Source organism: Bacillus rossius, chromosome 18 (genome assembly GCF_032445375.1).
Source record: "Bacillus rossius redtenbacheri isolate Brsri chromosome 18, Brsri_v3, whole genome shotgun sequence".
NCBI lineage: Eukaryota > Metazoa > Arthropoda > Insecta > Phasmatodea > Bacillidae > Bacillus > Bacillus rossius.
Window position 1 is genome coordinate 6,015,561 of NC_086345.1, and position 72,089 is coordinate 6,087,649.

At 36.6% G+C, this 72,089-nt stretch overlaps 1 protein-coding gene across 1 annotated transcript; it reads right to left on the bottom strand.

Moving 5' to 3' along the window:
• Nucleotides 1-16,956: 16,956 nt before the first annotated feature.
• Nucleotides 16,957-49,594, bottom strand: LOC134541075 (exosome complex component RRP45). Its single transcript, XM_063384219.1, has 9 exons — nt 49,445-49,594; nt 48,239-48,333; nt 44,044-44,266; nt 36,494-36,714; nt 34,166-34,387; nt 29,708-29,850; nt 28,684-28,995; nt 22,065-22,134; nt 16,957-17,144 (listed from the first exon to the last, which is right to left on the bottom strand). The coding sequence occupies exons 1-9, from the start codon at nt 49,508-49,510 to the stop codon at nt 17,060-17,062; spliced, it is 1,437 nt and encodes a 478-aa protein (XP_063240289.1). The 5' UTR covers nt 49,511-49,594; the 3' UTR covers nt 16,957-17,059.
• Between the last annotated feature and the right edge of the window lie 22,495 nt (nt 49,595-72,089).

The following is a 72,089-nucleotide window of genomic DNA, read 5'->3' on the forward strand; positions in this document are numbered from 1 at the left end:
TGTGGTAGTATGACCATTATTTAAGTAAGCTGAATGATCAGTTAAAAAATATTTGCAATTAAATATCTAATAAGCTATGAGTTTCAGTGGATTTAAATAAATAGGAAGAGCCAGTGAAATAAATGTTATATTTAAATGTCAAAAAAAATAAAACTTGCATTAAAACCAACTGAAGCAGTGAATAATTACGGAGCTTGCAAAAGTCTTTTCTCGTGCAAAGGACTGTGTTTATTTGACTGTTACGAGCAGACGACTGAGGTGGCTGTACATGCGACTGAGTGTGTGTGTGTGTGTGTGTGTGAGTGAGTGTGTACTTATACTAGCACAAGATATTGTAAAGGAAATAAATAAACATTGTAATGCTATTACCTCAACTGACGACTGAGAGTGGTTCCTACGCATGTGGTGTCTCTGTGTCCGAGTTGCCGGGAACTGCCGACTTCTCGCTGCCCGCCCTCCCGACGGTGACATATTCGTTGTTCGTAGTTGCCGTTAGTTTGTTTTCGACAAGGAACCGAGTTGTAAGAGTCATGTTTACAAGGTGTAAATAGCATCTGTATCTTGTTCGTGGAACAGTAACATAGATTATGTTTGCTAACATACTTTTTATGGATGTTGATTTTTTAAACTAATACTATAAATATATTCAGTTTTATAATGTTATATTGCCTTGGAAGAAAGTATAGCTATGATATTTTGTAGGGGTTTGCGAAAAAAAAAAGTGATAAAATTTTCAGTTGGTCTTGCATTTCAAAGCTAAACATTACGCAGGTAGAAGTTTCTTCACTTCTTTAAGTTATCACTTCGGTTTTTCGTGAAAATATTACAAAATCTCTGAAAAGAAAACAGTGCCAATCTCCGCACGTCATAGCGTGATCTACGTGAGTTTCGGGATTGGTTAGTTAAGTCATCTCTCTAGGAGGTTGCCACTCAAGAACGAGAAAGATATCATTTGTTTGTGATATTGTGACGGATATGGGCACACATGGTTTCTTATGGTTTACAACAGTATCCTCGGATTGTAATAACTTGGGAAATTCAATTTTTTTTTATAAAGTACGTTGATGAACTTAAAATTCTCGATGGTTCGCAAATCCCTATTTATTTTTTTCCCTGCAGAAGCAGCATCAGTCCAGTACCACGTTGTTCATAGCAGACGAATCTGACCCGTGCCGCACTTCGTCACGGGCTTGTGTACACTCCTCTTGTCTTCCCCTCCCTTCCCGGCGGGTAAAATTACAGCTACTTACATACATAAGATTACAGATGTATTATTGTGGAAGGATTATTGGTGTAATCCTGTATTTCCTGTTCATCATGGCCCGACATGCCTCATACACAGAAGCGGCAGAAATTTGCTTATCCAAGAGCCTGTATTTAATGACGGTTTGGTCACGCGATACGGTATAAAATACAAAAACAATGAAATAAAGTTAACAGTATGAAATTTTCAATTCTCTTTTCTCAAGTAAAATCATTCGTTAAATTTCTGTGAGTAAGTGTTGGAATTTAAAAGTCAGGGAAATTATAGTGCGACAATCGGTTTTCTTTTCAAATTCAACTAAAAAGAAAACTTACTCATAAAAACTGATGTACCTAATTGTTTTCTGGGCTCCCTCCTTCACAGAATCCTGGCTACGGCCCTAGGACAAATCCAGCCGATTGTTAACGCACAAAATGCCGATCAACCCAAGACCTCAGCGGACTGTTGAAGATTTAGGGGAATTTAAATTTTATCGTTCAATGTTGGCCCACCTCAGCTCACAGACATGACTTGGATGCAAAGTCATATTCATGTAAAACATATGCTGGTGAGCCTTTGACACAAAGGCAACCAAGTCAATTAAACAACATTGCTCATTAACGTATTAGTTAAGGCATTGCATCATTAGATCTTGTTTTTTATAATTTTGCACAAATATTATGGAGAAGTCATCTTATACGAAAATAAAACTTTACACTGACATTAAAGTTAATGAAACAAATATGAAGTTTCTGAAATCGTCGCTGGCTCTGCAGTGAGTGTAGCTGGCCATCAGCTTCTAGCACAACAGTGACAAATAAACATATCAAACATAATATTTTATGTAAAAAAAATTATTTATCTCTTTATGTACATAGAGCTATGTGTCCTCGCAACAGCAGAACTGCTTTTAGCTGTTTCAAAATACACTTTGTTTATTGATTATAACTCTGGGCAAGATTTTGTGGTGAACTGCAACAAAATTGAGTTTTAAACAAACTTACATGAAATCACAAAAATATATTTAAAATGTATTACAAAGATTGCCATTTATTTAGCATTAAATTAGTACTAAAAAATGTGAACCAAATGCACAGGCAAAAAATAATTTAATTTCATTATATCTTACATTTCTTACTCATATTCCTGTTACTGACTTTTTAAACACACAAATGCCTGCCGATTTACTATTATTGTTGGGAGTTATTCTTTCATAGACATACTTGATAAAAAAAATTTATTAAAAAAAATGCCCAGGTACAATTACATTATCTTTATGACTAAACAGAACTTATAAAAATAAACACATTTTCCTTGATTTCATCCTGTTTTGAAAACCGAGATTGGCCAAAAATAGAACCACAATGTCTAGTTTCTAGTTTCTTGTAAGTAGCAATCAACAGAACAGAAACAAGATGGCCAGTCATGAAGCTTCTATTATGTATTTGACTGTTGCACATTGTTTAGTGCATGCAGCTGCATGTGGCGTACGAGTGCGAATGTTTGCACAGCTGTGTTGAGAAGCAGCAGACGCGTGCAAGTGTTGGATGTGGAGACAGTTCATCTTCCCTCGTCGGGAATACCTTCTCAGAAACAAGAATTTGAAGTGCAGTTTTATGGTAATGGCTTCTATTAAAGTGGAGAATAAAATACTGTCACATAAAATTTATGCCTTAGTTAGGTAAAATCTATTTTCTAGTCATTACGTTATTCACAAAATTTTTTTTAAAATTTAAGCAGAGTATGATTTCACTTGCTCGGGGGGCTTTGTAGAGAATTCATTTCTAACTTGTAAACAAAACTTATAATTATAACTCTATATGCTGTTCAAGGCGAATGCTAAACATGCACGTACAATTTTTCCACAATAATTTCACATTTATGAAGTGTTAAATTTTATTTAAAAATAAAAAAAATGCAAATACATATACCAGAGATGGTCTCCTGCATCACATGGGTAGATGAAGGTACCTATAACACTTTAATCAGCTTAAGCCAAGCAAGTACATAGTCAGTTTGATTATTTTCGTGTTTACATATCTTACTGAAATACATATAGGTTACATTTATTTGAAAGAAGAAGAAAAGGTCTATCTGGAATAAGAGTAGCTTTATAACAGTAGAAGAATTTTTGAAATTGGTGCAGAAGTTTCTTTGAGTTTCAATTTCGCAAACAAGCAAACAAAAACAAACACACTCCTAAAATATTAGCATAGACACGTAGCTAAGGAAAATGGCTACAGACCACGAATGCTGGACTGATGCTGGTTTCTCTTGCTTAGCACAAGCAAAGAACTGCTGTTACTGTTGATGCAATACATTTCAAGTGCATTTGAATCGTTGCAGAGATGAGTTGAACTACTCAAATTCTTGTTATTCCATCCATATTTTACAGACTTGCTGTTCAAAATGGCAATGGCACAAAACTTAATTGTGAGTCAATTAAGCCATCTATAGGGACCTTAGGTGGATGCCTGTGTGAAGAATATGTCACCTCAATTTCTGATGCAGCATTTAATTGATTAGACATTAATTAATACCTTTGCTACGAAATAATGATTTTCCTTCAATGCTTTTTTCATTTTTAATTTTAGTAATTTGTTTGTGTGAATAATGTGCCATGTTCAGAATGGTACTGTTTATGTTGAATTTGTTGTTTGTAAACATGTTTGGTCACAAGATTTTACAAGATGTGTTGCAGTTGATTGTTGTTATGTACACTCTTTCTTCAAAGAGTTTTGTTTTTACATGCTAAAACTTATTATCCACATTCTATGAAATACAAACATTTTAACACAGCTGGTTTTGAGGACTAGAGTTTATATATGAAATATAAGGTATGTTTTCATTACATATTTTATAAAGTTAAATGGTTTATAAGTTTTTTCCAGTAATACTCCATAATTCGCATTAATATATTTGTATTAGGAGGTTTGAAAAATATAAAATTCTTAACATTTTTTTTTTTTACTGCATTGATAATGCTTCTTAGAGAACCGGAACTGACTTGCAAATGTTAATTGGATTTTGTTTTGACAGTTCTGCCAGCAATGTCATTGCATTAAATGCTGTACAGTTTGTTTTCTCAAGACTAATAGCCCGTGGAGCGCCCAATGGGTGCAGACATATACTTCTAAGCTAGCACACTAAACCATTGTAATACATATTTCTAGTTTTTAGATTTAGCTCTTTCAAGTTGGACAGAAACAAGTATTGAGATCTCTTTATGTAAATTACAAAGTATGATAATTATTATTAATGTTGTTGTTATTATTATTATTATTGACAATCTATTGTATGTAGAGAATATATTATCCACTGTTAATAATATTGTTCTCATGGTGTGAAGTTTGAAATAGCAAAATGTCTTTTTATAACCATAGCATGTAAGTTTGTTGAAGTGCCTTGGAGTATGCGTTAATGGCAATGTAGAGAATATTTTGATGATATGTATTGTATGTTTTCAAGAAACCTCTGAACGACAAACAAAACAAAATTAGTTCTAGCTTGACAAAAAAATGTGTATTCGTCGAGGCGACTGGTTGTCTGTATGTAATCACAGCAGATTGTTCCAAGCATGCAATTGGCTGTGGAAAATAAACGCAGATGTATATATTGAGATATAAATTTGTTTTATTTAGTTTACCCCCGCCCCAACTATTCAAAAAAAATGTTTTTTTACATTGACATTAAGTCAGAGTTTAACATGGATTGCTAAGTGGGAGTTAAGATACACAACAATATTATTTTTGTGTTGTAACAGCTTATATTGTTTATGTACCTACATGTATTAAACTACGCTGATATAGACCCCGTTTGTCTTGGGAGAGGCAGGGGGCTGTTTGCTTTCAAATCCCTTTATTTTGTTGATGGGAAATGATAGATATTCTAGGATTTCTTATGATTGCCCCCCCATGGGATTTAACCACAAAGATTGTTAGTTCTTTTTTAATCCTACATCTATTTGTAGATTAAAAAAACTTACGTCTATGCGTACAGTAATATTAAAAACAAAATTAAGCTATAGGAAAACATGTAATTAGGAAACATAACATATTTTAATGGTTTTTAACCCATTTAAAACTTGAACAAGTACAGGCATTTAAAGAATAATTCCATTTAATGTTTATTTTCGGTGATCCGAACAGTCCAGCCTACAGTAGCGAGACTCCCCTGTACTTCATGTTCTCTGGAACCTACAGCACACTGCTTCCCTGTTTAGGATGTCCCCATCATTGGAAAGTCAGGGAATTCACTCAAAACCAGGAAACGTCATGGTAATTCCCCAGTGATGGTAATTAGGAAAATGTCGTTCTCTTCCAGACTTTGAACACATTTTTTGAAGTGAAACTTCTTTGCTTGAGGGGGCTACAATTTTTGAGCGTTATGAAAATTCCGATCGCATGAGGGGAACAGTACGTGGTGGAGGAACCGGTAGAGGAGGAGAATGTGTCAGCGCATGCACTAGTGGTCGAATAGGGGATTGCTTGCTGTATGCTGGTTGTAACGGCCGGAAGAAGACACGGTAGGGGAGAGAGAGCAATGACGTAGCAGCGATACCACGGAACTCTCATAAGTAGGGGCAGGCATTTTTCGCGAATAAATCTGAGCGCCTATTAGACTGCAACAAGGTATACGCGCACCAGTGGTATCTTCCTTGTGATTGGCGGCCGTCTGCGAGAGAAGTCGTTACCTTATTTGACCGAGCCACTCAGGACGCGTTTGCTTCCGCACTGAATTACTGCGACTGGTGTTGCAACAATTGATAATGGACCTGAAATAAACTCACCCAATAACGAAACACAGACAATGATACAGAATCTTTTCGCGAAATATGCACACCCCTACTCATAAGGCTCCTTGGGTTTGTCTAAAGTTTTTTTTCTTTTTCATTTGAGATCATACCTGTATCATTACTATTATAAATTATCTCTTGTTAAATAAAATAATACTAATAATTAACCTCTATCCATACATAATAAGCAAGAAGTTTCACTTCTGTCGCACAAGGACTCCATGTGCACACAGAGGGTGTTTCAGCGTATAGTCATACTCGATACAAGATGGCATATGGAAGGTTCTGTTTCAACTAGTACAGCTATAGGGATGGTGGAGGCTAGGTTGTCATTTCTTCCAGGAAATTGCAAAATAGGTTAAGTGTTTAAAAAAAAAAATCAGGGAAATTTGTAATTTTAGTCACGGGAAAGTCTGAAAAATTGCTGCGCAGACTTGTGTGTGCACTCTGTTTGGGATGAAGTCTTGTTGAGGATGAGGTCAGCCGAGACAACTCCACAGTTCACGCCCACCGGGGCAGGCTGCGGACAACACAATCACGATGGCCGCACCACGGTTCGAAACACAGTCGTCTGGAAGGTGAGTCCATTGTCTGACCAGCACACCTTCTCGGTCCACATATCGAAGGTTAGAACAGAATGGATGAAAGAAATCAAGTATGCCTGTAGAATGAAATTTTTTTCCTGTAATCAAGGGTTAAATGTATTTAATTTCTACGTGATGGCTATTCTCAGCTAAAACTGTGCTTGTCATTCTCCAACCATCACTTTCGTTTTCCTGGAGCAGAAGTAATTTTATGAACTTAAATGAAAAAATAATAAAAAAACAGCGGCAGTCTATTTATATTCTATAAAAATGAAATTCCTTGAATAAACTTGACAAAATAATAACAATAATAAAACGCACAGTAAATGGTAAGTATCACTTGTTCAGTGGCATTGAGATTGCTACTCGTGGCAGAAAACCATACATACTAATAAGCCTAAGTATATTACATAAAATAATAAAATGAAGTGAATGGTTGAGTATCAATATCAGGCTGCAAACCTTGAATTTTAATTGTAAAAGAGTACCTCTGATCTACCCCTCAAAACCAAATCTAGTGTTGAGTCTCACTAACAGATAGGAATGGTCCTGCTTGTGATGCCACTTACTGTATGTACATAGTATGTTTATTTTTACTGTATGGCTGTAACCAGGGGCGCAACAACTAAATTTTCAAAGGGGGGCAATATTCCTTTTTATAAAGAATCATCGATCCCTCCTATCGAAGCGGGGGGTCGGGGGGTCCTCCCCCGGGAATATTTGTATTTCAAGGTGGAAAATGGTGCTATTTAAGCAGTTTTATTATCTAAAAATTGATTACACATCACTTTCTTTGCCCTTGTTTGCCCCCACTTCAAGGTTTCAGGGGGGGGGGGGGGGGCAAAATACCCTTGCCCTCCCCCCTGTTGTTGCGATCCTGGCTGTAACAAAATATACACATCTCTTCCTGTATAATGTTGGAAAATAAAATCAAGAAAAACTTTTCTTTAATATATAAATAATATAGTAGAAAATATTTAGAATTATTGATAACAGTGTTGCTCCTGTGAAAGCAGTGCTGCGTCAACTCAATCGCCAACTCCTGTATAAAAAAATACTGCAAGACATTTAGCAAAGACACTTAACCAAGATAATGCTTATGCCAATATCACAAAGATGGCATAGTGGCCAGTACGATGGGCACACTACACAAAAGATCTGCCACACGAAAATTAGGTGAATATAGAATCCAAATTACAATAAAATTAGGATATTTGCAAAATTTCTCAGGGTTGTATAAACAAAAATCTGCCGGATTAGTTGAAATTCGAGGCAGCAGTCCAAACAAACTCAAGACTTCGCCCTTATGTTTGTGTTTTGTTAATTAAGTCAAATAAGTTTTTATCTTCACATTAATTTTGCACTTAACCAGTTCATCAGTAATTATCAGTTAGTAAAAAACAGCAAGGTAGCCTTTGTAAATGCAATATTAGTGGCCTAACTGAACTGCAATCACGCCTACCTTAGCTGCTGCAGGATATGGACCAAATATAACTTATATATATATTTACATTGCAGACTCATGGAATTTCCTGCATTCAATTGCACAGCAAAAATTCACTTATTCCGCACTATTTAAATGTATTTCGGCATCACAAAAAAACACTTTTCACATGTAATTTGGTCAAAATGAATCCTCCCCTGACACGGGAGATGCTGATTGTGTCAAAGGATCAAAATGAAACTTTTTGACATTCCAAAATCCCAGCATGCAATGGACTGTGGCGCTCCAAATATTCAAACGAACACTTGAAACCCCGCCCGCCAAGACGGGGACCAATCACATACCGCGATCCTGAAATGTCAAACAATACCGTTGCCTGTTCATAGTTTTACTTAACGCGAGGTTATATAATCGTAAAAATTGCTCTTAAATATATATTAATACATATTTAGCAATGTTTTCAAAACAAAATCAGCATCCAAAAACTATGTTTTTACAATTGAAGCAAAGCAACTTTCAACTTCAAAATGGTCTCTCGGTGATAGGAACTGTACAAAAAATAAATTTTTAATTTTCTATAAAGGTGTACATGGATATTAGGTCCGAACGGTCAAAAATAAAATAATGTACAACAAATAAAAAATATTAACTATGATGATGAAACATTTAATCCTTTAAATCAGTGGTTCCCAAAGTTTTCCCTGTAAAAAGGTCCAAATTTGTAAATAGTGTGAGAAAATTCTTAACAGGGTTTGATTGTATTTTAGGAACTGCCATTTGGTCTAGTTCCACGAATATAAACAATATCATGTACGATAACGGGGTGAAGGGTTTCATATCAATATTTGCAACTGTCTTGAGAATTACTGACATTGTTCATCGGTAAATTCCAAAACGTCAAAATTTATTTAAATATACTCAAAATTACATTAAAGTTGTCATCAGCAGAATACAAGCTTCTGAATATTTATTCTGCAATAGTTTGTGAGTGGCCAATAATTTATTACAAGAATTCTTTCACATTTCTGTGTTAAAAAAAAAAGCATAATTAAGCAAGTTTAGTAGTTATTATTAGACTAAATCAACATATCTTTAAACTGTTACTTTGTAGCAAAAGTTCACTTTGCTGTAGATCCTCTGTGAACCTAAGTATTTGTATTTCAGATGATGTACAGTACATTTCTCAGATGACATCTGTTTAAGTCACATGGAAATAATTTATTTGGATACTTAATGCTAGCAAAAGAGTTATCATTCTGTCACATATTATGTGGAAATCCAAGAAAGGAAAGCCATACATTGCAAATATTTAATTTTTATTCAAATAAAATCCAAATCATTCTAAAAAAAAACTCAACACAATATAAAAATTACACATTTCACCTAATAACTACACACACCACAATATTTTGGCATGTACCTACGTTAATTAACAGCTGTGTATTTAATATAAGTGATTCATCAATTTTCACTAAAAATAATTGTAAAGTAAAAATTAAATAGCAATTAAAAGTAATAACAATTTTCAGTTCGCCAAACATTTCCATTTATAATAATGTTTGCAGGCTTTCATGGCCATTGTCTAGGTAGCTTGGCTTCTGTGAAGTAGCCGCGTCCTTGGCGAATAATTCACTGATGTTTTGGTCGATATTGCAGTCGCCATCATCAGAAAGCAGTTACCTACAGTAGTAGTAGGTAACTGCTCCCTGATGATGGCGACTGCAATGTCGACCGAAACGTCGGTGAATTATATGCCAAGGACGAGGCTACGTCACAGAAGCCAAGCTACTTCATTTTTCATTATATAATATTAAGTTTAAACACAGGACAGTGTAGTTGAATAAATACTCACAAAAATTAATATTTTTTACTGCAATAAGAAGAAAAACTCGTAGCAATTCAGGCTACTGCACTCCCCACTTTGTAAATGTCTTTATTGATGGTATTTTTACCTAATTTTTTCTTGGTTGGTTAAGTATTTATGTTTATTTATGTAATATTCTTTTGTATAATTTTTGTGGTTGTTTGAAAGCTGGCTGAAGCAATAGTTTTAGCAGTTTGACGAGTAGGAAAGTGGATCACATGAATACATATCTTGTAGGCGAAGTCGCAAAGGATGATGATCTGTTTTCATGCGACAAAAATATTCTGTCATTGGTGGTGATTTGAAACTGCTCTGTGATTGGTTGTCGATGACGTCACAAGTAGTATTTTTTCCGCGAGAGTGGATGGATGCACAAAACTAAAGCAGAAAAACAAGCTAAAATCAGCCAATGTCAAATGCTAAATGTATGGACAGCACAGAAAGTTTCGTGGAAGGAATCAGAACACTAACACAGCACAGACGAACCCAGTGTGACAAGAGCAGTAAATACAGACAACACGAAGACACTACAGCGAGACACATTCGAACCCTGGGATTAAAACGAAACATATATTCTGGCAACATGCTGGGTTCGCATTTGTGTCGCCGTTGTTTGTCTGTATTTACTGTTCTAATTCCTTCCACAGAATTCTCTGTGCTGTCTATACATTTAGCATTTGACATCGTTGATTCTTGCTTTTTTTTCCTCTCTCTCTCTCTCTCTCTCTTCCCCCCCCCCATCTTTGTCCGTTCTTCAGGTTTTCTCTATGACCTGCAATGCAAACTAGCAATGGTGTTAGTCCAAAATAGTGCCTTATATCAATCTTCCCCACTGCACGTATTACTGAAACCACGCTGCGCACACTACCTCTGTCCAGGACCCGTGCAAGGTCTGGTAGGCAGCGGACTGACTGTCCGTACACAACCTCGCAGACATGGTGCGAATGTGAGACCACCATTGTGCTACTGGAACCACCAATCCTGTCGTGGGCAGAACCAGCTATGAAATATTTTTTTTTTGAGAGGGGGAAGGAGGGAGGGGCATGCCCGGAGGGTTCGAAGTGTGTGTAACACTCCCTGTCAAATGGGAGTCCGAAATATTGAAAAATGGCAGCCCCTTGAAAACATTTCTAACGTACTGTAGAGTATAAAAACTAAACAGTAGTGACAGGTCAGATCCCAATTATCTCGAATACCAATCTCAAATTTGGAGCCCAAACAGTAGCTCAAATCTGAATCCATGTGACAAGGGTCAAAAATAAAATCATGTATAGTAAATGAAATATATAACTACTCGCCATGTGCCCGATGGGAAAGTACCCTCTTTTATCGCATAATCGCTGCACTCACGTAATCATCGCACCCATATTTTAGGGCGTCAAAATTTGGATAAAAAAAACCTATCGCGTAAACTTAGTTTTTTGGTCCCGATATTAGATTCTGAGCGCTTTGTGTGAGTATTTTTTCAGCATAAAACAATGTCTTTTAAAATATAAATCTAATATATTTATTCGGACATTACCACTTACTTATTTAATTAACGGAAACACGAAGTTGTCTGACGTGTAAATTATCTTTTAAAGACTTTTTAAACGTTATAACCTTCATCGTTCATCAAAGTCGCCGCGGTGTACCGGTTACAAAAATGTAGTCAGCGCTCGTTGCAATCATTAATGTTTGGTTATGTTGCTTCCCGTATAGAGCGCGCACACGTAGCCGAATATCAATATCTTGCTGAATGCATTCAACGCACGCTCTCTATTTGGTTATGTTGCTTCCCGTATACAGCGCGCACACGTAGCCGAATATCGATATCTCGCTGATTGCATACAACGCGCGCTCTCTATTAGGTACATTTGGATCATAGAAGTTTTTCTATTTAAAGTTAAAGAAAGGTTTTTGATGTATTACTTATTAATTTAAATTGTTTAGCATGCTCTTTTATAGTTCACTTTTTAAATAAACGTACTTTCCATGAATGGGTTTTGTTTTTATGAATAACTTTATCTAACAAATAACTTATTCCCATTTAATCGTTGCACCCCTACTTTTCAAACTTGATTTTAGAATAAAATGTGTGACGATTATGTGAGAAAACACGGTATTTGATCCTCATTTTTTATGAATCACAAAAAAATGCTGATACAACTGACTTTTATTTATAAACAGAAGCCTAAACACCAATTTACATATTTCTAACTTCAAAAATAACAAACTTTCACACAAACATTCATACCCTATTTAACCCTCTTAGGAGATGAATTTTCAAAAATCCTTTCTAAGTGCTCACCTATGTTATATAAGAAACCCCATGCAAAAATTTCATGCTTGTAGACACACTGGTTTAAGCTGTGCATTTTCTAGTCAGTCAGTGTTAGAGTTTTATGAAGTAGATGGTGTTGAAACATTCTACCCTTTAAATGGTTGTTTCACGAACTAAGTTTCCATAATCAATACATAGTTAGAAGTATAACCTCCTGAGGAATGGTAACAAGATAGGCTGCAACACTGCACGAACCTGCCCTCCCTAGCTGTCATGAGTGTTTGTTGAGAGAATAAATATTATATTATATTATGTAGGGATGGGATTTTCGAATCTTGGATTCGTCGAATATACCGAATCCTATGGATTCGAGGATTCGTAGGATCCGAGGTGGGATCCGAGGTGGGATTCGAGGTGGGTTTTTAAGAGTTTCAGGTAGTAATTGAAAATTGTAGTGCTGGGCGAAGTTTGAAAATTTTGAACTGAACCGAACCGAACCCTTACGTTTGGTTCGAAACCTCTTAAAATATATTCGAAAAACTGAACGTTCGTTTAAAAAAAATTACGTTTTTATAATTTTCTAACCCCCATTTGAGACCATTCACAAAACAGCACAACACAACTTGTAATATTCCGACTTTTATCGCATAATCGTCGCCTCAAGAGTTTAAAGGCAGACAAAGTAATAAAAAAATTTATTAATCGTCGCATAACTCTCATAGCATTTTTTTCATATAGGCGCGCTTTGTTTTTTGTTTACTTTAGAGAATTTTGTTTTCATTTCTCGTACTACGTAATATAAACTATCGTACAAATGCCAAAGGTATTGTATATTATACCTTTAACTATAGTGCGTGTACGAGAAGTGTTGTAAAATCACCAAAGATTGCGTACCCCATACGTTAAACTAAAGCGCATGTACGAGAACTCTCGTATGTCGGCAAAACTAACGTGATCAAGTTAACACAAGACAAATGCGGTAGGAAATGATTACGTAATTTACGTATTTTAAATTACTGGAATGTATTTATTTTCTTTGGCCATTTTGGTTATAACAGTTAGGTACTGAACATATTAATTTAATCTTGTGTATTAAAAGCACTGGTCCAGTAAATTTTACAGTACGGTACTAAGTTGACTAGCGTAGTCGCGGCAGCCATCATTATTTCTTGTGTTTTCTTTTTTCCGACGCAAATTTTTATAACCACACTTCTTACGTTACGTTTACAATATTATTGTTCTTGAGGTGATTTGCGATGAGCAGGCTTACGTCGTTTAAGTTTTCCAAATGGAGAAAAGATAATGACGACCCAGATGACCCAGAACCACCCCAAAAAATGTCTAAAGTTTCTTCTGACGAGCAGCATTCTTCCAAGAAAACAGCAACTGCAGTCAGCGGGTTTTGTAATGTAGATAGTTAACTTAATTCACATTCGACTTTTTTTAAATGTCCTATTAAAAAGTTTTACTTATTAAAAAGGTTAGGTTATGTCTACCACAAAAATATGTTATAAGGCCTTAAGCTGAATGTTTGTCATCTTTATAATCTTATTTTTTTTTAATGAAGGTTAGTGTACACTAAAAAAGGAAGATAGTCTTTTTGAAATTTAGATGGAACTTCTTCATGAATTAAAAGTATATATTTATAAAGAAATTAAATGCAAAATGATTTTCTCTAAACTGTTTTTTTCCTTCATTATTTATGGCATAAACTTTACTTATAAAATGTTTTGCAGTGTTTTGATAAAGCTAAGCTATATAATGTTTTAATTTTACATATGGCTGGAGAACCTTTCTTTCTCACCATTAAGTTAAAGACCAAAATGCTGGTGGTCGGTTCATTTTAATTCAAAACAATTATTTTTGTATGAGGTTCGATTCAGTTCGGTTCGAAACCAGAGAACTGAGGTTCGCCCAGCTCTAGAAAGTTGTATACCTAAACTGTATTATGAAGGTAACGGAAATAGCACAAACATAAGATAAACTACGCTGCATTTTGTCAATTAGCATAACTACTTGATCATTTCCAACCTTCAATAATATAACATTGCAGAAAAAAACAACTTTTTTTAAATGGTGTATGTTATACAAACATATTTTATTGAAAACATAGGAAGGATTAATTTAACAGAGAATTAGACAGATGCAAACTTACGTGTGTGGTTTTTGAGGTTATTTGTCTCTATTTTATATCAGGTGTATACACTATGCACATATTTAACAATTTTATAATACACATGTGATTTTTTTAATACATAGGCCTATGTAATTTTTTAAAATAAATGTGTGATTTTTTTTAATAACATGTGGTGAAGTTTTGTGTGGGACTGGGATTCGAGATTCAATGACAAACACTGAGGATTCGAACAAGGATTCGGATTCGACCAAAATGTGGATTCGTCCCATCCCTAATATTATGTCATTTAGAAGTGAACTGCTGGATTTGTGGGCCCCTACCAACAGGGAGGGGTGGAGCCAAACACATTGTGGTAGTGTTAGATATTTTTTTTCAAAGTTTGTAAAGTTGTATACAGTTGAACAAGCTACAGCACTAGCTGTTACTGAAAATATTATGAATTTTGCATGTCAAGGACATCTGTATTCCAGGTAATATAACTCCAGATGACGCCCCACAATTTTGTAGTGATTTATGGCAATACTTGTCAGGTATTTTGAACATTGAATTGGGATACACTGCTGTGTACCACCCTTCAGCAAATCTCGTAGAGGCAGACAATTTCACGTCTGGGTGCCGCGTCCATGCCGTAGTTAAGTACCAAGCTTCGTTTTTCATCAATTTTCAAACAAATTATTTAGAATTTGTAGGCTCGAGACGTGCGGCGTAGGCCCGGGTGGTTTGCTGGTCCGCTGGGACTTAATTCCCGTGTTTCTTAGTACCTAGACGACATAGTCCCTAGGGACATTACTTCGTTAAGGTACAGGACTGTAAGTAACGATCAAAGAAAGTGAGTGTTTTCTACCGGACCTATTTAGTAAAGAATATGTAAGTTTGTCGTCGTACGAAGAATAAATTTAAAGATTCAGCACAAACTCTTATTTAAATGCCAAGAGTTCAAAATATTACATAACTACTAACACAATTTTATTACCCACTACCTGCAACAGTTGTTGAGAAATTCTTCAAGTGTTTATGTTTGTGTAAGGTAGTGATGGGTCAATTCCTGTTTTTTCCCGGTACTCGGTTAAACAATAAAATAAATATTATTCACACATTATTTATGAGGTGTTTTAAGTAATAAACAATTTATTGTTTTGGCTACAAAAAAAAACACTGTTTCAAGCTACAGTAAACACACCAACCTATTAAAAATGTAATATGTATTAATAAAAAAATAAATTCGAAATAATATAGAGAACACTTAATAAAACTAAAATTTACTATATTAATCTAGTAATTACCTCAAGAAATCTACATACACCCTCCTTTAAAACATAGGAATAAAAAGACAATTTTACAATACCTACCTAATAGAAATAAATACAATGATGGTAAACTTTCAAAGAATTAAAATATTAAATTGTCCATCAAACTTATTGCCTACATTGAATTCAGTTTGTTTGCACAGTCAACAGTAAATTACTGCCACACTTCTGATGCCATTTATTACTCAATTTGCTCTATTTGGCCAGAATAATTATACTTTAGAAGTGTCAACAAGCATTTCGTTTGACCAGCCAATAGTAAAATACATCTACACATCCATACACCACTTTACTAAAAAAATATTCCCCCTTCAAAGCAATCCCGTTTACTTAAAAGAGAAAGTTACTAGCCATTACGCTAGATGGCTGCATATGCAGTTAACTTACAGTCCAAAGCACTGCACAAAAAGCATAAAATTTTAGAACGCCGAAAATTATTACGGAAAATTTTTATTCAATCATTAATTCTATTAAACAAATATTCTGTGGAATTTTGCACTTTTAATTGTTCTTTATACACCAGTCACACATATTACGTGTCAACGACTCAATTAAAAACCTATTTTTAAAAACAAGTTGAAACAAACATGGCGTCATTCTGTTCTCACATCTCTATTGAGGCACGTTATAGAGTTGCACACATCTATGAACTACATATATCTATGGCACCTTCAACTGTTATGTTTTGATTGTATAACGTACTTTGTTTACAGATGTGACGAGAACATTAAATATTTTCACGTGTAATTTATTTTATAGTTAGAGAAGTCCAAAAAAAATAATTCATATGTGAATTGAACGTGAGTTGAGCCATTTCATGCTGCAGTTAAGTTGTAGTGAAAGACTATTTTCGTAAAGGGTTTTGCTATACTGGCGGTACCGGTACCGGCACCGGCACCGGCACCGACATTTTAGCTGCGGTTCTCGGTGCCGGTTAAAATGCTGAGAACCGTAGGAACCGAGACCGAGAACCGGTACTGACCCATCTCTAGTGCAAGGAACAATCTCTATCGTAGCCGGGCACCACGGTGAATTAGTACACTTCAGACGTTATCAGTGCTGAATTTTTTTGTTTACTTCATTACTTTAATATTTTTCCTGAAACATTGAATCCTTCGAGTACTAAGGATTTTATGGTATTTGATTGACCCATCCCTACTAAAGAGTAAAATATTTTTTTGTTTTCTTTACAGTTTTTTTATGTTCTAGGGCAGTAACAAGGGGGTGGTCGACCCCCCCCATGGGATGCCCCCACCGCCCCCTCACAGCCCCCTGAACCAACAGGCTGATCATTACAATCAAACAAAATGTGACAGCAATTTTTTGTCTCAACACACCACTTTAATCTGTATAACAAGGAAGTCCATCACAACTTTTTAACACGTTTCACGCTGACAACTTTGGAAAACACAAACACAACGCTCACCACGGGCTCTGCTGAGGGTACCACGATCGCGATTTTTCCGCGACTTCCTTTTGCTTGGGGGCTTGCTTCTTCTTGCGTGGGCTGAAGACAAAGCAAATAATGAACTGAATTAAGAATCATGAAAATAGTTCACATAACATGGTTGCTACAGGCACAGAAAACCAAGAAAATGTGAAAAGTTAGAGAAATGAAAATGGTCAGGGAATCCTGGCAAGTCAGGGAGAACACAAAATATTTCTAGCAACTAAGAACCTTTTTAAAATAAAATAAAAATCACAAAATTTTGTTTGGTTTCACCTTTTCGCAACATTGCGAACATTTAACAGTAAACTAGGAATTTAACAAGAAAAAATGCATCTCTGCATAAACACCTAGTTTTTTAATAGCACACTTAAATAGTTTTAGGCAAATAGGTTGCAATTGTTTACAATCACATGAATTATTTTAATAATACATTTATTTTCCTATCCAGACATTTATTTTGACGTGCCGACAAAATGTAACTCCTGACACTGTTGTTTATAAACGTGTGTCTGCCATGATTTTCCATTAGCGCATGCTATTTGTGCAAGGTGAATTAGCCTTGAAAGCTCTGACTTTTATCTCCGGAGCTGCTGTTGACATACATGATGGCGGAATATAAACATTTGCTAAAACTTGGGCGTCATCAGAAATAATTATGCAATAAAGAAAGCAAATAGCTATTAAGAAAAAGCAAAATACTGTTTGTTGATTTGTTACATTATTAAATTGTTGCATTACTAATTCATTGCAATGTATTTAATGATACACAAGTGTCGTTGCAAATGTAGACGCACAGAAATAAAAAGTAAAAAATTATTTTTGTTTTTATGGTTTATAAAAGTGAAATATGGCACGGTTGAACTGCAAACCAGATAACCCGCACCCGGATAATCGGGAGTCTACTGTAATTAAAAAGTACTGATTAAGATATTGCAGAATGTCAAAAAGAAAATTGAGGAATACATATCTTTTTATCCGATCTAAGTAATTACCACAGCCAGCAAACTCACATGATTTTATTCACAAAACTATTCAGAAAATTTTCAGTTTAAATGATCAAATGAGAAAAAATTAAACTACTATTGCATTCATTAAATTGATATTAGATATCACAAAGTACAGGAAAAAAACTTTCTAAAGAAAATCCCACTTGGAAATATTTCCTGGATAGTAAGTTTAAAAAAAGGATCACTGGACCTTTAAATACAAAGTAAAATCACCCTGTTAATAAGTTGAAATTTCTTAGTACCTTGAAAAACCTCTACACGGGGATTTACTGTACTCAAGGTTGGTACACTTCCATCTTCTCATGTGCAATCAAACACTAAGGAGTGTTTAAGGACCCTTACTTCATCACCTTCGCCAATATTGAGAGGTGGAAACTATTTGTAATACCACAACATCCCTCAAGAAAATAACAATATTAAATAGTTAATGCACAAAAAAAAGATTTTGTGAGTTAGTTCAATTCTTACAGATAAGTCCCTATTGTCTAGAATTATCCTTGGAACACACATCTAACCCAAGTATAGTGTCCATCTGAAATTTATAGCCATACCATTTAATTTTTATCACTAATTATATTTACTATATAGTTCAAAGTTGGACAATAAAACACACCTTTTAAGTTTAACGATGAGTTATACATAGGGCCTGGAAAATTTTGGTGTTTTCAGTATGCAAAAAGCGGTACTTTCAAATTAGAAAAGCGGTGGTTTAAAGTCGGTATTTTCGTTATGCAATGGAAATTTTACCGGTATTTTAAATGTTGACTAAATTGTGCAGTTATTGAATATAATAGTTTATATATTTAATAAACAATCCATGTATACTAGGAATAGACTAATATGCATAATAACAGCCAATTAAATCCAAAACAGTTACACAAAACAGACACGTTGCTATAGATGTTTGCAACTACAAATTTCTTTTTTTTTTTTTTTTTGGCTGCCAATGCCACATGCTTAGCCGACTTTAGGTGTTTGTCAATGAAATCTTTTCTATCCCATGAAACTTTACAGTTGCAAAATTTGCACATCACTGTGCTATTGTCAGTACAATAAAACCCATGTTTCTGACTGATATATTCGTATTTAATGGAGTGGAGGAACACGGGGTTGCCACGTGAACAAACCCCAGCGCACAAATGAGAAGAAACTTAGTGTGAACTATACCCCAGATCAATTTTGAGCATCAAAACCATTCACGAACACGGCTTATGTAAAAATAAGGTAATTATGCTGAAACACAAGACTTGGGTTAAAGGATACTTTAACCTTGTGTGGATCAAGTAGAAAACATTCGGCTATAAACGAAAGAAATAAGAACAATGCTATCCTGAAATGCTGTGACATGTTTTTGGAGTAGATAATCACAACGACAGACCGACAGGATGCGCTCCGACCCTTGCCGTCAGCGATGTTTATTTTGACAGCTCAAGCAATTATCTTTTCCAGGTCCCTTCGCAGCGTAAAAAAAAAAAGAGAGAAAAAACACGCTGACAGTTTCTCACGCAGAAGGTTGAAATAAGGGAGGGAATGTGTTGAAATGTTAGTTGGATAAGGAGGGGGGGGGGGGATTGTTTTTACATGGTTTGTGGCTCTGGGAGGAATGAACATTGAATAATTAGCAGGGGATGGGAGAGGCAAGCGTCGCGTCACGTCACGTATGACGTCAAGCCGCCGGGCGGGTAAGATAACATGACAGCTGAGACGGCTTTTCGTGCGATAGTGGAGGCGCCGAGCTCGTCTAGACACTGCCGCGTGGCCAGTCTAGAGGGGTGGTATCTATTTTTAGACGTCTTTTGTATGCCTGGCTGCTTACAGTACAGCTCTCGCCAAGATAAACGTGAACACATAGAGCCCAACAAAGTGTAACAGACTTGTTTTTCAGCCGATTTTACTCAAATTTTCGACTTTCTCTGTTCAAATTTTTCATGTTTTCTCAAAAAAAAACGGTCATATAAACGGAATGGACGCATCAGAGGGGGCTCGCATCGGCAGAATTCTACTGTAATGGTACTTTTCGGGGATATATTCGCAGTGTAATATAGAAATGTTGTGGTTTTCGCGAATGTACTTACTTTTCGCGTTTTCATGCGAAATTCGCGCGAATTTTCGCAAAATTCGCGATCGCGAAAAATTCCAGGCCCTAGTTATACATTAATAAAAACAAAAAAACTTTTATGTACAAAATTTAATCCTGAGGTCCTAAATTTGCTAATTGTATCGAGCATACACAAAGCATTGTTTACTGCCAAATAAAAAACAAAAGAACTTTAATAATACTGTGTTTATCAATTACTTGCACATTACCAGTCTTTAAAGTTTTTAAGGATTCTGAGTGAAATTTAGGGACTATTAAGGGACCTTATTTAATTCAAGACAAATTAAGGCCTTTTCGAAGTGGAACTTCTTTGCTGGGGGCTACAATTTTTGAGTACTACGAAAATTCTTATCACATGGTACGTAGTGTGGGAACCGGTAGAGGAGAGTGTGTCAGCGGCGACGCCACTACAACCATGCGCTAGCGGTCGATTGGGCAAGGAAAGAGGGGGATAGGTACGTACAGGATGTCCACAAGGAAAAAATATTTTGTACCAACTTAGGCGAGAAAAAAGTACTAGATTTAAAAAAAAAGTAATAAATTATAATTAGTTATGGTTTTAACAATTTAGAAAGTTATAATAAAATAGCAATGCTCTAACTTAAATATCACACACCACACATACATACATTCCATAGTTTCTAAAAATAATTACGCTTAATAATAAAACATATTGGAGTTACTGTAATATTATTATATTAAAGAAAAATAAGGACTAGATCTGAGCGTAAATGTACTAGACCACTAAAAAACTTATAAAAGTACTAGATCTAGTATGAAAGTACTAACTGTGGATACCCTGGGTACGTAGCATATCATGCTATATGCTATTTGTAACTGCCAAAAGGGGAGACGGCAGGGAACAGGTAGAAATGACGCAGAAGTGATGCTACGGAATTCTCGTAAAGCTGCTTGTAAATGTTTAATCCTCCATTTTCGTAACGGCTAACAATTGACGCTACCATAAACTTTTTTTTAAAGTATCTAAAATTAATTTATTCGTGTGGAAAAAAGTTACTGATTTGTGCAATTAAATTTATAAGTTTCATTCATATTTATGTGAACAGTGTGATTGAAAATATACAAAAAAAATTACAATTAAGATGTTACCTTTATAATTTATTTTTGGTGTGTGAACACTGTGATTTGCAATGTCAAAAGGACTTATAGACTTGTGAGATAGACTTTATAAGTGTAATTTATGTTTGACTGGAGTGTTTCTTTTTGTTCATTCATTTTATTCAGCTGAAGATAATGATTTAACATCATGCCTAAAAATAATACAAAGACAGAAACAGATCAGAGGTATTATCAAAGGCAATGAGGGAATAAACCGCCAAAAGATACGCCAAAAAGTTCCAGTGAACGGATGCAAAAGTACAGGACGCGTAAAAAGGCATTTTTCATTTGAGATCATACCCGCATCCTTACTACCCTCAATTAGGTATTATCTCTTGTTCAGTAAACAATACTGAGAATTTATCTCTATCCATACATAATAAGCAAAAAGTTTCACCTCTGTTACACGTGAATGTCATGCACACATTTTTTTAAGGATATAACGGAGGTTAGGCAAACCAAACATGACACTCTTCGCAGAGAAACTTCGTACGAGAAGGATTCTTCATGCATTTGCTCCACTCATGTCTTCGTGCATAACGGGAAAATGCGAACGACATATCGCAGTATCCGCAAGGATGCCCAGTTGAAGAAGACCAACCCAAACGAGATTATGATGTTACTGCAGTTGTACCCAATCGTGGTACTCTTATGCACATCATTCATTCGCTGCTGTATAGAAACCTTTACTTTCTGTCGCGCAGCAGGGCCTTTATGTAAAACAAAGGGGGAACGTGGGGGAACAGCCCTCACCTCTGCTCCTTCGCGCCACTGAACGAGCTGGTGACCACTGCAGTCTCCTCTTCGTCGCTGTCCAGTAGATCTGCAACACACACCCCTGCCGGCTGACTGTTCCTCGACAGACTAGCTTGGTCCACAGAACATGCTGCACAGTAACTCAGTGACTCCACACAGCGAGTGCTTGATACGGTACATTCAGACCGCACCCAAAAAATTTGCCCAAACGGTTTCAATGGGAGTACCAAACATGAAAATACAAAAAGTGAAATGTAATCCGCCAGAAACGAGGAAACACTGTACCGAAATGAAGACCAACAGTAGCTACGAATACTCTTGAGTAGGCCTGTGTGAGGCTTTGACTAAGCGAATCAATCAAAGCTCTTTTTAATGTTCGATTTGACTTCACCAGAAAATTTGCCATTCTTTTTATCCGAAGCTTCGGCTGTGATGCCAAGCTTTGCAACTGAAGTGAAACTTCGCATTTGTTGCAAAGCTTTAAAACATGGGAAGCTTAAGACTTGCGCGTTTCTTTTTTATGTTGTAATATATGTTTTGCTTGGATGAATTAGCTACTTAAAAAAAAAAAAATGCTCTGTTTGCTTTTATGAAAGCTCAATATTAATATTATGGATGGTTATTTTATAATTTTAATGAAGATTTAATACATGGGACCCAATTGGTTAATCAATCAGTTTAAACATTACAAACACATAACGCTTGATATTTTATCTTCAATCCTGTATTTTATACATTAAGTGTAATGGAGCTTTGCAGAGAACAATATTTGCAATTCAATTTGATTTTGTGAATACAGTAAACTCTCGATTATCCGTGTTAATTGGGACCTTCCGATGCCCGGATAATTGAGTGCCCATAAGAAAACCCGGATAATCCGTTTCACCACTTAAAAATGGTGTATTTACTGGCAAAAGAGTGTCTCTTCAGTAGAATTCTATGAGTACAAGCAAAGGCTTTGTATACCGTGTCCCAGCTTATTGGACCGTAAATAATACTGGCACTGTGTTGCCGCCATCCTTCTCCTGTCCCCTTTATTGCTACGGGAGCAGGGCTGCCACTCTGATTTTCATGAAAAACCTAGATAACCTACCAAAAAAACCCAGGAACATGGGTAAAAAACCCAGATGCGTTAAAAATGCTATCGTTGAAAATGTTTTGAGTATTAATTCAAAAATATAAACATAACTGGTTTTAATATAAAACAATTAATTACCTTACAAGACTGAAAACGGTTAAATACAACCAATACAAGAAAACTACACTGCAGCAAAATGGCTATATAAATAATTCTTGGAGCAGCACATATCATAAAAAAAACCTACAAATATATACATGACAAAACAAACACCATCACTTCATTCTTTAAACCGGTAATTGTTTTTATAAAACTGCATCATGTAACTTAGTCTTTATTCAGAGTCTGATTCTACAAGATCGGTTTGAAGGTTAATTGTTGCATTGGTTTTGTGTTCTTCAAGCCTCTTTGAAGAATGTGTCTAATTTAATATTCGACTTAGCTTCTTGAAAACTAGTTTTGTGTTTATATGTATTTTAGTGTGTGAAACACAGACTTGTTTGCATTTTTCAAACAGATATTGCAACAGATACAGTAGCTACCTTTATTATTGTTTTAGGTATAAAATTAATTAAAATTATAAAAAACCTAGAATTGTTGGAATTCATTATTTAAAAACCAAGAAACCCAAACACCATCGGAAAAACCCAGATCTGGGTGGAAAAACCCATGAGTGGCAGCCCTGTACGGGAGGGAGAGCGGCGGCAGTCCCAACTCAGCATCTCCCTCCACCCTTTTAACGACTTATTATCCGGGGTCACTACAAAATAAGTGTCTGAACCACAGCACAATATTATACACCTTTTTTCCCCCCTTCCAGCTATTGCATTTTATTTTTCTACCTCGCGCGGCAAGATATTGTTTCTTGTTAATTCCGCCTATTAAAATTAGGATGCACTTTTCAGTCATAACTACGAGTATGGGATAATACGAGACCGAAGTTACGAGAGTTTTGAAATGCACCGTCAGTTTGACTACGTAAATAGTAATCCTAAACTAATCTGGTTATTACGAATGATTCCTTGTTGGCTCTTTCGTAAGAAAGAGTGATTTAAATGGCATCTTCAAACAAGGAAAAATACCGTTAGTTGGAAGGAAAAAAAGGTTCATGCAGTAAACAAAGGCTGCAAAGCGAGAGGGGGCCGTGGCTATGCTGGCGCGGGGGCTGTTGTTGGGTGGGGGTTTTTGGGAGAGGAAGGGGTGTCTGGTGGAGAACAACATACTCCCTTTCTCTCTCTGTCTCTCTCTCTCGCTCGGTGTTTTCAAGAAGCCCTCCCCCTCCCATTGTGTTACTGGCTGCTTCGGCCGGTAGAGGTGAAATTCCTAAACCACCCCCTGTGTGTGTACGTGTGTACGAGAGCCTTGTTCCTTTTGTGCGTGTGTGAGACCTCATTGCATGCGCGTGCGTGGGTAGATGTTTTCATGCTTTTACGTTTAGAAGGCCCTGCCACACTGTCTGATCTACTAGCAAACTGCAAAAGTTTTTCTTCACTTTTATTAATGTCTCGCACGGTTTGGATTACAATTTCATATTCCTGTGCTAATTTCGCGGCAGTTTCTCCTTTTCTTAACCTGTCCACAACTTCTAACTTCTCTGCTATTGTCAGCACTTTACGTTTCCTTTTACCAGACATGATTACAAAAACAAATGTGCCTGGGAGAACTGATGTAAATAACTGTGTGAAAAATGCCTCTTCCAGCCGTCAGGAGTGTGGGAAGGTAAAAGAGGTAGAGGGACTTTTTTTTTTTTTTTTTTTAGCGTGGTGGTGCGCTTTGAAAAGAACGCTTGAAAAGAAAATGAAAAAGGGGGGGAGGGGGGAGTTGAGCCGGAAGCAGCAGTCAAGGCATTCCTTTTTGGTTTAAAATGTGACAAATTGACGGGTGAAGGTGGCAGGGAACGAGGGTCTGAAGGGTCAGAAAAAAAAAAAAAAAAAAAAAAAGCGCTGCGCAGTCGCGGTGTAGCTACACCCGTCATTTTTTTTACCACTTCATAAAAAAATCAAGCACGGATAACCCGAAAACCGGATAATCCAGGCCCGGATAATCGAGAGTTTACTGTATTTTAAACATTTGATAAAAGGGTTTCCATAGAAGCCAAAAAGACTTGAAAAATACTATACCCTGGCATCTGATGCTGTTGGTTGTATTAGCGAAAATATATTTGACATTATATATCGGAACAGAAATTAACAGATGATTCACATGGAAAAGGTTGTTAAATGAATGGTGCAATGAAAAATAGGATTCATGTAAACCAAGTGGTGATTCACCAATATTACTTTAATTTTTGAAAAATTTAAATGTAAATAGCCGGACAGTAATGTCTGTTTCACTGCCAGTAAAGGATGGTTTGGAAAGTTTGTCAAAAGGTACGCGATGTGAGTTGAAGGTCACGCCCGGGCGGGCAAGTCAACCAGCCGACTGACGATAACTATCTCCCATTACGCATTGTCCTATTTGTCATACAAAGTATTCAATGGTAGGCTTATCAAGATAAATGGAGTGACATATTTATTGTTGAGTGTTATTCAACACATTTATATTACGTAAAGAATATTTCCCTACACATTTTGGATAACAGGAACATTTTTAGGAACACATTATTCATGTATAGTGAAACCTCATTAATAAAAACCATATTACCGTGTTTTCTCGCATAATCGTCGCACATTTTATTCTAAAATCAAGTTTGAAAAGTAGGGGTGCAACGATAATGCGTAAAAATTTTTTTTTGTTAGGTAAAGTTATTCATAAAAACAAAACCCATTCATGGAAAGTACGTTTATTTAACAGTGAACTTTAAAAGAGCACGCCAAACAATTTATATTAATAAGTCATTAAACAAAAACCATTCTTCAACTTAAAGAAAAACCAAACTGTAACGCGAACGCAAGCCACTTGAATCTGTGACGTGAACCAATGCGTAACTATTGCCGTAGTACACATTTACCACAAAAGAATGCGGGCCATCAAATGTTGTTAACTCGGCAGTTGAGATATTCAACTAAGTGCGCGCGCTCTATACGGGAAGCAACATAACCAAACACGAATGATGCCAACTAGCGCTGACTACATGTTCATAAGAGGTACACCGTGGCAACGCAGACGATCAGATAAAGATAATAACGTTTAAAAAGTCTTTAAAAGATAATTTACACGTCAGACAACTTTGTATTTCCATTAATTAAATAAGTGAGAGGTAATGTTCGAATAAATATTAGATTTCTATTTTAAAATACATTGTTTTATACGGAAAAAATGCGCACAAAGCGCTCGGAATCTAATAGCGGGACCAAAAACATGCGACGTTTACGCGAGAGGTTTTTTTTTATCCAAATTTTGACGCCTTAAAATATGGGTGCGACGATTACACGAGTGCAACCATTATGCGATAAACGAGGGTAATACAAAGTATTTTCACAGTCTAAAGAATTTACATACGAGTTATTGTGCTAAGTAGTACCGTATATACTCGTGTATAGCGCGCCCTTTTTTCCCCTCAAGTAAGGAAAAAAAATAAGGATGCGCGCTATACACGGAAAAAAAAAAGGGGGGGTGTGGAAGGGAGGAGGAGTGGAAGTCGTTAACTGCCAGGTGATTGTTGACGTTTCTGGCCAGCCCCCCACACATACGCACAAGCAACAAGGCCTCTCTTTCACACACACACACACACACACACACACACACACACACACACACACACACGCAACCTGGTCTCTCGCGCGCACGCACACACACACACACACACGTGCGCGCGCAAGCTCGCACGTCTCTTGTTTATTTTTAGACCTCCCCCTCTACACAAAGCCAACGCAGCTAGTAAAATAAAAGAGAGAGAAAGAATGTTGTCGCCATTCCCCCTCCCACTTCCTTCGCTTCCTCGTCCCAGCTGCTACCGGTGAGTCATCTAATCCTCCGCGCGTCTCTGTTACTGCCTGCCTCCCTCCCTCCGCCCAAGTACCAGTTGTGACGATACAGCGCTTCATTATCTTCCGTCTACACAGCAGAGTTTAAGTATTTTCCTGACGCATCACCACACATCAATTTAAATTATCATTTGTTTCACACGTACAGGTACCACAAAATGTTAGTAAAATTTATTTATGGGGAAAAAATTTTTTTTTCTTTGGAATTTGTTGCAAAAATCGTGGTGCGCGCTATACACGAGGGCGCGCTATACACGAGTAAATACGGTAATTTATTTAATACAAAGATATGATTATTATGTAATACAAAGTCGTTTTTGTTCCAAGGGTAAATAATCAAATGAGATTAATGATGGTTAACACAAATATTCCAGAAGAACACAAAGAAGTAATGAGAAGTTTCAAGTGAAATAATACTGATGCCATTACTCTGGATCAGTGTAGGTTGGGGAAAAAAAGCTTAGAAAAGACATAGTTCCAAAATATTGACATCTCTTTACGTATGTAGTTTTTAAACCTTCTGACTTACGAGACTTTTAGAAAGTAGTAAATTACCAAATATTTTTTGAGCCACAGATGTAGCCATCCAACAATTGTATTTTACGATCCCTAAAAAACAGTGCTGCAAAAAAATTATTGCAAGTTTCCTTGGAGCACATGCAATTTTTTAAAGTGTGTTATGCATGTACTAAAAGAAAATGATCAAATTTTTTAATAATATGGTTAGTACAAATTATTGCAAAGTGACAAAATTATGGTCCGTTCAGGTTGTTTTACTGTATACCTTATACGAGATGTCTACAAATACCCTGTAAACCAATTTCAGGACTTTATCAAAACCTTCAAAACAGTTTTTTAAAAAAGACTCTTTTATTTCAGAGGGTCATTTTTATGCTTAATGAAACACAATACCAAATAGAGCTATTGTTTGCAGGAACACATCAATTTTATACGTTTTAAGTGACCAGTGGACCGTTTATAATTAACGTGCGACTGTAAACTAAAGAGACACTGGAGATTAACGTTTCTTAACCTCCAGCATCATTACTGTTAAATTTTGGGACATTTTTGTGATACGTGAACTATCCTTAAGTTTGGTTACTTTTTCAAGAGCTGTGGATAATGTTTGCAATCGCAACGACATCGAGTGAAAAAAACGTTAAAAATTCTTTAAATCATGGTGTAAGGTAATAACAGGGGCGTAGGAACCGGGGGGGACAGGGGGGACGTGTCCCCCTGAACTGTTGGGGCGGAGGCGACTGACCCCCCCCCCCCCCCCCCCCCAACTTTCTAGACCGTGATATTTTTATTTTATAATATTATTCTGCCCAACTTTATTTGTAATTTCTTCACTCATCAAATTTTATCTTAAGGAAACAATAATAATTTTAACATCGATATATCCAATGGTTAGATACAAAAACTGCTTAAAAAGTGCTATTTAGCACTTTTAAAATCAAAATTTTCCCCCCCGGTCTTAGTAAGAGGGGAATGGGTTTACACGACATCCAAATCATTATTTGTCCCCCCCCCCCAACTTTATGAACACAGCTATGCCAATGGGTGATAATCCTCTCGGTGAAAGATGCGTGGAACACGGGAGAACACTCACCGATGTTCTCCACCTGCTGCAGCTTCTCCTGGAAGCTGACCTCGCGGATCACCTCGACGTCGTCGCTGCCCTCGTCCTCGCCGGAGCCGGAGCCGGGGTCGGGGTCGGAGCCGGAGTCGTCCAGGTCCGGGTCGACGTGGGAGGGCGCGCGGAACTTCACCTCCTCCTCCTCTGCACCGTCGCTGGCGCCCGAGCGGGTCTCCCACTTGCTGCGTCCCCCGTCGCCCACGCTCGCCGCCGCCAGGGACGCCGGCAGCAGCTCCGCCGACGCACCGCCCAGCGCCACCACCACCGGCTCGTCACGCTCCGTGTCTGGGAACAAGAGCACGTCACGCTCCGTGTCTGGGAACAAGAGCATGTCACGCTCCGTGTCTGGGGACAAGTGCATGTCACGCTCCGTGTCTGGGAACAAGAGCTCGTCACGCTCCGTGTCTGGGAACAAGAGCATGTCACGCTCCGTGTCTGGGGACAAGTGCATGTCACGCTCCGTGTCTGGGAACAAGAGCACGTCACGCTCCATGTCTGGAGACAAGAGCTTGTCACGCTCCGTGTCTGGGAACAAGAGCATGTCACGCTCCGTGTCTGGGATCAAGAGCACGTCACGCTCCGTGTCTGGGAACAAGAGCACATCACGCTCCGTGTCTGGGGACAAGAGCACGTCACGCTCCGTGTCTGGGGACAAGAGCGGCCCGTGCTTCCGCGGCCTGACACCGATCCCGTGACACACCCAGCCTGGGAAACATGTAGTCTGTGCTTATGCAGTGTACTACCCCAAGTGTCTTAAATAATTACTAAATAAGTAGGTAGGTAAAAAGATTTGGAAACTTTTAACACTGTGGCCCTCATTTAATAGCTATCAAAAGTCAACAACAGAGGCGACACAAGGAGTAAACAAAGAAAATTTAGTGACTCCCTACGAACACTTGGGAGAAAAAGGATCGTCATTATAGATAAGGGTGCTGTGGAGTACCTCCCAGCTAAACGAGAGTCCAAATATATATGAACGCCGGAGCACAGCACGTACCGGGGACCTGCCTCGACGTCATGCCTGAGGCCTTCCTCCTGAGCAGCTCCCTGTCCAGACACAGGCTGAGGCGGTCCTGCGTGAGCGACAGGAGGCTGGGCTGCCGCACGCACTCCGCCAGGCCCGCCAACTCTCCCCGCGCCCTGCGCACACCACCCCGACCACAATGTTCCTACTACCAACACCTGGGAGCCTTTTAACAATTATATTGAATTTAAATCAATAATTGCAGTTTTAACGAATAGTTCACAAAAAAAGAAAAAATCAAAAAATTTAATTAATGAAGATTTTCTTTTTCACCACTAACCTATATAAAAAAAAAAAAAAAAAAAAAAAAAAAAAAAAACAAACAAACATGCACAAAGATTATCGTATATACTCGTGTATAGCGCGCCCTTTTTTTCCCTCAAGTAAAGGAAACAAAATCAAGGATGCACGCTATACATGGAAAAATAAAGGGTGAATAAAGGGGGGGACGAGTGGAAATAATTTTTTTTTTCTAGCCATCCCCCATACATACGCACAAGCAACGAGGTCTCTCATATACACACTGTGCCGGGTGGAGAAATGCCACTACGCCACTTGTCGCCTCCAACGAGAGAGAGAGAAAGAAAAAGAGAGAGCATGTTGTCACCAGTCCCTGGCCCACTTCCTTCGCTTCCTCGTCCCAGCAGCTACCTGTGAGTCATCTAGTTCTCCGCGCCAGCTTAGCAACATAGTGTGACGGGAGTGGTGGTGTTTAGTCCTGTCAACTGTCAAGGTTACTTGATGGTCATAGTCCGGTTCCTGCCTGCCTCCCTCCCTCCCTCCCTCGTTCCAGTTGTGACGATACAGCGCTTCATTATCTTCCGTCTACACAGCAGAGTTTAGCTTGCTCGTGTCGTTTCAGATGGTACAGTATGCCACAAAAGTTTCGCTTTCAGGTAGAAGAGTATTTAATTTAAGTATTTCCCTGACACATCACCACACATCAATGTAAATAATCATTTGTTTCATAAGTAATTACTTAACAGGTACCACAAAATGTTAGTACAATTTATTTATGTGAAGAAAAAAATTATAAATTTTTTTCTTTGGAATTTGTTGCAAAAATCATGGTGCGCACTATACACGAGTAAATATGGTATTTTAGGAGCTAATTAACAGTATTATGACTCACAAAATACAAGTGTGAAACATTGCTTGTGTCAGGGTCCAAAAACAAAAGAGAAAAGATCCACACAAAAATTGTGTCTTCATGCGACTGTAACAAAATGTTTAATGAGGAGTTTCACAGGACCCACATTAAAATATAAGGATTTTCCTTTGTGGCTTTTAAATGCCAAACTCCGAAGTAACAGATGAGAGTCAAAACAAAACGCTTAAAAATCTGGTGTTTCATATCTGCCATAAATTTATGTTTTAAAATAACAAAGAAACGGTTTTAAGTCACATGCAAACAAAGGAACAAACAAATTTTGATCTACAAACTAGAGCATCTAAAAATAAGGTGGCATTATTTAAATTTTTCCTGAACACGCTGTGACAGTTCTGAAATGGTAACCCAATTAATATGTGTGAATGATCGCTGTGTGCTGTTGGGACGAGTGTCATCTGGGTGGCAGCAGTGTTTCCGCAGAGCAGCCATCGCTGGCCGCCTCGTGACTTTGCTTCCTCCTTGAACACCTATTATGCCTCTTATCACGTATTCCTTTGATCAAATAAGATGAACCACTTTTATCAGTTCTGTTCACTTCTCTCTTTTCTGTTCATTGGTTTCAGTACTACATAATTTCATAATTGCCTTTCCATGCCGCTCAAAGTGGATCGCGTGCCTTTCCTCCATCGTGGGTTGTATGGCCTCGACAGATCTCACTCTCTCTCACAGCCACCGCACGTTGGCTGGCCAGTGTTGCTCTGGTTGGACCAGATACTGCTCTGAACATTACCCTTTAACTTCTAATGCTTTGCTTGCTTTTCCCTCTTTTTTTTTCTCTCCATTTCTTCTTGCGCAGCAACTAGTTCATTCTGTATTTCTTTTTGGCCTCATCTTGGTTCTTCGTCATCTCCACTTGATCTCTCTTCACCACTTCTTGACCCATCATCACTTCTTGGTGCTTCTTATCTTCTTGATTCTTTTCACTCCTTATTTCATTCTCTGAGTCTTCCTGGCTTTTCTTCATCTCTTTCTACATTTCCTTTGGGCTAAGCTTCATTTTCTTTATATCATTTTATTTTATTTGTTCCTGGCTACTCTCCTGGTTTAACTTTATTTCAGTTTTTATTTCTGCTCAGCTTGTTACTTATCTCACTCTTTGTTTCTTCAAAGCAGCTCTTCCTCTCATGCTTCGTTTCACTCTTTATTTCCCTCATGTTATTCAATATTTCCTCCAGGATAGAAAAAAAACTACAGTTCCGAACACTAATTTTACTCTCAAATAGCTAAATTATATTTTTATGTTTAAGTTATTTATTATAATATTTATATTCAAAATTACTTAATCGTAACTTTATTAATTAGGGTTATCTATACTTCTAACACCAAAATGGGAAAAACAGAACCAGACCGAAGTTTTATTATATTAGCTAACATTTACACTATTAATTTAATTATAACAATTTAAATGTCTGTCTACAAATTAATCACACTTTCGTAAGCTCACTTTCCACTCTCCTCACTGGAGCTCGGCTCAACAGTTGCTCTCTCTACTGTTTGTCTCTTACTGTGCACCTCGGTCCCAACACACTGCCTAGCACTGCTGTGCCACTACACAGTCCCCGATGCTCTGGTATTCACTCGTGCCCATCGCGTCACACCCGCTACCGCTCGCCACGGGGTCACTTCACGGTACAGCCACCAGCCTCACAGGAGGTCCACATCGTCTCACACACCGGCCACGTCCTGCCCTGCAGAGGTCTCGTAGCCCTCCGAGTCCCTGACTCGACACTGGCAGCCGAGAGAACAATTGGACGTCTCCGGGGTAAAAGGTAACAAGTCAAGAATTCACTTTTTGCAGGAGAAACAAAAAAAAACTCTTAGATAAAAATTGAATTTAAATACTTAAATTTTTCTTGCATTATTCTTTTATTTACCAACATAGTTGCCAATGATTAAAAATGCTTTACATATTATAAGTATGCTTAAGAGTTTATTGCTGGAATAAACTAAAAATCACCAAAATGTGACTTGTTACCTTTTACCCGGGGACCGTCCAATTGTGTACCAGTTATGCCACTTCATGCAGAACTCACCAGAAAACGGCGGCCAGGCGCCAGGACTATTTGGAAAGGAGCCGGGAGAGGGGGGAAGAGGTAGAGACAGGCATTACCTGGTTGCAGCAGTTTCCCTCAGAGCGGCCAGAGCTCCTCCAGCCATCTCTGGCCGCTTCGTAACAAAATATTTTATTACTGTGCACAAGCCCTACTTACGAATCCAGTCAACACGAAAGTTACAGAAATCACATTGCAGTCTTTATACCATTCCCAAAAGGATTAATTGAAATTTTATTACATGCTATTTAATTATTCTAATATGTTTAAATAACCCTTCTGAATTTATCTGTATTAGCATGCAGAAGCTGTTGAGTGACCTGTCCGCTCGGAATAGCTCACCTAGGAGTGACTTGTCTTCACAAAGTAACAAGTTTGCATTACAAAATGAATTCCTAGCAGTGCAAAATAAGTAATCAAAGAATACCCTCCGCCTGGGTGAATGGATTCTGTCGTCTGATTATCGAGGTCGGTCGGCGAGATCTCTATTGCAGCCTGCTGGCAGTCACAGCAAACCACGGTTCCTGTAAAAGGTACTCTCTACAACTGTTAGCATGTCCATGGTCTCAGCAATTGCAGTTCTCAGCTGTTGTGGTTTCTAGTGACCTTAGCTGGATCTAGCTGATGACCCTGCTTGTGTTTGACGGCAGTCCCATCAAATAGCATTTCACATCATAGGTTGTCATAATAATATTCAACCTCTTCTATAGTTTGTCAATCCCTTTATTTTATGACTTCACATGAAATAGAATATCTTGACGTAAACTACATACATACATCCTTCTATGAACTTCAGTACCACCCATACCATGTGAAGTGAACTTGTGCTGTTAGTCTCTAGAATTACTGGAAATAAATTCAGGATAGAGCTGATTACAAGTGACACTGGCGTACAAAAAAAAATGGCAGCATAGCCAAATACTATTGTTTTCATGTTTGTAAACATCTGGATGAGTTTTCCCCCATATCAAACTTTCGAGTTTACAATAAAAAGCCCGGCGGGATTTCACGAATAGTAAAATCAATCAAATTCATTGCAGTCAACGTTTAGATAATTTTTGAGGTGCCTAAACATTGGCGGAAGCAGTATATTCCATTTCACTTTTGTTGTCACAAAAAAAAAATATTCCAGAAACATTTAGAGATTTCACTGACTATCCTCGACTTGTTCCATGCCTGAACGGTACAACGTCACGGAGCGGGACTCGCCTGAGCCGCAGGTCCCTGGCCAGAGCCTCCTTGAGCGAGGCGACGACGTGGGCGGCGCGGGAGGCAGCCTTGACGGAGCACTGCCACACCGTGCTGTCCGAGGCCAGGGCGCTGCCCCCCAGGTGCACGCCGCACAGCTCCCGGTACGAGTTCATGCCCAGCACCACCTGGGCCTGCGACACCCGCTCCTCCAGCTGCGTGGGGTCTGCCACCACCTCCTCCCTGCAATCCCCCACCTAACTCCTCCCTGCGGCCACACACACCTCCTCCCTGCAATCCCCCACCTAACTCCTCCCTGCGGCCACACACACCTCCTCCCTGCAATCCCCCACCTAACTCCTCCCTGCAATCCCCCACCTAACTCCTCCCTGCGGCCACACACACCTCCTCCCTGCAATCCCCCACCTAACTCCTCCCTGCGGCCACACACACCTCCTCCCTGCAATCCCCCACATAACTCCTCCCTGCGGCCACACACACCTCCTCCCTGCAATCCCCCACCTAACTCTTCCCTGCGGCCACACACACCTCATCCCTGCAATCCCCCACATAACTCCTCCCTGCGGCCACACACACCTCCTCCCTGCAATCCCCCACCTAACTCCTCCCTGCGGCCACACACACCTCCTCCCTGCAATCCCCCACCTAACTCCTCCCTGCGGCCACACACACCTCCTCCCTGCAATCCCCCACATAACTCCTCCCTGCGGCCACACACACCTCCTCCCTGCAATCCCCCACCTAACTCCTCTCTGCGGCCACACACACCTCCTCCCTGCAATCCCCCACATAACTCCTCCCTGCGGCCACACACACCTCCTCCCTGCAATCCCCCACCTAACTCTTCCCTGCGGCCACACACACCTCATCCCTGCAATCCCCCACATAACTCCTCCCTGCGGCCACACACACCTCCTCCCTGCAATCCCCCACCTAACTCCTCCCTGCGGCCATACACACCTCCTCCCTGCAATCCCCCACATAACCAGGTTCCTGCTCTTGGCAACCAATAACGAGCAATTCTTATAATATTGAGAGAGAGAAAAAAAATTGTCGACTTTTGGAGCCTATTTCTCCCGCCCTGAATGTAGCTTCGTGTTGCCTCGTGTGAGCGAATGAAGAGACCAGTGTCTAGTAAATATTAACTATGCTCATTAGAGATATCAAGAGCATTCAATCAGAACACCCAATTTTTTTTTCCAGTCAAAATTCTTTTTTTTAGCCAGTTCTATACTCTCGTTTATAGCATAATCGTCGCACGCGCATAATTGTCGCACCTATATTTTCTATTTTAAGTTGAAGAACGGTTTTTTTTGCATGACTTATTAATTTAAATTTTTTTGGCGTACTCTTTAATACTTCACATTTTTTAAATAAACATACTTTCCATGAATGGGTTTTGTTTTTATGAATACCATAACTTTACCTAACAAATTTTTTTTTTATTCCAGCATAAATGTCGTACCCCTACTTTTCAAACTTGATTTTAGTATAAAATGTGCGACGACTATGCGATAAAATACGGTAATACTATAGCAATTCTAACACTTAATAGAAGATGCTTATAACCATAAATTTACCATCAATCAGCAATGGAAAAAAAACAATCATTTTTAATTAAGCAGCTAGGCATCACTATTTAACACCCAGCAATGCTAATGTTACAATAGCTGCACCTCCAGTTCTGCACTGTCTGTCACGAATACAGGCAAGCAGGGTTTAGATAGCGAAATAGGATACTGCTTAACAGGAATTAATCACCTCTCTTGTTTTCACTCTTGAGATTTATTTTTGTTTTATTTTTAAAACAATAGTTTCCTGTGGTTTTTTTTGTGATAAATATTTATTAAAAACAATAGCATATTACTGAACAAATTTGACTCTTCAAAGTTCCATGATATTAATTTCTCAAATACACTCTTAATTTGACTGAAATATAATAAACCTTTATAATATAATGAAATTGAATAAGCATGTCTAACTATCTGGAACAAATAAAATTAATCTGTTAATTATTTCTATGTTTCAAAAAATGTATTAATGTTGTAATGCAAAATATGAGTTACCTACTACTTACAGTTGCAAGATAAATAATAACAAAAAATTTCTAATTCTACATTACAACTTACACATTTTTTAGTAAAATAATATTTTTCTAAGTATTTCTTTTTAATGAATTTTGTTGGTCGATCTGTATAGTTTTCTTTTTTCTCTGGACCTCCCATCAATGTTCTAAACTAACCTACTGTAAATGACAGCGTGCTCATCTCAGCCAAATGGACAGGGTACTTGCAGCCACACCCTAGCCACAGTGGAGAGGGAACTCACAGGTTGTCGAACAGTGCGTAGGTGATGCAGACGGGCTGGTGGTGAAGCGTCAGGGGCAGGGGGTCCCTCTCGGACGGGTCGTGTATCACCACCTGCTCCCCGTCCATGGTGACGTCCGGACGACGGAAGTGGTTGAGGGCGGCGAGGGCTGCGATCGAGGCCGCGTCGACCAGGCCCCCCTCGTGGTTCAGCACGTGGATGTCCACGCGCAGGTTCCACACCTGGACACAAACAGCGCAAGCGCTCAAGTCCACTCGCCGAAACACTTCTGCGAACATGCAGCGTGAAGATATGCCACATTTTACTTAATACAATTTTTTTGGACATACGCCATTGCAATTTTGCACTGTATGTCATGGGTAAAATTCATAAATGTAAAAATAAGAAATAAGAACAAAAACATAAATTCACAGAAAACAAGTCTGAATCAGCTGATGCCAAACAGATAAACCGAACGATGAACCTAAACAGGTAATATGACGACAGCTCAGACGAACACATTCAAACTTAAATATCGGACAACACAAGAATTCTGTGGAAGGAATTTAGTCTTGAAAATAACAAAAAACTACATCATCAGCAGCAGCACAGACGAACACCGTGGGCTAGCAACAATAACAGTAAATGCAGGCTGACAACGAAACCTTGACAACGCAGCAAATAAATGACCACAACGATGAAGATAAACAGATATTATGGACAACGCTACGACAATACCGATGAACACATTAGGCATCCTATGACAAAGCAATTGCGACGTTTAGGGATCAGGCATCTGTTCCTGTCATCAGGCATAAACAGACTGATTTAGATTGTTTTCTGTGGGTGTATGTTTTCATTTTAATTTCTTATTTTGCTTTTATGAGTTTTTTCCCATGACAAACAGTGCAAAACTGCAATGTTGTATGTCCAAAAAACTGCATTAAAACAAAATTCCATATTGCACGAATCATTTAAAGACCTTTTAAATTGGTGATGTGATTCTCCACCAACCATACACAATTGCATGAATCATTTCAAGAGTGCATGCCACATTTTATATTGACAAAATACTAACAGGTTCAATCATAAGAAATTATAACTGAAATTACACTCTGTTAAAAAGGAACTTTCAAAGTAGCCAACTTTACCTAACCACATCACTCGTTTCAATGGTAAACTACTAGTAAACCACTTGAGGTATTATAAAATCCATTATAAGTAAAAAATATAGATTTTTTTTTGTACAGGGGAAAGAGGGTCTCCAGAATTAACTGCCGTGACTCCATCATTCTCCTGACTATAGAGTTTTTTTAAACCAGCAGTAACTGAAAAATGTTTTTTGCAAAATAATCTAGTAACACAAAAATACAATAATAAAATTTTCAGAATTTTTGTTTAAAAACCCTTTCCCAGAGAGAGATATGCTATTTTTGAAAAGGACCTTTTTGATGCAATTCAATGTAGGTGCTAAAAAAAAGTTGTGCGTAAACTATATATAACCTTACCAAAATGAAAAATGTAAACAAACGGAAAATTGATTTTTACTTTTCTCCTACAAATTTCTCCCTAGCAACGATTGCCATGGCTTACACACATACTGTAGCAAATTCATGTTTTTGTGCTGAACGACACTATCGACTGATGCTGTGGTAGAAAAAAAGTTTATTTCAGCGATTAAAATATTTTCTTTTCCTAGCTTGTTTGCTGTGTTACAAATACATGAGTACAATAGTACATCCCAATATTGAATATCTTCCAATGTTTTAAAATGTAAATAGTGGATTGTAAGTTATGTTTTTCGGGCAGCGTAGTTACGTAAAATTACCTGTACTTTAAGAAAACTGTAAGAACGTAAATAAGAGTTTACTCTGTGAAATGTTTGCAAAATAACTATGTGTACAGTCATTTTATGCTATTTGACAAAGCCAAATATCGGCCCCAGTTTGTGAGTCTTGAACCATTTCAAATTTTTTTGGGGGAGAACAACAAGAACTACCCAGTCAAGAGTGAACATCAACAACTGTCCACTTGGAGTGAACATCAACAACTGCCCAATCGGAGTGAACATCAAGACCTGCCCAGTCCGAGTGAACATCAAGAACTACCCATTCAGAGTGAACATTAACCTTGCTCATTCAGAGTGAACATTAACCTTGCTCATTCAGAGTGAACATCAACAACTGCCCATTCAGAGTGAACATCAACAACTGCCCATTCAGAGTGAACATCAACAACTGCCCATTTGGAGTGAACATCAAGAACTGTTCACTCGGAGTGAAAATCAACAATCACCTATTTGGTGTGAACAAATATTTGTCAGATATACATATTGAGAATGAGGTTATATTTAAATCTTGACATGACAGATTTCATCCTTATTAAACAAAACTAATTTACTTCAAAATAATAAGATTGACATTAAAATAAATTAATTGATTTTAAATTGACACAAACTAGTAAAGGAAATACTGTGATCAGTTCCAGTAAGGGTTATAAATAAAATTATTTAACTCATAGTTTCCAACAAGGTGACAAAATTAATTAAATTAATGATCAAAACTTAGAAACTGGACAAACGTTAGTAGAGACTCAACGTACGAAGACGATGGAAAATAACTTACAGTTGGTAGAATTCTTGAAGGTCTCAGTACTTTATGGCTTGAATTCACCTCAACAGGCGAAAAAGACCTAAGAAGCACCTGTAACGTAGTACAACGACTGTCAACATCCTTCCTTCAGGGACGAGGTGGGTTTGCACACAGGTAGTCAGCTTTCTGGTAAACCAGTGAAGATGTTCGGTAGCTGGGTTCCTTATTCTTTCTACGACGATGTTATTCAGCAATTCAGTGGACTACCTCCCGGTACGAGGGCCATGAAGATACATAGTGCTGTTCGCCCTTTCTTCAGGTGGTTGGGCGGAATCAAAACAACTTATAGCTTCACCAACTCAGCAGCTAATTCGGCAACTGACTTCTTACAGTCTCTTATATCTTCTGATCTTGTAGAAAACAACAATAAATAATAACTTCCACAATGTTTAGAACGATTTTTTTAGGTCAACTTCAGACTATCACTCTTTATTGATCCAGAACGTTTTCGTTAGTTGGTCGTTGAAGCCTTTGTTTTCTGATTTTGAAACATAATTTGGAACTGCTGGAGCATACCTAATGTTTTACAGAGGACCAATCACAGCAAACCTTACCAATTTGTGACTATTTCACAATTTAAATGTGTGAGTTAGTACCGTACGTTTTTGAATGTCTATAACATAAAATACGAATTCAATATTGGCGATTTACACCAAGATGTCAAACTAGTGATTAACACTTAACCCTTACTTATAAACGTAAAAACACTTCCTATTGTTTAGGGGAATTAAAAAAAGTTTTGTACTGGTAGTGTCAAATTTAACGTTAAGTGTCATGGATGTACAGACTTGCAATAAAATAATGCATGACACATAAGAAAAACGAATACTTAGATTAAACTAAATGTGCACGCCAAAGACTTTTTAAAATCAACATCGTTACTATAAAGAAATGCAAATTTACCCATTATAACTTGCTCTGTTTGTTTGTTGATTGTGACAGACAACAGATGCGATTTGCTGCCAGGTCACGTCAATCAATATGTATTTTTTTTAGGACATAACTGGTTAACTGTGAGTAAACAGGATAATATTTACATAAAAAATACATGATGTAGTTACAGGGTTTTAATGAGCTTGATTTTACTTTAGATCAGGGGTTCCCAAAGTGTGCGCCGCGGCGCCCTGGTGCGCCGTAGAAAGTTAAGAAGGGCGCCGTGAAGCGATTCTCTTTACCATTCTCCGAAACCTCAACTAAAGTGTTCACGGGTACAAAATAAACAATTTAATTTCTAGCGCTCGCGTAGTGCTTCGCTTACCTGCGCACTCGCCGATACTTATCTACTACAAGCCCGAGACAACTGTGGTCCCGGTAAACATGTGAACTACCCAAGGTCAGACGGACCCCTCCCTCCGTCGTCATCCCTTCTGCCACACTGTCCCCTCCCTTCCCCTAGTCAGCCTCAAGGGTTGGAATGCATGTCGCGGGTGGGACGGCAAGTACAGCTGTTACCACAAGTCACGACACAATGCGAGGACACGGGTGTATCGGTGTTCAAGTATTTCACGGATCCTTTGAAAGCGGAGCAATGTTTCGAAGCGTGCGTGACTGTAATATAACATGTATTGACAAATGGCATCGGGCAGTTCAACAAATCACAAAACTATATATAGCCAGTGCAGTCAAGTGATTAGCAATTGTTACACGTCAGGAGTTAAAGAACTAAGTGGCTGAGTGGGAGTTTGTTACATGCACTTAGCAAAAAACTGTTCTGAAACGTTTCTTGCATATGCTACATCAATTTATCGCAAAAAAAAATTCTTTGATTATAGGCGAATGTATACCGACATGTACATTCAGTTTGGTGCTGAGTGAAATATAATAATTATTATAATGCAAACGGTACAGTGTGATGCTGTGACGACTGTTTGGTACACATTCTGACATCTTCATAGACACCTTGTTTCGCTGTTTCATACAAATATACCTTCAGTTTATCACATTTCTTACGTACTGCACGACTGCGCTACATGGTCTTCCTTTCATCCATATACTCTTGCTTACATGTTGCGTACACTAATGAACGCACATGTATACCCTTGCTTCCGCAGCAAACGGTATCCCCCTACTGCCAACCACTCCTCATTCACCACCCCTCTCTCACGACGACACTGGTGCTCCCTTAATTCCCCTCCACAGGACCACCGTAGCTTGGGCGTGTAGTACTCTCCTCCCCCGCCGTGAACCACCCGCGATGGTCATTTGTTTAGTTACAAGCGAGCAGCGAGACGAGATGACGTCGTCGTCTCCCGTTTTGTTTTGATTGTGTCGTTTCGTTTTGTTTTCGTCATAAGCCTTTTGTTTTGTCAAAATGGATAGATTTGTATTAAATAAACAAGTCGGTAGTACAAGGGACACTGATAATGCATCTACCAGTGGTGGGGAAGTAAAAAAACGGAAATATCGCAAATACGATGATAGCTATTTGGACTTCGGCTTTACGTCAACAGAAGTAAACAATGAAGAAAGACCGCAGTGTGTACTCTGTTTGAAAATTTTATCAACCGAAAGTATGCTTCCAAGTAAGTTAAAGCGACATCTCGAAACCATTCACCCGGCTATGGTTGAAAAATCGCGTGATTTTTTTAATAGGAAATTACAAAATTGAAAAAAAAACACAAAATGTGTTTACTCAACAAGCCTCAGTACTTAACAACGCACTGATAGCATCCTTCAAGGTAGCATACAGGGTGGCGAAATGCAAAAAACCTCATACTATTGCAGAAGAGCTTGTTCTACCGGCTGCTCTCGACATGGTGAATATTATGGTGGGAGAATCGGCGGGAAAATTAATTTCTAAGGTACCCTTATCTAACAACACTATCAGTCGAATAATCCATGACATAGCTGAGGATCTAAATCGCCAATTAATAGAAAAAATTAAAGGGAAGGAATTTGGTCTGCAACTTGACGAGGCTACTGACAGTAATAATGATGCACATCTGATTTGTTACATACGCTTTGTGGCTGACAATATTACTGCCGAAGAACTCTTATTCTGCAAAAAACATTACCGAAAGTGCAAAGGCTCATGATTTGTATGAAATTCTTGACAAGTTTATTACAGAAAATGGTTTCAACTGGGAAAAATGTATTGGTGTATGTACAGATGGTGCTCGATCAATGTCTGGCAGGTACGGAGGATTACAAGCGCTTATTTGCAAAAAAGCCTCACATGCTGTGTGGACCCATTGCATCATCCATAGAGAAGCGCTTGCGTCAAAGTCGATGAGTTCTGAATTAAACCAAGTATTAGAACATGTAATTGGTACTGTAAACTTCATTAAAACTAGACCACTAAAAGCCAGACTTTTCAAAAAACTATGCATAGATATGGGAGCTGAACATACGGCACTGATATATTACTGCAATTAACGATGGCTTTCCCGTGGAAATGTCTTAATTCGTGTGTTCGAATTACATGAAGAAATTCACAGTTTTTTTACAACAAGAGCATCATGCAAACTCCAGATACTTTGCTGAACCAGATTTTTTGCTAAAACTAGCATATTTGTGCGACATATTTGAAAAAATTAACAAACTGAATCTGTCTTTGCAAGGCAACAACATGCACATTCTGAAACTACTGGAGAAGATCGCTGCATTTAAGAAAAAACTGCAGTTTTGGATTAAAAAAATGAATGAAAATCGCGGTCCAGATTGTTTCCCGCAGTTGTATGAATATGCGACATCAAATGAGCTTGTTGTCTCACAAGACCTGATGACCCTTTTCACAGAACACCTTTCGAAGCTCTTTGAATGGTTTTCAAAATACTTTGCCGAAGACGATGTCGATAAATATTCGTGGATTCAAGACCCATTCCATGCACAAGCTCCGCCAGAATTTACATCGGAAGAAGAAGAAAGTCTCATTGAACTCTCTTGCGACAGCAGCCTTAGAACTAGATTCACATGTTCCGATCTGGTCGAGTTTTGGATATCACTTCAAAATGAATACCCCACTTTAGCTTCAAAAGCTATAAGAATTTTCATTCCTTTTGCAACATATTATTTGTGCAAAGCTGGATTTTCAGCTGTAGCTGTAATCAAGGGCAAATATCGCTCAAAGATCAATGTGGAGCAAGAAATGCGAGTAGCAGTGTCAAACCTTATTCCACGTTTTGAAAAAATGTGTGAAGATCACCAAGCTCGCCCATTACATTGACTAGCTAGGTAGCTATTGTATTTTATTTTTGTTGTTCTTAAGTCTCTCTTGAATGTTTTTGTGTTAATTTTATATTCTTATAAATATAAATATACAGTTCAGATTCATAATGTGGATATTTTAATTTTTGTGCTTATCTACCTAACTAGTATCATTGTACCTATCTATTTCGACGAGCCAAATAGGTTAGGGCGCCGAGACAAAATAGTAAACATGTATGTGCGCCGCGGACTGAAAAAGATTGGGAAACCCTGCTTTAGATTATTATTTTTTAGATTTAATAATGAAATTGTGGAATTCACCAAAACAATTTATAAGTAAATTATGTTTCAAGTAGTTATTCATGAACATCGGAAGTATGTAGTACAGGGCAGGGACGTAGCCGGGGGGGGTTATAGGTGTTCAAACCACCCCCTCCCCTCCTTAGCACCAAATCTGTAATTAATTTCTTATTCATCACTCAAACAAAATTCATATTAAAATTAATAAAAATTTTTACCATTACAATATTTAAATTTAAGTACCGAAAACTGCTAAAATAGCACTATTTTACACCTTGAAATCCAAATTTTCCCGGGGGAGGACCCCCGGGCCCCCCGCTTTAATACAGGGAGGGGGGGGGGGCCATGCTTCTTAACTTGATGCTTCTTAACACACCCCCATACACAAATCCTGGCTACGCCACTGTTCAAAGCAAAGGTGAATATAAGAACTAACTTGGACAGGTGAACGGTATCGGAAAAGGGGGCACGGACCTTCTCCTCGGCCACGATGCAGAGCGACTCAAGGTCCACGCACTTGGAGTCCTTGAGGCACTTCTCCAGCAGGCGGTTGAGCTGCACGCCCAGCTCGGACAGGCGGCCCGTCTCGAAGTGGGGCGCCCCCATGGGGCTCAGCTCCACGTTGAGGTGCACCAGGCCCTCGTTGGGGCGGGTGGCCTTGGGGGCGGCCACGTCGCACGACACCTGCGCCAGCACCCTGCACGCACGCACCGCTGCAGTCTCTCTCTCTCACCGAGGGCCGTCGCCAGCCGATATGGCCTAGCGGGGGGGAAATGCCCCCCTAGTAAGTATCTGTTTTAGACAAATTTATTAGAAATTATTTTGTGGAGTAAATTTAACAAAACTGCTTTTATAAAAATAAAAATAATAGGAAACCAAAATCTGTTTTCATAATGAAATTGGACTGAAATTTAAACCATACAACTGCCCCCCCCCCCCCCTACCCACACCAATGGTGACGCCCTTGTCTCTCACTCTTAGATTGCAGGGTAGCCTATGATATGAAATTAAAAATATATATATTATTACGTCTTTCAGCTAAGTTTTATTAAAAGAAAGAACCGAACATTTATAGATGATGCTCTTGATTAAATATAACAATAATCTCTTCCCCCCCCCCCCCTTCCCAAAAAGAAATTACCAACTCAAAAAAAAATTTTCCTTCTAAAAACCAATTTTAAAACCAATCACAAAATTTTTTCAATTTCATTACACAGTTGTGTCTAAAACATTTTGTGCTCTTTGGGTGCATCTGGTAACAGAGCACACTGAAACAAGAACAGCGCTAACTGCAGATATTGTGCATTGTACAGAGAGAATGAATTTCATTCCAATTTAGTTTTTAAAACAGATTTTGGTTGTTCCTTTAAATTTTATGAAAGTATTTTTGTAAAATTTACTCCACCAAAATAGTGGTAAAATTTATATGTTGCATTTTTACCATAAAATAATTTCTAATAAATTTGTCTAAAACAGATACATTCTGAACAATAAAAATAAATTACCAAGCATTTGTGTTAAATTAATTTTTTCTGATACATGCACTTTGATACCTTTTTTTTTGTCCATAAACCATAAACGATTTTCCTTGAATTTCAAACATTAAAAGATTTTTTATTTTATTTTAATTTTTATGATTTCAATAAAGTTTTGGTTAAATGCTGCTAAATTCCATCTTATAACTTGCATTTCAGTAGGCTACTACATGGTGTATTGACTTTTATTTCAGCGTCATGCTGTTTTTACATGCTTTTCGGTGTTATTTCGGTTTTATCACAATTCAACATACAATCTTATCCCTAGCTATACACAAGTCCAATGGCCTAGGTGGAGGAATTACATAGTGTGGTTGACTGCTTCAAAATATACGGGTTACAAATCCAGTTGAGGTCATTCAAAAGAGATTTTCAGGTAGCCTCTAAAGATATAAAGCATAACCATGACCCATGTCTAGGCGTGTCCTTCCCATCTGTAGGTACCTTTATCCTTTCCTAATAGGAAACATGCTTGAATAGGGCTTACCGCTGCTGACTGGCTTTGTGATCTGGCAAAGAATGCTATTCGCTAAGTAAATTAAAAAATGTAGCAATCAAAACTTATGTCATATCATACTCAATTTAAAACAATTAAAAGCACTTTAAGCAAAAGATGTTTAAAAATTATATTATATTTTTTTGTTTTGTTTTTACATGCTTTATATTAGCTTCACCTGTATGTTTGTCTGTCCGTCTGTAACTCTGTCTGTCCGTCTGTAACTCTTTCGACTAAGAGTGAGTGACTCATCACTGTAAAATGTCCCACCCATTTCATTACGTTCGTTAGCCGAGCGGTCTAAGGCGCGCGACTTCTGTGACGTCAGCTTTCGGATTCAGCGATCGTGGGTTCTACTCCCGGCCACGCCGAAAAAAAAAATGTTTTTTTTCCCCCCGGTAAATTCTAATATTATATCCATACATCTAACTGCAAATGATTCGTAGAGACTTTACCATTTCTTTGTGACGTTGCAACTCCAAATAGTTATCTCAGATGGTAATAGGTAGTGTCGGTAACTCATTTCCCTATGATAATTATACATAAATATAGTTTAAAAAACTAAAAAAACATGCTTTTAAAGAATATCAAACTAAAAAGTTAAAAATAAATATAGTTTAAAAAACTAAAAAACATGCTTTTAAAGAATATCAAACTAAAAAGTTAAAAATAAATATAGTTTAAAAAACTAAAGAAACATGCTTTTAAAGATTATCAAACTAAAAAGTAAAAAATAATTTTTAAATTAAATTTAAACAATACTATATAAGCAATACTAGTATAAATGAGAAAAAAGCATGGGGCGCTTAATATTCAAAAAATATGGCACAAAGCGCCTAAAGCTTTTTTCTCATTTATACTAGTATTGCTTATATACTATTGTCATAAATTTAATTTTAAAATTATTTTTTACTTTTTAGTTTGATAATCTTTAAAAGCATGTTTCTTTAGTTTTTTAAACTATATTTATTGAAGAAATGACTACACATGTATCACATTCCAGTTTCTCAGCCTGTAACCAAACAGGGTCAAAACTTTAATGCTGAATAGATCCATAGTTTTATACAATACTGAAAACCACATGCAGGCACACAATTGCCTGATTTGGTTGGATTGAAGGCCATTGTCATTAGACGTAGCTTGGCTACTCATTTCAGGCAACGTGTGTTGGAAATTCAGTGTCAATATTTCGGCATGCTTTGTTGCGGGCATTTTCACAGATTAGGACACTTGGTTTTGGGTAACCGCAAACCAACCTTTCAAGACATTACAGAGCATGGTCATACTACAATGAAACATAAATAAACAACAATGTAAATCTTTCATTTAAGGATTTTTCTACATACAAAAAAGGTTTTGGCATGTAAGCGACGCATGAGCTTTGCTATCTTTGCAAGCGACAGGCAGGACGATTGTAGGAGCATACGCAGCAGGGGAATCACTGGCAGACATACATACAGGGGCATACTTCTGAGGGGGGCCGAGGGAGGGAACAAAGGAAACCCCCCACCCATAAAACTGACGAACCAGTGAAGCTCCCACAAGGAAAAAAAAAAAAATTGGTTGTCTGTAAAGTCGGTTTACGGACGATAGTTCAACATGACAACGTCATAACAAAACATTGATGAAATGATTGCATACTTTTATGAATAAAATTGAATCATTTTTATTGAATTATCACTATTTTGTATGGATACAAAGGAGTGAAATGAAATTTACAATTTAATTGATAAATTTACTTTTATTTGCACTCATTAATTCAAATATGTTTATTACTTTAACGAAGAGATTATTTTAACTATAACTTTTATACATGTTTGCTATTTAACTTATTCTAAATTTGTGTTATTCTGTTAAGGATAGGACGATGATATGAAAAGTAGGAAACGAATGGGAGTGTTTCAAGTTTAATGTGCCTCGAAAAAGTCAAATCGATGGTTGTTCCAATCGAGTGGAAGAGAGATAGATGCGGCGCAAGCGTACAATGACCGTAATGGGACAATGTGCGTTATGGGACACTTTTTTGTGCGTTCAGCCGGCGTTCATCGATTTATTAGACATTGTCACGTAAAAAAACTGAAAATGATAACGGGTGGATATGCTTATTTAGCAATATGTATACCCTTCACAGCTTTATAAATTTTATATTTAAAATAATTAGGAATCCAATAAATTATAAAACAATATGACAATTCAGCGATTTACCGATTATATATACCTATATCTTTTTTCCCAGATGGTTGTACACATCAAAATCATAACAGTGTTTTGAGCAACGCAAAGCAGAATGTTGTCACCACTATCCATAAGTTCTTGTAAAGAGGCCACACACGAAGGAAGTTGACAGTGTCCACAGCTCAATAGAACAGAAAAGGAATAAGGAGCAGATCAGTTTACCATGAGACTACATTAAGGCCTAGAATAACTCATTAATAATCACACTGCAGTCTTTGAAAAAGTACCTATTTAAAATTTAAAAAAAATATCCTAAAAATTGACTTTAGAAGTATTTTCATTGAGTGCAACTCTAGTCGTTATGGGAAGGATGGCTCCGCCCCAACCCTGGGACGAGCTATCCGGGAGCGCGACCGTCGCACCACAGGGTCCCTGCGTGAAGCTGCAGCGGAGAGGTCCTCACTTGGTTTCCCTGAGAGACACCTGGCAGCACCCCCAGTCGCTGCCGAAACTGATCTTCACATCTCTGAAGTCGTCCAGCCGCCTGCCGTCCAGGCGCTTGAACACACCCGAACAGATCTGGTTAGTTCCTACCGCCGCCACCCGCTGTTGGCGATACTGTCTCCAGGGGGCTTGCATCGGCCATCACAGAGCGTCCTCACACACAGACAGGCTCCATCTTTCCTACCTCGCATTCAGAGCAGAGCAACTAGCTGCTTCATTTTCTTGCCATTACCGTTAATTAATTAATTAATTGTGACCTAATTTTTCATCAGTGTTAGGCCTTGCAATCCAGAAGTCTTAACTGGTATAATTTCACCCTAGGAACTCATGCAATTTTAAGAAACTATAAAAGTAGGAACAGTTATTGTTAATAATTTTGTTCAAATATTAACTGAGTATATAATTTTTTTTTTGTATTTTTTATGTTCAATAATCAAATCTGCTTACAGCATATAGTGTATTATAATTAGTTTAACTTAAGAAAGCATTATATCTGCTTTGAGGTGTTTACAATTTACGCATGCACGTAAAGTAATTTTGAGATTGCATAGTGTTATTAACAAGAGTATGGCACCACTGCCCTGTAATATAGATTTTCCTGCACTAAAATTTTTTGGGCTTTTGAAATGCAATATAAAAACTGAGTTGGTGTTTTGAGTAAACAATACACCTTTTTGGGTGTAATTTGTGAGCTTTAGTTTTGCCCACACAGTGCATACCATCAGCATCTTGACATTTAAGTATATTTAGTATATTTAGTGTTATCGTTAACGATAAGTAGCTTCAAGTAATTTTTTTTTCATTTCAGCTACTCATTGAGGCAGGCTCGGAACACATTCGCCAGGCAGTTGTAGGGTCCCGCGCCCCACTGCAGGCTGGCTCCCAGAACGAAAATCATGTTCTGCTGGGTTCACATGTGATAGTAACTAACACCTCGTGGAAATTAAACAATGTGTTAATAGTAAATTGCAAACAAAATAATTAAGATTAAAAGGCAGGAATTTCAACATTTACCATAACATAATAGGAATACATTCCATAACTATAACAAATTTAATAATGTAAACAAAAACCTTTATACATAACCTGTATGAAAAAGATTAAATAAAATGTAAACTTTAACTAATTCTTTTTCTCAATAATATCTAATTAATTGATAACATACCCGTCCTTCAGAAAGCGCTTTCAAGATAAAAGACTTCTCACAAGTAGATAATAACGTTTCTCTCATTGCAACAATATACGGTAACAAAAAAATATATTTTGTTTTAACTATTAAAATAGACCTTGGTCAAGTTCCATATGTATATGACCAACACCAACAAAATACATACTGTAGGATTCCATGATGGTTTTACACTAAAAACCTCTAATTAAAAACATCAACCCAAGATAATAGACACACTTTTTTTAATTAAAAAAATCAGAAATGAATAAAAATAACTTAAATATGTAAAAAAAAAAGTTCAAAAAATTGTTTAACCGGAAAATAATTTTGTTTTAAATAAACGAACTTGAAAAATATACTAAATATTAACCTCACAAAAACAATAAGTATTTATTATTTCATAGGGATAAAAAAGAGGATTTTCCGAAATTAAAAAATAATTCCAGCGTTAACTAATTGTTTTATTTACAATAAGTACAATCCATAATTTTTTAGCTAGGCCGTAAGATCTTATGTATATACTTTAACCAACAAAAAAGTGCGCCGAATGACTGAAGTAGCTGACGCAAAAAATGCTTGAATTGAATAATTTTATCTTCATTCTCAATCAAGAAAAAAAATGTTTTACAATAAGCATTTAAAAGTGAAGTTCTACTCAGCAATAAACAAGAAAAATTTAAGTTTTAAAAATAAGTACTTAAAAAAAACACTTATTGAACATGGACCATTGCAGCGAGATTTTTATTAAAAATTTTAATTCCTAGGGATCAAACTAAGGATTGTCCGAACATAACACATTATTCCAATGAAAGCTAAAGGTATCCTTTACAATTTGTACCATCCACAATTTTAAGCTGGGCCGTGAGATCTTCTGTATATACTTTTACCAACAAAAAAGTGCGCCGAATGACTGAAGTAGACTGCGCGAAATGTGCTCGAATTAAAGATTTTTTTCCTTCATTCTCAATCTAAAAAAAAAATATTTCAATTAAGCATACGAAAGTGAAGGTTCTACTCAGCAATAAACCAGAAAATATTTAAGTTTGAAAAATAAGTACTTAAAAAAACTATAGCTAAACATCGACCATTGCATTCCAAATTTTTATGATAAATTTTAATTCATAGGGATCAAACTAAGGATTGTCCGAACATAACACATTATTCCAATGTTAGCTAAATGTATCCTTTACAATTTGTACCATCCACAGTTTTAAGCTGGGCCGTGAGATATTCTGTATATACTTTTACCAACAAAAAAGTGTGCCGAATGACTGAAGTAGCCTGCGCGAATTGTGTTTGAATAAAATAATTTTTTTCTTCATTCTCAACCGAGAAAGAAATGTTTTACAATACGTATAAAAATTTAAAAGTTCTACACAACAATAAACAAGATAATATTTTAGTTTTAAAAATAAGTACTTAAAAAAAACACTTATTGAACATGGACCATTGCAGCGAGTTTTTTATTAAAATTTTAATTCATAGGGATCAAACTAAGGATTGTACGAACATAACACATTATTCCAATGAAAGCTAAAGGTATCCTTTACAATTTGTACCATCCACAATTTTAAGCTGGGCCGTGAGATCTTCTGTATATACTTTTACCAACAAAAAAGTGCGCCGAATGACTGAAGTAGACTGCGCGAAATGTGCTCGAATTAAAGATTTTTTTCCTTCATTCTCAATCTAAAAAAAAAAAATATTTCAATTAAGCATACGAAAGTGAAGGTTCTACTCAGCAATAAACCAGAAAATATTTCTGTTTGAAAAATAAGTACTTAAAAAAACTCTAGCTAAACATCGACCATTGCATTCCAAATTTTTATGATAAATTTTAATTCATAGGGATCAAACTAAGGATTATCCGAACATAACACATTATTCCAATGTTAGCTAAATGTATCCTTTACAATTTGTACCATCCACAATTTTAAGCTGGGCCGTGAGATATTCTGTATATACTTTTACCAACAAAAAAGTGTGCCGAATGACTGAAGTAGCCTGCGCGAATTGTGTTTGAATAAAATAATTTTTTTCTTCATTCTCAACCGAGAAAGAAATGTTTTACAATACGTATAAAAATTTAAAAGTTCTACTCAACAATTAACAAGATAATATTTTAGTTTTAAAAATAAGTACTTAAAAAAACACTTATTGAACATGGACCATTGCAGCGAGTTTTTTATTAAAATTTTAATTCATAGGGATCAAACTAAGGATTGTCCGAACATAACACATGATTCCAATGTTAGCTAAAGGTATCCTTTACAATTTTTACCATCCACAATTTTAAGCTGGGCCGTGAGATATTCTGTATATACTTTTACCAACAAAAAAGTGTGCCGAATGACAAGTAGCCTGCGCGAAATGTGTTCCAAAAAAATATTTTTTTTTCTTCATTCTCAACCGAGAAAGAAATGTTTTACAATACGTTTACCAATTTGAAAGTTCTACTCAACAATAAACAAGATAATATTTCAGTTTTAAAAATAAGTACTTAAAAAAAACACTTTTTGAACATGGAACACTGCAGCGAGATTTTTATTATAAATTTTAATTCATAGGGATCAAACTAAGGATTGTCCGAACATAACACATAATTCCAATGTTAGCTAAAGGTATTCTTTACAATTTTTACCATCCACAATTTTAAGCTGGGCCGTGAGATCTTCTGTATATACTTTTACCAACAAAAAAGTGTGCCGAAAAACTGAAGTAACCTGCGCGAAATGGGTTTGAATAAAATAATTTTTTTCTTCATTCTCAATAGAGAAAGAAATGTTTTACAATAAGTATACGAAATTGAAAGTTCTACTCAGCAATAAACCGGAAAATATTATTTTTTGAAAAATAAGTTCTTAAAAAAACACTAGCTGAACATGGACCACGACAGCCAAATATTTATGATAAATTTTAATTCATAGGGATGAAACTAAGAATTGTCCGAACATAACACATGATTCCAATGTTAGCTAAAGCTATTATTTACAATTTGTACCAAACACAATTTTAAGCTGGGCCGTGAGATCTTCTGTATATACTTTTACCAACAAAAAAGTGCGCCGAATGACTGAAGTAGACTGCGCGAAATGTGCTCGGATTAAATATTTTTTTCCATTCATTATCAATCTAAAAAAATATATTTTTAATAAGCATACGAAAGTGAAGGTTCTACTCAGCAACAAACCAGAAAATATTTAAGTTTGTAAATTAAGTACTTAAAAAAACTCTAGCTAAACCTCGACCATTGCATTCCAAATTTTTATGATAAATTTTAATTCATAGGGATCAAACTAAGGATTGTCCGAACATAACACAATATTCCAATGTTAGCTAAATGTATCCTTTACAATTTGTACCATCCACAATTTTAAGCTGGGCCGTGAGATATTCTGTATATAATTTTACCAACAAAAAAGTGTGCCGAATGACTGAAGTAGCCTGCGCGAATAGTGTTTGAATAAAATAATTTTTTTACTTCATTCTCAACCGAGAAAGCAATGTTTTACAATACGTATACAAATTTGAAAGTTCTACTCAACAATACACAAGATAATATTTTAGTTTTAAAAATAAGTACTTAAAAAAAACACTTATTGAACATGGACCATTGCAGCGAGATTTTTATTAATAATTTTAATTCATAGGGATCAAACTAAGGATTTTCCGAACATAACACATTATTCCAATGAAATCTAAAGGTATCCTTTACAATTTGTACCATCCACAATTTTAAGCTGGGCCGTGAGATCTTCTGTATATACTTTTACCAACAAAAAAGTGTGCCGAATGACTGAAGTAGCCTGCGCGAATTGTGTTTGAATAAAATAATTATTTTCTTCATTCTCAACCGAGAAAGAAATGTTTTACAATACGTATACAAATTTGAAAGTTCTACTCAACAATAAACAAGATAAAATTTTAGTTTTAAAAATAAGTACTTAAAAAAACACTTATTGAACATGGACCATTGCAGCGAGATTTTTATTATAAATTTTAATTCATAGGGATCAAACTAAGGATTGTCCGAACATAACACATGATTCCAATGTTAGTTAATGGTATCCTTTACAATTTGTTCCATCCACAATTTTAAGCTGGGCCGTGAGATCTTCTGTATATACTTTTACCAACAAAAAAGTGCGCCGAATTTAATTTTTTTTTCTTTATTGTCAATCAAGTAAACAGTTTATTTTCATTAAGCATACAAAAGTGAATGTTCTACTCAGCAAAAAACTAGAGATTATTTAAGTTTGAAAAATAAGTACTTTATAAAAAAACTAAGTAAACATCAACCACAGCAGTCAGATTTTTATTATATATTTTATTTCATAGGGATCAAACTAAGGATTGTCCACACATTACTTATTATTACAGCGTTAGCGCAAGGCTTTCTTTCCATTTTGTACCATCCACAATTTTAAGCTGGGTCGTGAGATCTTCTGTATATACTTTTACCATCAAAAAAGTGCGCCAAATGACTGAAGTAGCTGATGCGAAAAGTGCTTCAATTGAATAATTTTTTCTTCATTCTCAATCGAGAAAAAAATTGTTTTTCAATAAGCATACAAAAGTGAAGGTTATACTCAGCATTTAACCAGAAAATATTTGGTTTTCAAATATAAGTACAAAAAATAAACACTATCTTAACAAGGACCTCTGCAGCGAAATTTTTATTTTAAATTTTAATTTGTATGGATCAAACGAAGTATTTTCCACACATAACTCTTTATTCTATCGCTATCCCAAGGCTATCTTTACAATTTGTACCATCCTTAATTTTTAGCTAGGCCGTGAGATCTTCTATATATACTTTTACCAACAATAATGTACGCCGAATGACTGACACGGTCTCAATTTATATTGATATTTCATGTGTCGCAGTCATACGCTCCTAGACGACGATATCTGACTGTAGATTTAAGGCAATATAATATACGTTTAATCACTAGCAGCTTCTTTTTTCAACAAGCATAAAGTTCTTAATGATTAATTTATCATATATATTATTGAGTGAAAACTATTTTATGCATGGCCTAAAATGTAATTTTTGAAATGATTGTAGAAACTTAGAATTTTCTTATACATTCATGTGTTTGCAATTGAGTGTACCACTTTACCATCTTTACACATATATGTGCTAACATAAAAAATTAAGTTTTGAAAATATAGAAATTTATTTCCTTTGTAGCTGGCTAGTAGTGTAGAGGCTTAAAATTAATCCCTTCCTTATCATTCAAGTACTCCATATGGGCAAATTTTGTACGCGAGGACACAATTACACCACTGCCCACTTGAATTTGGATACGGTCTTAAATGGAATGGATGACAATGTACAAATCTAACTAAAGAAGCAAATTTACATGTATCAAAAAATAAATCATAGTTATGCATACACCTACTGAAATGTAACAAAGGGTATGAAATCACTCGTTGCCTAAATAAGCTAATAAGAGTTAGTTATCACACGCACATTCATACACAGATTCACGTTGTAAGCAGCCCACAAAATAATAATACATTTTTTGCATACTTCGTTTCATGTTCGGACGGCACTTGTGATATGATTTCCGGGAACAAATACATACAATATATATTTAAGGCGAATAGCTAAGTTTTCCGAATGCATTGAAGTCTGGACCAGAGCCTGATTCTCGTCGCTGCAATATGTTTGGAAGAATACACGGGGATTGCTAGCATAGAGTTACTCGTGGCTCGTGTGAAATTACTATGATAACTGTGTAGGTAATTTATATTGTCGACACACAATAAGGTGATCCGGGCTGCATTTCCATAAAGGGAGAAATGTAATTATGCTAATTTGCAATATCTGCTCCTTCCAGGTGAAGACTGTTTTTATCAGAACTTAATGTTTTTCTCAACGCTGTAGAGAAATTAATTTTAACTCATTCAAGCGATAGCCTTTGTTTATCATATAAGCGGAACCAATTCATATAGCCTAGGGTTTCTCTGTTTACAGCATAAGTTTTTTTTTCATTTGTTCGTTTAGAAATGGAAGCAAGACTTTAACATTACTAATTGAGTAATCAATATGAATTGATTAAGTATTAAAATATACATGTACATCAGCTTGATTGTAGTATTGGAATTAATATAAATCATTAATTAATAAAGAAAATAACAGTTTGACAAGATTCGAACCCTAATGGATACGAGCTATTATTGGTAGCCATCTATGTGGTTAAGTGTTGTTTAATGTGTAAGAAAAGACGCATCGCCGAAAATTCGCCACCAACAAAGTCGACAAACAAAATAAAATACATCGCCATCAAAGACTTTACTTTGGTAAGGACCTCTCTGATAGAATTTCCACCAAATACTAACTAATGATGGCCCGTTATCGGTTATCGTAATGATCGGCAATTTTTCAGATATGGCCTATTGGTAAAAATAAACCTTTTCGTTTAAACATTTCTTTACAAACTGGCCTGCTTTTGACATGGCGTCACGTCAGGCTGCTACAAGGACAAAAGCAGCAGAAAAGCTGTTCTTTTGTAAATGGGAGAAAGATTTGGGAAGTAAGTTTATGGTGCTCAAAATTGTTAACTGGCCGTTCTTAATTTACAGTGATTTTATGGCAAGAGCCTCTTTGCTCCTAGAGCAATAAATCTAACCCGCCCGTCAGTTGCCTTGACAGCTGCCCGGAAGTAGCGGGTTTGCTTGTCCTTTCCCCGCCCCCTGCTGACAAACCTTCCAACAACACTGTTGCGACCTTCCCCGCATGTTTTATTACCCGAATGGTAGAGTGACAAAAACACAAGCGACCGAAATCGTTCCTTGCCCACCAGCCGCCTAGTCGCGCGCGTGCACGCGGAGCGCAAAAACACAGTCCTTGCAGTTGTATGCTGGCAGTTCATACTATTAAGTTTAATTAAGTATAATCGTAGTTTTAAGTGACTCATACAATGCCCAACACCGACGCAGCCATCTAAAAATACTGTCGTGCTTTGGCCCAGCGGGGCTCTAATTATAGTCTGATTTTTTTCCCTTTTTGGGGTCCCGAGACCCTAACTGGCGAAGCGCCCAAGAATAATCTCCTACACATTTACAATTCTTACTGATATTTCTAGTTTAAGTATGTGTGCTGGCTGGCAGCATGGCGGGAAACGGCGCAAACCGCCCCCTAAAAATCAGTGCCATCCAAAATAAATGCGGACCAAAGAGTCCAAGCTCCTCACCTTTGCTTAGAAGAGCTTTTCTACTCTGTCCAACTCTTCTTCCTGAACCATCCTTCTGTTCCCGTAACCAACCTGCGCCTCAAAGCAATAGTAGTGTGTGTGTATATATATATATATACACACACACAAACACGCGCACACACACACAAACAAATCGTTTTGTAGTATTTTAGTGGAAAAAAATGTAAACACAAATGTAATACCTGACACCACCACGCGTACAGATATTGCAACTTGACCTATCAATTACGTGTATACTATAAACATAAATGTGTTGAGTACAGTGGCGTAGCCAGGATTTGTGTTTGGGGGGGGGGGGGTTGAGAAGCATGGTCCCCCCCCCCCCCCTATTAAAACGAGGGAGTCCGGGGGTCCACCCACCCCCGGAAAAAATGTGGATTTTAAGGTGTAAAATAGTGCTATTTTAGCAGTTTTCGGTACTTAACATAAAATATTGAAATAGTAAAAATATTATTAATTTTTTTATAAAAAATTTTTTTAGTGATGAAGTAAGAAATTAATTAAAGATATTTTTTATCAATCCCAGTGTCTTGTTTACGTCTACTTAAAATCATAAATCATGCTCGAAGCTCAACAGTACAAAAAAAAAGTGAATAAAAAAATTGGTTGTCTGTAATGTCGGTTTACGGACGATAAATTAACGTGACAACGTCATAACAAAACATTGATGAAATGATTGCATACTTTTATGAATAAAATTGAATCATTTTTATTGAATTATCACTATTTTGTATGGATACAAAGAAGGAGTGAAATTAAATCTACAATTTAATTGATAAATGTACTTTTATTTGCACTCATTAATTCAAATATGTTTATTACTTTAACGAAGAGATTATTTTAACTATTTTTATACATATTTGCTATTTAACTTCTTCCAATCTGTGTTATTCTGTTAATGATAGGACGATGATAGGAAAAGTAAGAAACGAATGAGAGTGTTTCAAGTTAAATGTGCCTCGAAAAAGTCAAATCGATGGTTGTTCCAATCGAGTGGAAGAGAGATAGATGCGGCGCAAGCGTACAATGAGCGTAACGGGACACAGTGTAACGGGACACTTTCGTGCGTGCAGCCGGCGTTCATCGATTTATTAGACGTCACGTCAAAAGGATTGGGTTTCGGCAGAACTGATCTATTCCTGGAAACAATTAGCTTTAGCTTGAAGAGTTACATGACACCATGTCGTCGTCTCAATTCTATACACACACAGCGATCCTTACACTTTTAGAAGCCCAGTCAACACCTGCTTATAATTACCACGCTGGTTAAATACAGTAGGTGTAAGATATTTGAACACTTGGGACCCGTCACGGCGTCACAACCTTATAGCTTCTGCCTGTGCCAGGGGTATGGGAAGGGAAGGAGAATCGGTAGGGCTCGCTTACTCTTCCCCTCCAGTGCAGTGGCCGGTGATAGCAGTAAGACACCCAGGCTTTTAGCTAACCTGCTTTCAGTTAAGAAAAAAATAATTGGGGCTAAGGGGGGGGGGGGTTATAACCCCTTAACCCCACCCCCCTGGCTACGCCCCTAGTTGAGAACAAACTTAAATCTGTCTTAAATAATAGCAAGATAGAAAAACTCAAATAAATTTTATGGCATTTATTTTTTTTGTTAATGACCAAAAAAATTTAAATTTGTGTTAAAGTCATAATATTAACAGGAATAAAGTTTTTTGTATCTTAATGCGATTTGATGAACAATATTTTTAGTATATCTCTGAGGAACGAACAAACCTGATGGTTGCCAACCCTTGAACACGCAACATTTCCAAATTCGCCACTATTTCTCGCTCGTCCATCTGCTCGATGTGGTTGTATTGACAGCGTGTGTTTATTTGTTCCTCCTCATCGCCCTGAAGTAGATTTGCGAAACCTTTGGATGGCCATCAGGCATTGAGAACAAATAACCAATTTTTTGATACACTTAGTCCTTAATCTTAAATGTCGATTCAAAATTACGACCATCCTCATTCTGAACGATTTATGTTGCTCTAAATGATGTCATTTGGAAGCAAGAATTGAATTAACGAATTTTACGCGAAAACAATTTTCATTGAGATGTGGCTCCAGCCAATAAAGTTATCGATGGTTCTGGTGGCGAATGGTGATGCGCAGCAACGACTGGCCGATTCACCTTTGTATTTAAATGCATTACAGTGTTGGCATTATTTTTCTATATTGTCGATGACAATTAGGGCATGTGACGAATAGCCTATTTCCGGCACATATTCGAACGCAAGGCGGTGAAGTGGCTCAGATCAGTTGCTTAATAAACACACAACATATAAATATAAGGTTCTTATATTTGAATTTTTTTGGATGTTATAATTTGTTGAGCTAACTCAAATGTTTATTTTCAATGCGCTGTTTAACACTCCGTAAATTTTATAGAATCATCGACACAATTAAGCACTGAAAATAAAAGGTTGCATGTTTGATTGATTGTCATTAAATGCACAATTGTATAAAATTTAAATTCTTGGAATATCATGTAAGATATTCACTTAAAAACATACATTGTGCAAATGTTTAAGGTTCCGCTTTAAAGTACACTTCATGTATGATTTAAAATGTAATTTTAATGTGTTTTGTCCATGAATAATACACTCAATATGCACACAATTGTGATACATGGAACATGGAAACAAAGATAACAGAAATTGAAATGTCTAAACAACGCCAAGCTACGACGCAAGTGACAGAAATAAAACTATGTATAATACTTTACAGAAGTTTTTACGATCAATTATTCTTTATATTATCATATTTTGTAGTTAAGAAATATTGGGTGGTGGTGGAGATGTGAAATTTTGGTTCTCATATGCAAAAAATAAAAAAAATAAGTATAAAAAATCCGAAAATAAAGAGTTTTCTTTCTGGAACTCGATCACAGCGTTACCTACCGGGTCCAATTGTGAATCCAAAACATCCAGAGACCCACTTAAACACACGCAAAAAATTTCATCGAAATCTGTCCAGCCATTTAGGAGGAGTTTATTCACATACACACAGCCGGAAATATATAAATGTATATATAAAAAGAATAGTAAACTAAACTATGTAAACTGAATTTAATTAAATAAGCACAATAATAAAAAAACACTATAAAAAAAGTAACGTTTACTTTTTTTGAAAAATACTGGGTCAGAGTTGTTTGTTTCAACACATTTTCTGACTGATGCATCATGCAAATTGTCCAGTTCACATAAGCATTCTCTCACACTATCTGGAACACAAATACAAGCAGATTATTGGTCAAAAAATACACTTGTAACAGCTTGTGGCGTGCGGCAAAGGTTTCGCAGGTTTGCGCAGTTCTAATTGCACTAGAACCCCGATTAGCGAACCCCGCATTTTACGTAACATCGATTTTACGAATTTAATCTCAGGAACAGTCGAAAAATTGGAAATTTTCACACCAAAATATAAGTAATTAGAAACAATTTGAAGGAAAAAAAATCACAAAGAAGAGCTTATTTAACGCACAGCAAATATGTTCTGTGGGCTTTAATACTCGTTATTATATTCCTATAAGACAAAAATAATCGGACATTCCATTTCCGCAGTTCATATGGATGTATTAATATCATGGTAACACATTAAACAAACAAGTCCTCGCTTACAGTTAAAAAATTCAAGGTCGTAGGTTTGCAGGATTAATACTAAAGTGTTTTAGAAGCTGAAGGTATGCAGAAATATTTACGTCCTCGGTTACAGCGGCTGTAGGCAAACTGTGTGTTCAGAGAAGTGTGTAACCAGGTCCTCGAATTGTGTCTACTATCGTATAAACGGACACTCGGTGTATTAATAATTTCGACTACAGTACTTCCTACCGGTAAAACGCTGAACTATGAATTTGTCGCTCTACGGTGTAACCGAGGACTCGGCCAGATTTCGTTGAAAATTTGCAGGAAGGCATTAAAGGACAGGATATACGAGAAAATAAGGTTTTTTTCAATCCGAGGACCTGGGTCAGGTCCTCGGATCCACATCTGGTCCTCGGAAGCCCGGTGAGAAATCACGCGCAAGTCCTCAAATCATGCCTTATGCCAACTCAGACATGCTTCAAACTTCTAACACTCCTATATTTGTGTCGGAGGTTAAAATCTTATTTACAAACCTTTTAAAAAATCTATTTATTCTCTGCGCATTTAAGAATGATTTTACTAATTTTCTTCTAACCTAATATGTAATTAACTCGTATGTAGCTTGGTGTTACTCACAAAAATTGGAATAACAAATGCATTGATTTTTTATGCATTTAAACACGCGGAATGCCAAATATTAAAATCATGTTCCAAGAAATAAAATAAAAGTTGAAGAGTTACACTATCCACCTACCGGCTACATTATCAGACCTTCGTCTCCAATTTTTATGGGCATTTTTGAATAATAATAATGTGTGTAATACCGTTTCTAGATTACTGCGATGCATTTATGGAGAATCTACGTACGTTAAAAAATGCATTTATGGAAAGCATTTTGATGGACTGCTGTAAGTCGCTGTCATGTAGGACCTAACTGCATGTTTTTGGTGATACGTACAAGATCTGCAGAAGTAAATTGGTTATTTAGCACAGTTGACTCTATAACTGTGCAAAAATTCAGCATTGACAAATTTTTCACAAGTTGAAACCTTTGTTTCCCGTGCAGGTGTTGGCTCTCTATCTCTCTTGAAGGGCAGTCTGAGGATGGGGAAAAAAAAAAAAAAAACCTACCCAGAAGGGACTGTTGTGGTACTATAGGGGACAGCTTACCCGGCGCGCAGGGTGGAAGACTTGTTTTTGAATGGCCTTGCCCCTTGGACACAGCGGTAGTCTTTTAGACCGTCTATTTATGTTCGTTACTTCCATGACGTGTGCCACGCGCAAATAACGGTACATTAGTGACGTCAGACGAGCTCGGCAACACCCGGTGAGCTAGTAGTCCAGGAAACGAAGACCAGACGAGACACGAACCTGTCGAAAAATTTTCCAAAGCTGAATTTTCGTAGAGTGGTAGAGTCAACTATCCTTACTAATAATATAAATGCAAAAGTAACTCTGCCTGTTTGTTTGTTTGTTACCTTTTCCAGGCTAAACGGCTTAACGGATCGTAATGAAATTTGGCAAGGAAGGACACAGGCTATCTTTTGTCTCAAAAAATAATTTTGAAGTGGGTGAAAAAAATATATCTTAATTTTATGTCATGTGTGTCATAGATATACAAACTGTTAGTGTCATTCCTCTATGTCCGCCGAGCAATAGCCGTGAAGCCATTACGTTTTTCTATTGCAAGGAACTGAGTAGAGAGTAAGAAAAATTAAAGCTCTGCATCGTAGTACACCAATACACCAGTAGATGGCACTGTTTTGAATTATCGCTTTATAAGGAACTAGGTAGAGAGTAAGAATACTTAAAGCTATTTATTGACCGTTTGTCGTCGACAGGTGTGGTTCAATTGTAACTACCCATTTTGTACTTTACAATTGTCATTACCCATTTTGTATTTTATCATCAATGTGGTTTTCAAAGTTAACTTGAGGGTAATCTGGGGCAAAACATAAACTTCATTACATCAAAATCGGTTCTCTTAATTTTTTTTAATATAAGTTGATTTTTAATAACGCTCAGAGACGTTTTCGATTGTTTACATTCAGTTGCAAGACCATCACATCTTAGTACACCAACACAACAGTATATGGCCCTGTTAGTTTTTTTATTTACCGTTTTATAATTTGCTCTAACTAATATTATAAATGCGTATATTATATATATATATATATATAAACACTATAACAGAAAACAAAACTAGCCGTCTGGTTGATTTATCGGTGGGTTTGTGTCATTTCTCTATGGCCGCCATAGATCTGGCAACTTCCTATAGGCTACTTCTTGACGAGACTCGTCCGCTTAGCGATATTATATAAATTGTGCTTGATATAAATTGTTGTGCATATTTCATTGGTAACTACTTGTAAAAATAGAGTTAGTGTAAATTAAAGTAAAAAGTACCTCACACTTATTTACAATATCTTAATCATTTAAAAATAGTTACGAGTTTTCAGTTTGGTTTGCTGTTAAAGCGTGTTTCAGTTATTTAAAATATAATTTATGTTCAAATTTTTTAGTATAACTAAAAATTAGAAGCGTTAGATTGTAATATTTTAATTAGATAAAAAAATTTGAAAAAGATACTCTAAAAACAGCATCCTATCGACATCTATAATTTTTTTATTTTTATATCGATAAAGGACAATATAAAGGTACCTTATTCTACGGATAGTGTATGTTTAACCGGTAAAATTAGTTTTTTTTTGTTTTATCCTGATGATAAGCGATAGTTTGTCTTTTATTATTTTTAAGATTAGATATTTTACTTCTTATTCTACTTTTTCACTTTTCATATTTCTTCATAATTATTTTCATTCTTTTTTTAACCTTTAAGGAAAAGTTTGTTTTGTTTAAATATTTTTGTTAGGTATCCTTTCCAGTTTTTTATTTTATATCTTTAGTTACAGAACTAAATTATAATTAAAAAAACTAAAAAAACACGCTTTAACAACAAAACAAACTAAAAAATAATAATAATTTTAAAATTATTAAGATACCAGCTTCTGCCCGCGACTTCGTCTGCGTGGACTTCATAATTGGGTCCAGAGAGAAATAAAAAAATGTTTGAGCTATAAAAAGGTTCGTGGGATAAAAAAAATTACCCGTAGGTATTTGGTAGCATCGCAGTGTGTCGCTCTGGGGGCAAGGTAGCCATTCCCACGTTGGAAACCTATGTATCACGTCTCCCACGAGAAAATGTGTGAGTGTTGAAAGTTTCATAAATTACTATATCATATTACGGTTGTGTTAATAGATTTAAAATTTATGTTTATCAAGTATATATCCCACAGACTTGAAACTCGGAAATTATGATCCTTATATTACACAATCATGTGAGAATGAAGTTTTCATAAATTCAACTCTCAAGGGTGCTTTAGCCCGGGTAACGCCGGGTACTTCAGCTTGTGCTTAATAACATACCGAAAGTTGACCGCTGTAGACCTAGTGTGTATCACCAAAAACGTGCAGTTAATTCCTAGATGACAGCGACTTACAGCAGTCCATCAACATGCTTTCCATTTACACAGTTTTTAACGTACTCTCCATATAGGCATCACAATAATCTAGAAACGCTATTCGAAACACCCACGTGAACAAATACTTCTATGTTGAATACTAAAGATAAAACAAAATAGAGAACGTTAATGATTTTTTAAACCAGTCATTTAAATAAAATTATGATTTACATACAGAACAAGGGAACAACGTCAAAATCATCTGTATAAAAGTTCTTGCTTATTCATTAAGCTTTAAGGCGATTTAACTATAAAGAGTCTAGCGCAATTAGTTGAATCGCTAGAATAGCCTAAGTGTCGGCGTGTGTGCCGTCCTGCGGCGGTGCTCCGGTCGCAGCAAGCCGGCGCGACGAGCGTTGCACGCGACCTTGATGGCCAAGTTTCAAAGTTCCGAAGATTTTGTTTAGGGATTGCTGCAGATATGTTACGTTTATTTGATTTAACACATTTGAGTTAAATTAACGCAAATAAGAAAATAATTTTATCGCTTTTCCCCTGTGAAATGGCTCCATAAAATTACAATAAAATTATTTTTTGGAACTTGTCAACAGGAAAACCCAAAAATACAAAGTTTAAAAACTATGTTTATAACTACCTAAAACAAATTGGGTAGGCTTTCCTTCTCATAAATAACGATTTGAGATTTTACTTGTAATTTGGAATGGGAAAGTGGAATCACTAATGAGCTTTAAAGTCATAACTCTAGGGACCGGACATATGACGTCACAGTGCAGATGAGGCAGGATATCATATGAGATCATGTTTTTAGCATGTAAATTTTTAAGAAAAAAATAACCACTGTGAAGACAAAAAAACTGATTTAGAAAAATTAGCTACCTAAATTATTATTAATACCAATACTAATCAACAAATAAGTATATTATATTTCTTGACTTATTCTATCACTTTAAAAAGTATTCTATTTATATTTTATCCAGGCTACTTGTTCTATTAGAAACAAATACAATAGTTTTCAGAGCGCCAATTAAGGTTTGTATTTCTTATAAGTAAATATTTTTATTCTGAGGTAATATTATAAAATAAACTAAACTTTTGCATCTATGTACTTACATTAGTTAATTAAAGCTTTTTACTAGCGAATTTGACCTGATTATTTATATCTTTGTTACCTGTGATTAAAATGCTCCTACCCAAACGACTTGCCATGGATCCCAGAGCAGTACACATTGCGACACTCCGAATGCTCTAGCTATCAAATCGATTACTGTAGACTCCTAAAGATATACAATTAAAAAGATTAATCAATATGCAGAAACTAAATTTAAAAGACTTTTACCTATGGTCTTTTAAGTTTCTGTAGTTTATATAATTTTTATTTTATTCCAGAAATTCGGTAAAAACATTATTTCGAAATTTGTGTTGTTTCATCTTGCTTATTTTTCATAGTATATATATATATATATATTACTTCTATACTATCACATGTAGAAAATGTGTTGTGAAATTTTTTTATTTGTTAACTTAAATGATACAACAGAAACAAGTTTGTAGGATTCATGTTTGTGGAGCACTGCAAGGAGCTGCTATTTATTTATTTTATTTATCGACTTTGTTGATGGCAAAGTTAAGGGAATACGCCTAAACATTTACATTTCTCTACATCATCATTACATATCTACACTAATATTATAAACAGGAAAGATTTGTATTTTTTTGTGTGTGTAGGTTTGTAATGAATAAACTCAAAAACTACTGTGCCGATTTCTAAAATTTTTTCACTATTAGAAAGCTACAATCACCCTGAGTAACATAGGCTATATTTATTGCTAGAAAAGATAAGGAAGGAATCTTTACTAAAACTTTAGTAACGTAATCCAATGTGTAAAAAAAATGCCATAAAACATCTTATATCGCATGCGCTGCGGAAACTATTGATGATAGAACAAAAGTATGTCCTATACAATATTAAAGAACATATCAATAACCACAAAAAAACTTTGCGATACTATATGTCCAACTATTATAGTTATGACACAATAACCACTTATTACATTTTAAAAGTTGATATAAATGCCGACCAAAATTAGACCATGTTATTCATACTTCTGTTAAATTCCTTATCCAAATAAATCATATTGTTTTCAAGACTGTTTCAATTCCTGTAAATTACTTTTTTAATTGTTAAAATCGGCTATTCCAATCAATAGATGTTGCGAAATTAATAAATCATAGAAATAGAAAAAATAAACGCTGTCGCACTGTGCATGTTATTGATACCTATTTATTATTCCTTATCCAAATAAATTATTTTGTATTCAAAATTGTTTCAATACCTGTAGATTACTTTTTGAATTATTCAAATCGTGTATTCCATTCAAAATATATTACGAATTTAAAAAGTCACAGATACAGAAAAGGCGCGGCTAGCCAGGCACCGCAGGGGTGCGGGAGAGGGGCGGGCACATCTATGAAATAGGTAGCCGCGCGGCTCAGTCGCGCGGTCGGCTCGCTACGCAGCGGACGTAACCGACATTCAACACTTTTTAACTATTTTAATTGCAAATTTTTTTCCAAGTTAAAAAGTTTTTCTCAGAACTAATTATAAATAGTTTATTCACGCTTTATTGTTTATTTTATATAGTATTCTCTCACTTTTTCAATAGTAAGTATTTATCAAAAGTTATATTCTTATTTTATCTGATTAAAAAAATTCAACGTAATGCCTAGGAAAAAAAAGTCTTAACTATCTAAAAGTTGCTCCCAAACGAGATTAGCAAAAATAAGACGTATTGGAGAATCATCTTCTGAAAATTCAGATCGTCTCGCAAATCAGAGAGCGTATGCTTCGCAATCGCGGGCCACAGAATCTAGCGCCAAACGTTCGCTACGCCTTGTTCAAAATAGTGACAGAATGTCACAAGCACGTACAAGGGAATCTAGCGCCGAAAGTTCGCAACGCCTTGCTCAAAATAGTGACAGAATGTCACAAGCACGCGCGAGGGAATCTAGCACCGAACGTTCGCTTCGTCTTACAGCACAAAATGCCAGATCGTTCCAACTATACGAACGACAATCGAGTGCCGAACACTCGCAGCGACTTATTGCACAGTGAGAAAGACAACAATCGTTAACAACTAGAATGCGTAATATAATTTTAGCTCATACTAATATATCAGCATTCAGTTACGATCCACATATTGATTATGCTCTCAGAACAGCATCCAAATCGGAGCAATGAATAAGGTTTGTCCTAAATGTTTTGCTAAAAAATGGAATGATTAAGCGAGCGGTATATGCTGCGCGTCTGGGAAAGTTATTCTTTCTAATATTAAAGAGCCACCAGAACCAATAAAAAGCCTTTTGACTAATAATCACACATATTCCGCGCATTTTTTTAAATAATGCACGTAGATACAATAGCCTTTTTCAGATGACTTCGTTTGGGGCGAAAGAAATTAGAGAGGGAAATTTTATGCCCACCTTTAAGGTAGAAGGGCAAGTCTATCATCTTATAGGTAGCCTCTTACCACCAGCAGGACAAAGCCCTCAATTTCTGCAAATATATTTTATTTCAGAAGCTGACCAACTATCATTGCGATAAAACATGGCCCCTATGCTAAAAATAGATTTGATTAACGAACTGCAGACCGTATTAAATAGCCACAACATGTACATACGAAGTTATAAACATAGTATCGAATTTAACAACCCTGAAAGTTTAAAATTAATCATTCACTCTGATCGCACACCTCTGGCAGAATACCAGGGCAGATATAACACTCCTTCCATAAATGAAGTGGCCGTTCTATTGGTCGACGAAGATAAAGGACCCAGGGATATTGTACTGCATGGTAGAGACGGACAACTGAAACGAGTGTCGGAATTGGACCGCGCTTACGATCCGTTACAATATCCACTAATATTTGAATCAGGAGACGACATATATTATGTGACTATTCCTCAGCAGAATGCCTTACAAAATAAGACGGTGTCATGTATTCAATATTATGCCTATCGTTTAATGATTAGGACCAACTGTTTTAGCACACTGCATTATTACAAAGATTTGTTTAATCAGTATTGTGTGGATATGATGGCGAAGATGATTTCAGAAAGGTTAAATTTTATTTGCCGAAACCAACAAAAGCTTAGAGCAGATGACCATATTCATTTGAGGGATGCTTTGAACCAAGACGCAAGCGTAAATGCCGCCAATATAGGTCAGCATGTCATCTTACCGTCATCATTTACTGGGTCTCCGAGGTATCTCCACGAAAAGACGCAAGATGCTATGACATATATGTGCGCAATTATGAACTTTTTTCCGGTCAGCGATCTTTCGAACGGCATGACATCATCGCTCAAGTGTTTCACTTAAAAATGAAAAAAAAAAAAAAAAAACCTCATAAAAATAATCACAAAAGACGCGATTTTTGGGTCGGTCAAATGTTATATGCTTACTGTAGAGTGGCAAAAAAAAAAAAAAAAAAAAAGGACTGCCGCATTGAAAACATGCAAAATATAGTGTAAAATCCACCAAAAACGACACTCTCTGCGTTTTTTGACCTGTGCAGTAATGACGGATTTGCTAAAACACTACTCTATCACGAAGTCCCTCATTACTATACATGGGCTAACAATAAATTTTCTAGAAGGAAACGTGGCCAAGACGTAGTTGGACACCCCGGCATAAAAAAAAGATGCGGCATTGGGAAGAGTGTACAGCATTCATCCTTCACAGTCAGAATGTTTTTATCTCAGCCCAACATCGTTTAAGGACTTAAAAACAGTTGATGGAATTGTAAAAGAAACTTACAAAGCCGCTTGCCAAGATAGATGTTTGCTGGAAAATGATAACCAATGGGAAATAACTTTGAGAGAAGCTTCGATTTCTCAATGTCCGTTAAAGCTGAGAGAATTGTTTGTGGTGATATTTTTATTTTGTTTCCCCTCGGAACCTCTCAACTTATGGGACACTTTTAAAGACGATTTGTGTCAAGATATCAGACACATAGCCCAACAACAAGGTCAAGATTTTGATGTTTATAATGAAGGCTTGATACAGATCGAAAACAAACTTTAGAGAATTGAACGACAAAAATTTAAGATCCTGATAAACATTTGGTTGAATGTACGGGATCGTGTCTCACGGTTATGGTAGCTGTGGAGATAATTTAAATTGGCCGACAGATATTGAGGGTATCCCAGCCGCAGTGTATTTTAAGCAAGAATCAGCATGTGCATATCACGCCCCTGTGTGAGTCTAAACTATTTCAACTTCTTATAGTACTGAGTTATATGGTCTCGTGATTTTAGGTTAAAAAAATTGGTTGTTAGTAAAGTCGGTTTACGGACGATAGTTTAACGTGACAACGTCATAAAAAAACATTGATGAAATTATTGCATACTTTTATGAATAAAATTGAATAATTTTTATTGAATTATCACTTTTTGGTATGGATACAAAGAAGGAGTGAAATGAAATCTACAATTTAATTGATAAATTTACTTTTATTTGCACTCATTAATTCAAATATGTTTATTACTTTACCGAATAGATTATTTTAACTATAACTTTTATACATGTTTGCTATTTAACTTCAAGATCGTCTAGAATGTTTTACGCTTTTTCGCAATTACACATTTAACGACGAAGTTTGTTCGTCGTGAAATTAAAGGTAGAATTTAATAAAAATGCCCTAGCAGTTAATAAAATAAGTATTAGTAAATTTAAGAAAGAATTTCGGCTTTAATCTCCAACCCAGACACTCGTGGAGCGCTGGGGCCGAAATTAAAATTCGTCGAGAATATTTTACGTTTTTATGTCTTCCATTGCTCAAAATGATATGCAATTGTGGCCCCGGGCATGAAATTTTATTTATAATTCATTAATAATAACGCTCCTCGCGATAAACAAAGGAAAATATGTATTAACGAGTGCCTGGTTACCGCGGAAGCGGGCAGATAGCACGATTAGTTCGGTTCGCGTCCGTCACCGTAGATGACAGCACCGTAGGGGAATAATATTATTTCGTTTTTATAATACGATTTTATAACAAATACGCATCCCAAATACACCAAACGTATTTATAATGTATCACAATATTTTTTAAAACATTGTGCAAAATATCCCGGGTTTAGTTTGAATTATTATGTTTAACTGTAAAACACCATTGTTCGTACAAAAGAGGATAGATAGCGCGATTCGTTCTGTTCGCGTCCGTCACCGTAGATGACAGCACCGTAGGGGAATAATTTAATTTCTTTTTTATAATACGATTTTATAACAAATACGCATCCCAAATACACCAAACTTATTTATAATGTGTTACAATATTTTTTAAACCTTGTGCAAAAGATCCCGGGTGTGATTTGAATTATTATGTGTAACTGTAAAACACCATTATTCGTACAAAAACGTATTTGAAAATTCAATATTACTTTTAAATAACCGTACCAATTGTGCTGAAAATCGGTGGACGATCGTTAAATTACATAATAATAATAATTCAAACGACGAAAACATGATTGAAAAGTCAAATCGATGGTTGTTTCAATCGAGTGGAAGAGAGATGCGGCGCAAGCGTACAATGAGCGTAACGGGACACATAGTAGTGGGACAATGTGCGTTACGGGACACTTTTTCGTGCGTGCAACCGGCGTTCATCGATTTATTAGACGTTTTCACGTCAAAAATTAATCTCACACAGGAGTTCTGGAGATTCTGAAGTCGTTTTGCTAATTTATCAGTCAAATCAGGAAACAAAACATCGCAGTAATCAAAGTGCGACATAATTAAGAATTGAATAAGGATGGTTTTAATGCTGGGAGGGGGGGGGAGAAAAAATTTATAAGCATCATAAGCAATGCACGGAGATCTCGATTTTCTTGCTAATTTGCATTACCTGATCCTTCCAGGTTAAAGTTGAATTTATCATAACTCCCAGGTTTCTCACAACCTTAGAGAACTGAATATGTATTCCTCCAAGCGTCAAGTTATTACGTTTAAAGAAGTTACTTTGGATATCATGAGAGCAGAGTCGATTATTATGGCCTGTGTTTTGTCAATATTCAACATGAGTTTATTGGCACTTACCCATCTCAAAAATAGAAGCAATATCATAATATACAAAACTAATCGACTGATTAATATCAGTTGCTTTGGTATGAAGATAAATCTGAACATCTAAACATCATCTGTGTACATGTGATATTGGCAAGTAATGAGGCATTTAGGTAAGTCATTAATAAAAATTGCAAATAAAAGTGGACCAAGAATCGAACCCTGAGGAACTCCCGCTTTTACAAGGAGCCAGCAGGACAATTCACTATCAAGGACGACACATCGGCAACGAACGTTAAGATGGGATTCGAACCAAGCCAAACTCTATGAGAGAAGTTGTAGAGAACTGAAATTTTACTTAGTAATAGGGCATGGTCTGCCGAATCAAAAGCTTTACTGAGGTCAAGCAGCGTTAAAATCGTTAGTACCCGCTTATCAATAACACGACGTATATTATCCATAGCATTAATTAGGGCAGTAGTGGTACTGTGACCAGGTCTGAAACCTGACTGGAAAGTATCTAAAAGATTTCCTTTTCATAGGTATGTGCAGTTTGCTGATGCACCAGGTGTTCAAGAGCTTTGGAAACAGCAGGTAGGATGCTTATAGGGTGGAAGTCTTTGGATTCTTCTGGAGATTTAATTTTTGGAATTGGTTTTATAAACGAGTACTTACATATAGTCGGATATTGACCTGTAGTAAGTGTTGCATTAAAAATGTGCTCCATAACAGATACAACAAATGGTGACATTATATCCAGCATTTTAATGGATATTTTGTCATTACAAACCGCATCACTTTTAATGCGACGCAGGGCCTTCGCAACATCTAAGCACGACATAACTGCACGTTTTCTGTGTGATGCACAAGGTTTGCAGCAGAAAACTTTTGATATGTTACAAAAAAATGTTGATTCTACCACTGTTGAAAAAGACAGCTTTTATATATATATTTTTTTTCTTACATTAAAAACCTTAGTTTCCTAAGACCGAAATTTGCCCCAACCCGAGCAACTTTAGGTTCCCGCAGTACAATACACACTACGTCGCTCGGAACCTTTCACTGGTCAGATCAATTGAGTCAGAGCAATATACCATTTTAATGCTTAAGAATCATGCAACAATCTTTTCTAACGTCTTTTAAGTCGGTCCATTCAGGTTTATGTTATCTGTATTTTCATTCATTTGATAATTATATTTCATAATATGAAACATTTTTCAATTATATCACGTTGAATAATATATTTAGATAAATTTTGTTTGGTTCACTACAGTAATAACGTTTACG

Bases quoted from the DNA above. Each gene is read 5' to 3' on its own strand.
- LOC134541075 (XM_063384219.1), bottom strand. From the start codon at position 49,510: ATGAGAGAAACGTTATTATCTACTTGTGAGAAGTCTTTTATCTTGAAA. The intron at 48,334-49,444 runs GTATGTTATCAA...GGTGTGTTCAAG, and splicing joins AAGCGCTTTCTGAAGGACGG to CGCCTGGACGGCAGGCGGCT. The intron at 22,135-28,683 runs GTGAGTGTTCTC...TGTGTGTTGCAG, and splicing joins GCAGCAGGTGGAGAACATCG to ATCTACTGGACAGCGACGAA.